General features: G+C 34.2%; 1 protein-coding gene across 2 annotated transcripts; it reads left to right on the top strand.

Annotated features, from left to right (window-relative positions):
- The first annotated feature begins 17,850 nt into the window (after nt 1-17,850).
- TGFBR1 (transforming growth factor beta receptor 1) lies at nt 17,851-67,166 on the top strand. Of its 2 annotated transcripts, none has more exons than XM_074280093.1 (9): nt 17,851-18,229; nt 41,935-42,177; nt 43,264-43,500; nt 49,796-50,026; nt 52,703-52,870; nt 54,232-54,388; nt 59,303-59,427; nt 61,836-61,966; nt 62,909-67,166. In XM_074280093.1, the coding sequence occupies exons 1-9, from the start codon at nt 17,977-17,979 to the stop codon at nt 63,032-63,034; spliced, it is 1,671 nt and encodes a 556-aa protein (XP_074136194.1). In that variant the 5' UTR covers nt 17,851-17,976; the 3' UTR covers nt 63,035-67,166. The 2 variants fall into 2 exon arrangements, with proteins under 2 accessions (XP_074136194.1, XP_074136193.1); XM_074280092.1 differs by having other exon boundaries at nt 18,071-18,260; nt 41,869-42,177.
- The last annotated feature ends 4,923 nt before the right edge of the window (nt 67,167-72,089 follow it).

Below are 72,089 nucleotides of genomic sequence, written 5' to 3'. Positions count from 1 at the left end.
GGGTTGTGAGACTAAAAAGTTTAACAATTACTAATTAAATCCAACTCCTTCATTTTATAAAAGAGGAAACTAATGTCCAAAATGGTTAACTGACATGAGTAATTACTGATACAGTCAAAGATTCAATCTCAGGTCCTCTAATTTCAAATAATTTAGTGTGAATTTGGACCTGCCTGATTGGACAGAATTAAAAGTGGTCTCAGCTAGAGTTCCCAGAGATACAGGATTGGCCTTTTGCTGGTCATATTGACTCAGAACTTCCTGAGTTCAGGCCCAGGACTCTATCCCTAGCATCATCATTCATTATCATCATTGTCATAGAAAAAAAGATTTAATGATTTCTTTTACACTTGAAATATAGTAAGTCAAATTAAATAAGATCAAAAGAAGAAATTGGTAAAATCAAAGGAGAAATGAGCAGAACTAAAAGCAAAAGGAAAACTGATTAAGACTTATTTTTTGAAAAACCAATGAAATAAGCAAAAATAAAAATTTTAAAGGCTATTCCTTATTTAACTGAGAGTATCAAAAAGACAAAGAGAAAGAAATTTATAGAAATAGATAATAACTTTTATGTAATACCCACTATAAGCTAGGCACTGTGTAAAACATTATATAAATATTATTTCATCTAAGAGATGTGGAATGAGAAAGACAGACACACACACACAGACAGAGAGACAAAGACAGACACTCAGACACACACACACACACACACACACACACACACAAACAGAAAGAGAGAAAAAAGGACAGAGGATTAGAGACAGAGAGACAGAAACATGAAATGAATATAGCTTTTGTTAAGTGCTTACTATATATATGTACAAAACACTCTGCTAAATGTCAAGGATAGAAAAAGAAAAGATAGTCCTGCTTTCAAGGAGTTTACATTCTAATAGTGGAGATAGCAACATATGAAAGATTTAATTTTCTAACCAGAAGGAAAAGTTTCATAATTCTTAGGGTATAGCAGAAAAGCAAATGTTAATACTTCTTTAAAGAGAAAGAAAGGAATTTAATTTTGGCCATTTACCTTAAGCTGGAGAACATGCCTCTAGTTTCAGAAGGAAGCTCTGGTCTTTGCAAGGCCATTCTTTATATCTTGAGTGACAAGACAGTTGCTTCCCATTGGCTTTTTGATCAATGATTACTCAGTCCTGCTCAGAGGCCAGAACTTTTTCAAGCTTTTCCATGAAGTATTCTGTCACATTCTAGTATCATTTATCTTAGGTTCTCCAATTTCCTCTCTGAACAACAGATACAGTTTTACATAACAGGCAGATAGGTTTGGGTTTTTTATTTTATACATACATATTTTTTCCCAGTTGAAGCTATTTGTGTTTTAAGTTATACAGATGGCACTTACAAAAAAATGTATAGTATTGCCAATGTGTTTGCAAGTATGGAGTTGGTGCTGCTATAACTAGGTCATCCAATTAAAGGTTTTTGGATTCCCCCCTCCCCAGATTTCTCAGTGGCAGCTCAAGCTAAAGAAATGTGGCATTCCCTGTTTCTCCTCACTTCCCCCTCAACCAAAAAAAAAAAAAAAAAAAAAAAAACTAATAACCTGCATTCTTTGTGCCTTAAAGCACAAGGGTTTTGTTTATATTTTTATAAAAAGAAATTTCTATTTTTTAAAAATTATATTTGTGTAACAATAATCAGTTACAAGAAACTAATCCAAATTTCTTCCTTCTGTTATATACAAAAAAATTTGATTTCTTTCTAATATCAGTATATTGCATAGTAAATACTTACACACTATTCATAAAGAAAGAAGTCAATGTCAGATAATTCTTTATGATATTTTCCTTATTACTGAAGTTTTGGCTGACTTTTAAATTCTCCATAGAGAGCTGACCTTGCAAACAAGAAGACCCAGGTTCAGACCCTACCTTTGACACATCTATGTACCCACTGGCCGGTCATTTAGCCTCTCCTAGTCCTTGGCAACTTTCTAAAACTGTTAGGTTTCAGATGAATAAATTAATCTGTTTTAATAGAGGAAGTCCCTACCCTCAGGAGTTCTCCATATTCTTTACATATTAAAATCTTAACCAAAAGCAAATCATTACCCTTAACAACAAAAGACAAAAATCTAATCATGTCATCCCCTTGCTCAAAAATCTTCAGGGGATTGCTATTGCCATTAGGATAAAATATACATTACTCAACTTGGAACTTAAAATTCTACTGTATGGTTTCTATTTACCTTTCCAGGCTTATTTGTTATTATTCCCCTTCATGAACATCATATTTTCTAGTCAAACTAACTAACCTCTTCGGTCTATCCTGATTTGTAGTACCTTCTGCTTCTCTGTGTTTAAATAACCACCTGCCCATGAAAAGTATTCTCTCTTCCCCTCCTTCTCTTAAAATATCTAACTTCCTTGAGGGATAACTCAGCTTCCTGCTATAAAATGTTTTCCTGAGTGTCTCCCCACATTCCCTTCTTGAACTTGAACTTAGTTTATATTTCCTTATTTGTTCACATATGATATACATAATGACTACACATAAGTAGTACATAAGGATTTTGAGGGCAAGAACTGCTTTTTTTTTATTTTTGGTTTTGTTTTGTTTTTTTGCCTTTGTTTCCCTAGCACTAAGTCCTGCATATATTAGCTGCTAATACTCATGCTTGTTGAATTGTTTGTTTCAATTTATTTCTCTGAAATTGTTTTCTTATCTGTAAAATAATAGTGCTGTAAATGAAAGTCCTTCCAACTCTAAAAATCCACAAAAATTGGATTCTAAGGCTTTAATCATAAATATAAACTTATTGTTCATCCTTTGTTTTCAGAGGACCAGTGACATTACCATGCCAACACAGTTTATTTGACTGTAGTTGATCAGTCTAATACAAGTTCTGAAGGCTCTCCTACTACTTAGACACAAGTAGCCCATTAGGACATTTGGCATGGAGATATCTCTGGATCAGCACAGCTCATATATGCTTGTGCTATTGTGATTTTATTTTGCTGATGGAATACAGTGCCACCTTTGATTTGGGTATGCCACACTGAGCTATACTATGCAACCATCTACCATGCCTTACCATTCTTATTAAAATCCTTCAGAGACCTTGAAAGTGTCCTTCTACCACTTTTTCTGTTCTCTTTGTGAACATTCCTTGTGCAAGTTCTCTGCAAAATAGTCTTTTAGGTAATTGTGGGTTTGACATTTGGGCTATATGACTACTCTACCAAAGTTGTGCTCTCTGCAATAGAGTTTGAATGTTTGGCAATTCAACTCAAGAAAGAACCTCGTCGTCCAGTATCTTATCTTGCTAGGTAATCTTCAAAATCTTTCTAAGACAATTCAAGTTGATGCGGCTCAATTTTTTGTCATGGTACTGATTGATTGTCCAGGTTTCACAGGTATACAGTGATGTCAGAACAATTGCTCTGTAGAGCTCCAGTTTGGGATAGAGCCTAATACTTTCCCACACACATACTTTCTTTAGAGCCTTCCAAATGCTTGGCTATCTCCAACAACCCATTAATCAGTTTCTTAATTTATGTAGACATCCCTGGAAAGTATACTACTACTATAAAGTTTCTCCATTTACTGTGGCCAATGGTTCCACATATAGATGGTGAGGTTCTATCTGATTTCTTGATGCTTTCTTCATGTTAATTGTCAGACCAAGATGAGTAGAAATAGTAGAGAATCAATCTATGTTGCATCTCAGTCTTAGGGGCTACAATGACTGCATAATTATCTGTCAATAAAAAGGTATTATACCAACTTTCCTTCGGTTTTTCAAATTAATGAAGTTTGCCATCACTGTAATAGCTGACCTTGACGCCATTTTCTCCTCATTGAAGGCATCTTTCATCATAGAAAAACATCATGCTAAAAACATGGGAGCAAGTATACAACCCTGCTTCACTCCATTTGAAGCTGGGAAAGTGTGAGATTATTGTTCTTCATCAGAACTCATGAAAGGATACCATCATGAAACTGGCCTACAATACTGATGAACTTCTCTGAGCAATTAGATTGCACCATGATTTTTCCACTAGCCCACATGATTCAGTTTTAAAGACTTCTGTCAGGTTAGTGAATGTTATGACCAGACCTCTGTTCTGCTCCAGCCATTTCTCTTGGAGTTGTTAGGTAGCAAACACCATATCATCCTTTTCCTGGCCCTTTCTGAAATCATACCAGGAGATGATCTTCCAGGTGAAGAATCAGCCAGTTAAAGAGGACCCTGGCAAAAAACTTAACAGCAAGGACTGAGAGAAAAAGATCCCCTTGTGATTGTCACAGGACAATCTGTTTCCTTTTCCTTTACAGAGACCAATAGAGGTATCTTTGATCTCCTGAGGGAATAACTTCCTCTTGTTATTTAATCTGGAAGATTTCACTCAGTTTATGAATGAGAAGTAAATCCCTGTTTTGTAGATCTCTGTTGGGATAGAATCAGTCCTGATGGCATTCACATTCAGTTCTTCCGTTGAAAGTTTGACTAGAAAGGAATTGACAACAACTTGAGATATCCTATCAGTGACTTCAGCATTGTTTGATGATAATCTACTGAGAATACTGTGGAATTGTTCAGCCCATCTCTCCAGAATTATGTTTTTAGTGATCAGTATGACTCTATTAGTACTAAGTATTTGAGATGCACCATAAGTCTTTAGCCTAGAAATTGTCTTCAGTATAAATTCTGTACTCTGGCATTCAAGGCTAATGTGGCTCTGATCTAACTTTCTAGACATTTCATATCAAGTCATTTAACAAATTTGATTATTTGTCATTCCCTAATCCCATTTTGATCTTTTCCAATTAGGGGCATCTATCTATCTATCTATCTATCTATCTATCTATAAATTATATATATATACATATATATACATATATATGTGTATATATATGTGTGTGTGTGTTTGTGTATATATATATAATGTACACACACATACACACACACACACACACACACACACACACACACACACATATATATGTTTTAGCCCACAGTTTTAATGGATAGATGGATAGTCATCCTTTTTTTCTAGACTTCTTATTTCAATATGTTGTTTATTTGTTAAAATTGTTTCCTTCAAAGTCCAATTTTGGTGCCATTTTTTCCTTGAAGTTTTCCCTGATTCTATCCAGCTCAAAGGTTTGATTACTCTGATTTAACTCTCCTACATAGTTAATTTATAGTTTCTTCTGAACATGCCTTAGTCCCTTTATTAGAAAGTAGTGGCTCTTTTCAATAACCCCAATGGGCCTAAACTCTCCCTGCCTTTATGCTGGTTATTGGTAGCCTCAGAGTAGGAGAGAGACTTCTAGGCTAGTGTTAAGGCTAACTTATTTCATTGTAGGGGGAAAACTACAGGTAAGTGAAGGGGCAAGGGAGATCTGTTTGGTGAGACATCTTTATAATTCATCAGCATAGCTCAGGGCAGAGGTCTGAGTGAAGACAAGAGTGATTCAGGAACTGAACTTATTGGGGTGAAAGGAAAGCAATCTAAAAATCCACAGGTGACAATAAGGATTAATGACGGATGGAGCAAAGTTTAGAGGAGAGGTAACTATTAGATAATAGTGACAAAGGGAAAATCTGAAATTAGTCCTGAGGAGCAAGGAGTATGTATGCCCAGTTCTCCACCTGGCCCTGTATAAGGGAGTATGAAGGAAGGAGCAGTCAGTCTTGGAAAAGATGCAAAAAGTACTGTGTTGTCTTAAGGCAAAAAATAGGTTTCAGTGAGGATCAGGAGATGGAAGGAAATAAAGAAGAAAAAAATCTGGGATCACAAAATCACAGATTAAGCAAAACAAAGCCTTATAGATCATCAAGTCTAAACTCCTTAGAGGAAACTGAGACCCAGAGAGATTAATTAACTTGAACAAGGTCTCAAGTGAAAAAGCAATGATCAGGACTCAGATCTCTGACTCAAAATGCAGAGATTTCTTTTTCCCATGGGACATTACATATTTAGAGGACACAAAGAAAATGGAGGCGAAAGAACTGGGGGGAGTTAATGCTAGGTTTACTGGGGTATCCATAGAGGACTGGCATGACGTGAGGACTTGCTGAGTCATTTTTGGGGCTATTCATCTACTTTTGGTACACCCAGCTCTCACTATTGCTTCAAGAAGCTGTATTATGTACAATGGTCACATCCCACTAAAACCTTCAGAGCAGGCTGAGGGTAACTGACAGGCCTCAAACCTGATAATGAATTAGAGGGATATTTATCTCAAACATGTGAGGACTTTCCCTAACAAAATGGGCAGATGAGAACAGTTTTTTTCAATGGTCATGACGGTAGCTGAAGTAGAAGTTATGAAATGCTTAGGGTCAGACATTATAGATGCCAAGATCATCCACTGAATCATAGAGCATCACCAGTTGTCTTGACAATAGTCCTTGACAGTAGTAATAGAAGTTGATTATGGACTAATTCAAGGAGTCTGAGAGTGGAGTCTGTTTCCTGGCTAGTTTATTCCTGGAGAAAATGTGTCCCACTCAGGTAGATCTAGTTTCCTCTCACAACAATTGATAAGAATATCTACCACTTCCGTCCTCAATGATAACCATCAGTCCCTGAAGGATGGGAGCCTGAGCCCATGAGAAAAATTATCCCTGTTGGGATAGGGAAGAGTCTTATCTACTAAGAAGGATCAAATCTAATTTTTTATGATAACATCTGACACAAACTCCATACACAGTTCTAGCCCCAGCCTAGAGTTTTTCTCCTTGTGTGTCAAAAACTCCAAAATGAATGACTGGCTAAATGTTTAAACTCATTTCCATCTAGGCCTGGGACAGGTTTTCTGAGATGACATTACATACACACATACACACACACACACACACACACACACATATATATATATATGAGAGAGAGAGAGAGAGAGAGAGAGAGAGAGAGAGAGAGAGAGAGAGAGAGAGAGAGAGAGAGAGAGAGAGGGAGGGAGAGAGAGAAAGAGGGAGAGAGAGAGAAAGAGAAAAAGCTGAATCAGGACATTGAGTAGAGACGGATTTATTTAGTTTGTTTGAGACACACTTTGAAAGAGGGCTTAGAAAGAGTTTAGGTTGAGAAAGAGGCAAGAAGTAGATTTGTGAGTGGTGATGTAGAGCCATAGACAAGTTAAGAAAGTTTAACACCATCCTATTATTTTGGATCTAGCATTTGCATCTAGAGAAACTCTTAGAGCAAACAGATAGCTAGATATAGATATAGAAAGTATGTATATATATAAAATATATATGTGTTATAGATATTATATATATATATGTATTTATGTATACCACTATTACCACCTCTTACACTCACATAACTTATAAATAAGTGAGTAAATAACACTTAAATATTTACTATGTACCAGGCATTGAGTGTATACATATACATATACATATATGCACACACATATAGGAGGATGACTGATAGGGAAGGGAATTTCTGTCTGGAGAATCAGAGAGGATGAATTGATTCATAGATGACTGATTCCTTTCTAGGAACTATAGTGGTACTGACTTGATTACTATGCTCAGAGTAGGAAGTAGAAGGGGAAAGTGAAGAGTATATACAGTGTGACAATGTAGGAAGATGTAGAGAAACATGACTAGAGGTAGGTGGCTAGAGCTTACCTTGATATGGTGATCTCTCAGGCCCAGGGAAGACCCAGAATTCTTGGATAAGAGAAATATATCTCAGATGAATAACAGTGTGGGAAGCACACTGGCAGCCAGTAGCTTAGAAAAAACATACTTGCTCCTAAAGATTTGTTATGTTTTATATTATGCTGTAAAAGATGGTTCTAGCTCTTTGTAACAGTTACCAAAAAAAATCTTCCTAACCTCTCTCACATAAAATTACCAGGGATCAGATATAATAATAGCAGTAGCCACAGACTCACAGCTTGTGTCCCAGGGGTGAAATTGATATTTGAAAGATGGCATTTGAAATGTTATACATCTTCCTTATTAGTTTTGGTGGTAAAACAAAAGAGGACAATACAGTAATATAAGGGAACAAGTGGATGAAATAATAGAACCTTGCTGTGACATATGAAAATACTTTCTCTTTTTCAAAATCTTTCTTTTGTCATTATAGAAAATCTTTCCCAGTCTCTGTTAGGAAAAAAAAAAGGTTAAGAGAAAGATTCAGGAAGAACACTAAGAGGATGCCATACTACATGGAAGGAAGGAAGATAAATCTTCAGAAATATGTGACAAATATAGAACTATGAAGTTTCCACCAGGACTCCCAGAAAATACTTACAATATACAAATATACAAGCATAGGAAGGCACCTTAGATTTAAATTTTCTAAACTCATACAGATGAGAAAAAGTTGATGTTTGCTGACAAGTCAATCTAGTTAGCAAACTTTTATTAAGTGCCTACTATGCACCAGGGTGCTGTGCTAAAGTGCTGAGAAATGAAATAACTAAAAAACAAAACAAAACCTGTACCTGCTCACATGAGCTCACAATCTTATGAGGAGACAACATGTAAACAACTATGTACAAACAAGCTCTAGACTGGTTCTATTAAAGATAATAGCAAAAGGAAGGCATTAGCATTAAGAGATTTTGGGGAAAGACTTCTCAGAGAAGTGGGTATTTGCTCTGTTACCTGAAGCCAGGAGACAAAAATGAACAGTATTCTAGGCATAGGGGATAGACAGTCAGTGCTGTCTTATCCATTATCTCTCTCCCCAGTCAGGGCTGAGATGTGGTGTGCCAAGTGTGAGGAACAAGGAAGTCAGTGTCACTGGGTACATTGAGGGGTAGTAAGAGTAATAAGGCACAGCTAGGTTTCTCAGTTGATTGAGTGCTAAGCTCAGAGTCAGGAAGACCGGAGTCCACATTTTGCTTCATATACTTACTAGCGGTGTGATTCTGGGTAAGTCACTTAACAATATTTAGCTCATTTTCTTTATCTGTAAAATGAGCTAGAGAAGGAAATGGCAAACCATTCCAATATTTTTGCCAAGAATAACCCAAATGGAGTCATGAACAGTCAAACACAATTGGACAATATCCAAATTCTGGATATTTTTCACTATTTAACAAAAATTTCTGGTTACACTGGAAAAAGTATGTCAGAAAATAGGGATAGAACAACATTTCACACCCTATACCAGGGGTTCTCAAACTACTGCCTGCAGGCCAGATGCAGCTGCTGAGGACACTTATGTGGCCCACCCAGTTATGGCAAATGGGCTGAGGGGCAGAGACAGAGTGTGAGTTTTTGTTTTTACTATACTGTGGCCCTCCCACAGTCTGAGGGACAGTAAACTGACCCCCTATTTAAAAAGTTTGAGGACCACTGCCCTATACCAAGATAAGATTGAAATGTATATATTATTTAGTTGTAAAGGGTGATACCACAAAGATCTTCCGAGAAGAGAGAAATTTATGACCAAAGAAAAATTAGAGAACATTATGAAATGCAAAATGGATAATTTTAATTATATTAAAAGTCAAAAGTTTTTGTACAAACAAAAGCAGAAAGCTGGGAAACATTTTTTACAACCAGCATTTCTGATAAATGCCTTATTTATGAAATATATAGAAAACTAAGTAAAATTTATAATAAGTCATTCCCTACTTGATAAATGGTCAAATTATATGAACAGATAATTTTCAGATGAAGAAATTAAAGCTATCTATAGTCATATGAAAAAAATGCTCAAAAATGCTATTGTGATTAGAAAAATGCAACTTAAGACAACTACCTCATACTCCTCAGATTGGCTAAGATGAAAGGAAAAGATAATGATAAATGTTAAGAGAGGATGTGGGAACACTGAATGTGAACTGATGCAACCATTCTGGAAATCAATTTGGAACTATAAACAAAGTACTAAAAAAAACTATACATACTCTTTGATCCAGCAGTACCACTTTTGGGTCCATATTCCGAAGAGATCATAAAAAAAGGAAAAAGGATCCACATGTGCAAAAACATTTGTAGCAGCTCTATTTGTGGTAGCAAAGAATTAGAAAAATGAGTTGGATCCCTATCAATTGGGAAATGACTAAGTTATAGTATATGAAAACAATGGAATATTATTTTTCTATTAAAAAAAATGATGAACAGGCTGACTTCAGAAAAACCTGGAAAGATTTACATGAACTGATACAGAGTGAAGTGAGCAGAACCAGGAAAACATTGTACACAGTTACAGCAAGATGCACAATGATCAGCTATGATAGACCTGGCTCTTCTCAGCAATTTAGTGATCCAAGACGATTTCAATGAATTTTGGATAGAAAATGCCATCAGCATCCAGAGAAGAATTATGGAGATTGAATGTGGATTGAAGCATACTGCTTTTACCATTTTTTCCTTTTTTTTTCTTTCTCATGGTTTTTTCCTTTTGTTCTGATTTTTTCTCCCCCATCATGACTCATATAGAAATATGTAAAAAATGAAAGTACATATATAACCTAAAAAAATCAATTAAAAAAAAGAAAATCTCAAAAGGGGTCATAAAAATCAGACACAAATGAACAACAAAAAAGTATAATAAACCTGGAAAAGATAGGGAGACCCTTAGTAACCTCCTTCTGATATTATCTTTTGCACACTGAAAATATATTTGATGTATATAGATATTTACATGTTTTATCCCTAATTATAACATGAGCTTCTTGAGAGAGGGCAAAAACTACATTTTTAACATTCTTTATGTCTCTGGTGCTTATCACATTATCTGACATAAATATTGTACTTAATAAACACTTGACTATTAACTGACTAAGGCCCAGAAAGGACCATGGTAAATCGCAAAGATAGCAGAGCTGAGATTTGAATTGATATCTTCAAGACCAGTGATCTCCAAAGTGAGTCCTTAGAGCTTGGGAAGGGGAGCAGATTGGCATGACTTCAGAAGGTATGTGATAAGCAGAGGAAATATTGATTACTTCCACCCTTCCTATAATAGCCAGTCATGAACTTTATCTCCAGTCCAGCATAGCTCCAATCTTTCCCACTTAACACCCTCCCTTCATGCAAGCTGGTGACCTTTTGCCTTTAAGTCAGAAATCATTCTCTCAGAACAATTATAAAAGAACTCAGATTTAGCTAGCCATGGCATCAAGCTGCAAATGTGCAATCAAGAAATTTCTCCCTTTTCTTCTTTATTCTCACCAAACATACCCACAAAGGGAAAAAAAAATATTGATAAAGATCTACTATCAAAACAATTGGAGACCATTATCTCAGACTCCAAACATAGTATTCTTTCCACTACAACATACTATCTTTCTTCTGAAGGTTAAAATCCTGGAGACTTAGAATATTAGAGAAAGGACCATACAGTGACACAAATCCCTCTGTGAAGACAGCCATTGGTTGAAGATCTCTAGAGAAAAAAACTTGTTACCTCCTTAAAAACAAACAAAAGATTTCCAAATGAAAAAATTAATTAATTAATCTAAAAATTATTAAGTACTTACTTTGTGTCAGGTATTGTATTAAGTACTGAGAGAGATAATCTCTCCTCTCTAGGAAGGAATGTTTTGGCCTGGGGATTCTAGGAGAGTAATTTGATTCATAAAACAATCAGTTTTCAGGTCCCACCTAAAAAGTAGCATTGATTTGAATACTCTGCCCAAAGAAAGATGTGAAATGAAGAGTGGAGGTAGGGTGGGGAAGGAGGAAGTTGTCCTGGTCTGGTTAAATACAATTAGCTATAACTGAAAGTTTTCCTTTATGTTGAAATGAAAACTACTTCTGTATTTTGGCTTTTTGTCTAAACTGCAATATAATTATTAAATCCTTTCTTTCTTGCATATTTCTTTTGCACATATCTTCCAACTAAGTTGCCTAAAATGGAAAAAAAATAAATCCTGATTCCCTTTTGATCTATTTAAAATCTCAACTTATCATAGGCTATAGAGATGGTCCCATGTAGACTTAATTTGTGAACTTTCAGACAAACTATTCTGCTGGATGTTGGTGTGAAAAGGTAGGAGATATTCTACAGGGCTAGTGATATCACTGAAAAATATTTCTCAGGGAAATTTCTTCTTAACAACAGGAAAATTAGTGTAACAATCTTAAAAATCTTGTCCTTCTCCTTGTAATGCATTTAACATTTTCTTCCATCAACATTTTTTTCAAGTTCCATAGAAAATATCAGTGTATTATTTAAGATATTGATACACTAGTTAACAGGTGTGTCTGTAAAATAAAATCATGAATTAGTATACGTGTGTATTAAAATAAAAGTAATGTTAGAGCTCATCCAGTCTAATATCCCCATTTTGCAGATGATGAAACTGAGTAGCAGTTTGTTTCCTTATATATAAAATGAGGTAACTGAATTAGATTTTCTAATATTTCTTTTCCAGCACTAATATTTTATGGTTCCAACTCACAGGAAGAGTAAATGATAACAGATATGGAACTTATGATTCCTCATTTTCCAGTTAACTATTGAATAATGCTCTTTCATGGTGGGTTAATAAAACTTTTCCAATCAGGATAGCTACTAGGAACACAGTTCATGTTCAGGGAAGGGAAGTCTGAGGAGAATGAAGCTTCATCTAAGGGAGGCAAACTTATGTAAGTCTTAAAAAAGCTGAATGCCTGAGATTTAAAAACAATGTGATAGGAGATGGGGGAAGGGCAGTTACTGCAGATCCTGCCTAGAATAAGCCTCAAAAGAGATTTTAAATAGCTGTGGAGGGAGAGGGAAAGTAATGGCTTTAATCTTGGTTGAAGGCCAGCTCTAGAGAATGAGGATTATTATTAATAAGAACTGGGCAGGTGGCTAGTGTTGACTGGCAGAAGGGCTACGGTGATTACTCTAAGTGGGGGTGTGGGCCAGGCCCCTGGGATAGAGATTCTCAGAGGGATGATTTTGAAGCTCAAATGTCTGAAGAAGGTTGTTTAAAAAAAAAAAAAAACAACCAAGGATTGGATAAAGAAAGTTTGGAGGCTGCAACAGTCTAATAAATGAATAATTTATTATTAATAATAAATTTAATTTATTAATTAAATTAATCCTGGATTGTCTTTTCTTTTACTCTTAAAATTCTTTGTTTTCTGTTTATCTGTCTTTCAGATTTCTTAACAAAGTTTTACAAGAATGGATGTTGAAAACTATCTTTACATGTATTTAGAAAATAAAATACTATTAAAAAAACATTTCAGGGCCTCTGCAATCTGGAAATTAATAAAAAGTAAATGTAGTGGTTTTTCTATAATCAATGATGACAAATTGCTATAGAGATGCTGGCAAATCTATTCCATTTTTCATCTGTTTATTCTTCCAATTTTATCCATAAATGCTATTGGAATAATCCTCTTACTGGGGTCTCTTGACAAGATTTCTGGAGAATCATTTTGCCTTTCATTAGTTTTTGCTTACATGTGTGACACTACCTATAATCAATCTTTTTCAATCCTACTCAATATTTAGCAAATAAATCTTTATTCTAAATTAGAGTTGTTCTTGGTTGCCATATATCTCTGCTTATCAGAGATCAATTGTTAGCTAGCTGTTGTAGCTTCTGAGCTCCTATGCCCTCTTCATTGTGGTGACTGCTTTAACTCAATCAGTTTTAGCAATATTCACCATATTCAATTTCCATTTCTCAGAATCAATGGTCTTTTAAAATAGTTTAAAATGGAGTTGTTATTATTGATTTAATTGGCTTATCTTTATAATTTCTTCTTGAGATTGTGTGTGTGAGTGTGTGTGTGTGTGAAAAGGGAACAGACAAACTTTTATAGACTACTTTACAGAAGTGATCACATCTTCACAGCCATACAATTGACTGAAATGCACTGAGAACATAAGCCCAGTTTTTTTTTAAACTACAAAGCATTTAAGATAGTAAAAAAAAAAAAAATTTGAAGGCATTTAGAGCTGCAACATAGAGCTCCCTATGCCTATATTTTTAAGATTCCTTGATAGATGTAACTACAGAAATAATTTCATTCAATGATGTTTTCATTATTAATATATGAGGCACAATAAAATTAAAATATATATTGCCAAAAATGCTTGCCATTGTTACAGGGGATATCTTGTGCAGAATCCAAAGAAAAGAAAGATTTCCTTTAGATAATGAGGTCCTCCAAGAGTTCTTATTTGAAGATAATATTAGGTTGATTATCTCAAGTCCCAGACTTCTATAGGGTTTCCTAAAGAAAATCAGGATCTCTCAAGAAAGATGCTTAGCTTAACTATCCACGCAGGAAAGAACACATGAATGAAAAATTCATTCCAGCAAACATTAAGCACCTATTATATATATAAGCTACTCTCCTAGATGCTGAGAATATAAAGTTGAAAATTAAATACTTCTTGTGCCCCAATAATCTAGTTTATTGAATTAGATTGGTTCAATGTGCATCTAGATAATGATCTATGTATCATTTCTATATGTATGTATATGTATATATAAGGATACTGTGAGTGTATATATATAAATACATATTTATATGTGTATATCTATTATATTTATATATGTATATCTATTATATTTATATATGTATATCTATATCTATAGTGCATATATCTTGGAAAGAAATTACAGATAGACAACATTCCCAGGCCAAGAACATACAAGAATAACAGAAGATTAAAGAGCATTTGTGTGTTATATAACTGGAAGTATTCCTATCAATCACCTCATGTATCTGAGGAAATATTGAAATATTTCTAAATTATTTATATGTAATATATCTATATATAACATATAGGAAAACAATTACCTTGAATTACAGTATAATGGTTAAAACTATACTATACTAAGACTTTTGAAACATCCTGTATAGTTTTAATTAAGGAGGTAAAAGTGCACTGATCTCAAGTTAATAACTCCTACTCTAGATATTTCATGAATTATACTAATTTGCTTAAGATTCCTATATTTCTAATCAATGCTCATGAAGTAAAAAAAAAATAGCAGACCTCCTTCTTCTATAGGATTTTGCCTTCACTTCCAAAAAAGGCCTGATTATTCTTTCTTTACAATTTGTTTAAGGAACGATCCCATTCTTTCTCCTCACCTTCTTCCTTTCTCTTCGTGGATCAAAAGAAAGGGAAATAGAGAAATGTGACATACAAAACATTACTATTTTCATTAAATAAAAATAGAGAATTTCATTAGTGAAGTTTTAGAATTACAAGCTCAAAACCAAGGTCTATAGAGTGATGGTGATATCAGGGCCTTTTTGATATAGAGAGATAGTAAACTGCTATATCAAGAAACTCTGATATTACTACCACCCTAGGCCCTTGGTTTTGAACCAATGACTTGGGAAATTTGCTAATGAATTTGAAGCATTTTCAAAAATAACATCATGAAAGATGCAATTCATGAAAATTAACTTGAGAATTTGAGAATTTATTATCATCAATTGATAAACATTTATTGAGCACATACTGAGAGACAGCCACTGTCTTAAATTCCGGGAATATAAATAAAAATTAAAACAAACAGTATCTATCAGGAAAGACAATTCACAAAAGAAAGATGAAAGGGAGTTGGGGCATTTGGAACCTAATTGGAAACCAAACTGGGCAACTGATGGAGAATGAAAAGTTTGTTGGAAAGTTCTGAGTGACTTCTTAGTGTTCCAGTTTTCCCAATCTGAGGGAAGAGGTATCTGAGAAGGCTAGGTAGTGTTGGATATCAAAAGTTGAGCCAATCTGCATAATGATGAGATTTTTAGGTGATGATTTTATCCTGGGGGAAGAATGAAGTTCCTGGTGTGGAAGACAAGCAAAACAACTGATGACAAATAAAACTAGTAAGACAGAGGCTTATGATTCAGGGAGAGAGAACAATTGATCTGTGTCTATGCAGGACTTTCTGAGGGAGAGTAATACTGAATTTGGTCCATGAACACATTCTATCAGTAGGAAATCAGGATCAGGAAATAGACATTTTTCTGAGACTTTAACCTATAGGAATAGGAACCCTATTCCTAAAACCTGTCATTCTCTTTACTCTCTCCACATGTAAGCAGGCAGTATAAAAAGATCTCTAAATGAGGAGGAGAGGGGGGAAAGAAGATTTGTCCCAGGCTTCCACTATATCTGATTCTCAGTGACCAATTTGGCAGAGATACTGGAATGATTTACCATTTACTTTTCCAGCTCATTTCTCAGATGAGAAAATTGAGGCAAACAGGGATAAGTGACTTGTCCAGGGTCACAAAAATGTTAAATATCTTAGGCCCCATTTGAACTCAGATCTTCCTGACTCCAGGTCTGTCAGTCTATCCACTGCCACCTACCTTGTCCTGTGTCCCAGGAACCAATCAATTCATTTATTTTAGCAATTTAAATTCCTCAAATACAAACCACTCTTGGGAGGATGACACTATATTCATTTGCATCAACCTTAATCACCATCATTCCCACTACTTACTAGACTTTTAAAGTCTAGATTTAAAGTGTTTTCTTGACCATTTTTAAGACATTATTGCCAAACAAATTTTAAAAGAATTAATGAGGACAAGTTCCTTATTCAACAAGTATAAAAGCATTTATAAACCTGTTTTGTAGCAGGAACCGTGCTAAGCATTGGAAATAGAAAGGTAAAAAGAGTCCTTGCCCTCAAGGAGTTCACAGTCTAATGTGGGAGACAACAAACAAAATATATACAGCATAAATTGGAGATAAAACGCAGAGAAGATATTAAAGAATGTTGGGAAAGGCTTATTGCAGAGGATGGGAAGGCACAAAGTGACTTGAAGCTAGGAGGTGGAAGCAAGGAGAGATCATTAAGTTTAATTTTAAAAGGGAGGTGGGATTTAAATCAAGTGGAAAACACATTTAAAGTTTGTGTTAAAAGTTTAGTGTTTAAAAAAACTACATAGTATTTGTATCGAAAGTAAAAGTATCTTATTGCAGAATCATAAGTCTGGCTGCTAAATTATTTTGGCACAAACTGAAATGAAGGTGGGAGGAGTGTCTCTCAGTCGAGAAAATCAAGAATGGAAAAGTAGTTCAGCTTATTTTCGTTTTAAGGAAACCAAAGATTCCCCCAAGAGGCACGCTGGATAACCGTTGTAATGCAAACACCGTAGGTTTAAAACATTAGCCACTTGTGGTTTGCAGAACTAGATGCCTCACTCATCTCGGCGTATGTTCTTTCTACTCCTTCTAGTTTCTCCTGAGTTTATTTGACTTTAACAGGAAAAGACGACCGGAGAAGTTCGGGCTCTTGAAGTCCTAGGAGGATTGTGTGTGTAGATGATCCTCTCCCTATTCTGCTGCCGCAGTTATTAGAAAACGGGGTTGACCAATCTTGGCCTTTTTAGCTTTCTGAACTCAAAAAAGAGTAGTTAAGAACGAGGGGCTCCGAGGTCACATCTCTGTGGGCAGAGTGAAAGGGGGGTGGGCAATCCGGAGGCCCGCGGAGTCCGGACTGTCTCGAGGCTCGGAGGAGGGGAAGGAGGTGGGCAATGAGGACAGAAAAGTGCCTGAGAGTTAGGCGCAGCTCTGCAGTAGCCACAGGCGATAACGGTCCCCCAGGAAGGGGTGCAGATGTCTCTGTCCTCATAGAGTGTACAAAACGTAAAGAACCCCAAAGGAGGCCCTCAGTCCTGAAACACTTTCCCTCCGCAAGCGCAAGATGTTCTCGCCCCGTGGATTCTCCCAGCTCGAGGGACCCCTTGAGCCCCTAGCTTCGGCGCCTGTTTCCTCTTCCAATGCACGGTTCGCTGCTCCTCCTCTTCCCCTCCACCCCCCACCCCGGGCCGCTTCTTGCACCATCCGAAACCTCAGGCTTGGGGGACACAGGGTGGGGGGTGGGGGTGAGGAAGGAGCGGGTGAGTTCTGGGAGTCTGGGAAGGAGGCGGGGTGGGAGGGGTGAGCCTGTGGAGGGACTAGGAAGGAGGCGGGGGCCCGGCCGTTCCCTGCGCCCTCCGGCCCGGGATTGGCTACGGCCCTGCGGGCCGGGCTCTCGCCTCTCTTGTTGTTCTCCAGTCTCGGCAGCTGCCGGGAGGCGGGGCCGAGACGTCCCTCGCAGCCAATGGGAGGGCCACCCCCGAGCAGTTACAAAGGGGCCGAACGAGGCCGCGGCGCGAGGCGAGGCTCTCGGGTTCCTCGGGGCGGGGGCTCCGAGACGCGGCCCCGGCCCCTCGAACGGACCGGACGCGGAGTACGTCGCGGGACCATGGAGGCGGCCGCGGCGGCTGCGGCCGTCGCGGGGAAGGCGACTATTCCCCCCGGCTACCAGATGTTTCTCCTCCTGGCGGCCACGGGGCTGGTCCCAGGGGCGGCGGGTGAGCCCTGGGAGGGGGGAGGGGCCGGGCGGCGGAGGAGGCGGACGGGGGCGCTGGGGCCGCAGTCGCGGCCCCTTTCTCCAACATGGCGCGGACCCTGGGGGCTCTGGAGGTGGTCCGGCAGCTTGGGGTAGGGAGAGGAGAACTCCCGGGGTTCCGCCGCCGCCTCTGCCAGACAGACCGCAGACAGAGATTGCGAGGAGGCGGGGGTGGCGGCGGCGCGGAGGGGAGCGGAGCGGAGAGGCTGCCGGGTCTCTTCGGACCAGTCTCGCTGTCCGGTGCCGGGAGAGTGCATTGGGAGGCGGATGAAAGGAGGGCCCCCCCAATCCCCGCCCCTGCGGAGCCTCCTGCCCCGTCTGCTCCGCGGGCCGAGCTGGGGAAGGCAGGACATCCCCTCACCCATCTTTGTGTTCACTCCGGAGGCGGAGGGCCAACTAGGTGGGAAGAGGAGCGGCTGCTCTCCCGGTGCCTCCAGGGGTGTGTGTGGGGGGGACGTGTGTGGAGTGTGCGAGTGAATTCCATCACCGGTGACTAAGAATTATTTTCGCCATAGAAACTTGTGTGAATATTTGCTTAGCGTTTTAAAATGTTTGAATGGGAATTACTTTTTTTTTTTTTTTTTTTTAACACATTCATCTAAACACGTGTTTGGAGAAAATTTGTTTTACCTCTTCTTACTGCTAAATCCGATCTCTAGTGAGAGAAAGATGACTAACGAGAACTGCAGCAGGTTCCTGCCGTTCTGGGAGGATTCGGGGAGATTTAGGACTTAGGCTTTCTGGTTCCTGAATGAGAGATCATTTCAGGAATACAGACTTGACTGTGCTTCTTCATGTACACACAACGCCCACAAAAACAAATATATCGCCAAAAAACAACTAGCTTAAAGCCTCCCATTTTTGGAGCTAGGTAACATGTATAAGAGTGAAGTTGGTGGGAGTTCTAGGTGGACTATTCGGCCCTCTGCTAGCATTAAGTGCTCTTAATTTGCCAGGCATTATGCTAAACCCTTCAGATACAAAGATACAAATGTACTCCTTACCCTCATGGAGCTCCAGTTCCAATAGGGAGATTATGTAAATTTCCCAGTGCTAGTTTGTTTCAACCTCTGTTGGAAGCATAACTGTGGGAGGGACCGAGAAAGGCCTATTGTAGACCGTGGCATCTGAGACGGGTCTTGAGAGATTGGGGGAAACCGAGTTAGAGCATTCTAGGTGTAAGAAACAGTAAAAAGTTTAGAGAGATGGAGGGAGTATTAATGTGAGAGTTACCAATAATTAGTTAGGATAGCTAGATAGCATAGAGTAGCTAGGAGGCATGTAATAAGGTGTAAGAAAACTGCAAGGGTAGAGGGTCTGTAAAGGGTTTTCAAATACCAAGCAGAAGTTTTATATTTGATTTTAGATCTGTACCTTGGCTAAGAAATTTTCAAACTTATTATTCTGGACAAGGAAGTGAAGTCTGCCTTTTTTTTTTTTTTTTTTTTTTTTTTAATCTGTCCAGTGAAGGGATCAGACAAGATCTCTTGGGTCTTTTACAATCATTAAGCTCTAATCCTTGAAATTATATATATATATATTTGGGATTTTCTTTGTTATATATACACACACACACATATATTGCAGATGGTATCTTTTATGCTAGAATTCTGCATCTGGTTTATATTTTATATTTCTGTTCAAGAAGTAATAATTAGAAGACACATCTGCTGGAAAAAAATAATATATTTTAAAAGTAATTAATATTGAATTTTGAATTATCCATACCCTTTAACATGGATGATCATGAAAAGTTGATTTTACTGCTTTTTAAAAACTTGGCACCTATGTATTGTATTTGGGCAACAGATTTTTTGAGTTCTGTATAGAACATCCGCAATAGACATTCCAAAGTTATAAGTTCTGTGTGTGGACTATGCATAGAAAGAAACAACTTGAAGCTGTGGAAAAAGGGCATTGATCGACCTTGGAGTTAGATGATGCCTATACTCTATTGCTTTAGGCCTGTCACTTAAATGTTATAAAAAGGAGATCATAATTATACTCCTTCCTTTACCAGATTATTGTGAGAAACAACCTTTAGTATTTATTATATCTTGCTACTATATCTTGGAGGTCCTTTGGAAGGAATGCACAAACCCAGAAATTAAATCATTTAACAAGGTATTTATTAAGCAGCTGATAATCAGGCATTATACTGCGGATATACCCGCAAAGAATGAAAGAGTCCTTACAAGAAGTTTATAGTCTAATGGGAGAGATAAGTATACAGATATATGCAATAGAAATACAAATACATACAATGTAGTTAAATATAAGGTAGCTCACTTAGCAGTTGGAAGGAATAATAAAAGATTTCATGCAAAAGATGATCCTTGAGCTGTCTTAAATTAAGAAAGAGGAAGTGGAAGTAAGGAGAGGTGACACTGGAAGCTGTGTGAGGAAAATATAAGTCATGTGTACAAAAATATTCTATGCAGAGAAGGCTTAGAAATGAATATTTAAATGCCCACTAACATTTAAAATCCCTTGACTGTTCTGGCAGTGGTTCACCTTGTTAAAAGCTGCTAAAAAAAAAAAAAAAGTCTTTAGTATAAGCACAATTATATTATGCTTGATAAGTAATAATTACTTGATTTTGTGAAAATATGGCCACATGAAACAATGTTATAGGGTAGTTGTTTCATAGTAATCACATTAAAAATGGAAAACAGGTTACAGAGTGGTCAAACTTTTGACTATTTTAAGTTTAAATTGCTCTCTACACCAAGTTTGGGGCTGGATGGGGCTGTTTGGAAATAATAGCATTGAACATACAGAAACATGTGACACCATCAGAACATCTAGCATCTACAACAGTATCTCTGGACTGGAGCTTGCAGGGGAGAGTGACTATTTGAATTTTGATATATAGTTGTAAAAAAAAAAATTCTTATTCATAGCAAGGAACTTGCCTTGTCAGAAATGAGTTGGTTATGATCTCTCTTCAGAACAGACCAGTGGAAAAGTGTTAAGCTCAAAGAGCAAGAGAAAGGGAGCAAGGGGTTGTTAATTAGTTAATTGTAATGAGTCCAGGAATCTCACCTATTTTCCTGCCTCCTTCTTTTCAGTAATTGGAGAACCAGAGGGTCAGTGAATTTGATTTGCTGAACTTGAGTTAAAATTAGTTTTTTTCTTTTTATTAAGATGCTTTCCTTTTGTGTTTCAGAAATAGCTAGTTGGAGCATTTGTCTTAGAATCATAGGATTTAGAGCTGGAAAGGATCTTAAAAGGATCTTACTCATGAAACTGAATTCCAAAGAAATGAACCTTTAATTTGTTTTTATGAATGAGAGAAAATCAAAGTAGACAGTTGTCAAATACTTTTTATGTGCCTAGCACTGTGCTAAATTCACCAATGCCAAAGCAATATTGTTCCCACCTTTAAGAAGTTGCTTATATTGCCCTGGAGGTGGATAGATTTGGGGAGGGGATATAAAACAAGTACTTGGTAGAAATGAAGAAGAGGAACTGGAGACTAAACCTGTGATTTCATTGTTGCCTGGACTCCCTGTGTGTGGAATTTCTCTCTACTAATGCAGACTGACATCTTTGTAATTTGTAATCTTAAAAAGTTGCCCATTTGCCTCAGTGCATGGAACCTAAGAGTTTTGTTAAATTACTTAGGCAGGCTCATTTTGCCTAGCCTTATCAAAGGCCTTCCAGACTTTATGCTTTTTAACAACTGCCCCATGTTACCTCTTTGTATCTACCTTATACGTACAAAATAAATAAGCAGTGATTCAGAGAGGGAAAGACAAAGAGGAAAATCAAGTAGCATTTGAGTTGACATTAAAGACACCAAGGAACAGGGGAGAAAAGTATTTTAGGCAGAGGAGACTTCTGCCTCTAGACACATGGGCAAGTAGACTAGTTTGGCAGGTCCATGTTACGCATCTTGGAAAGGGGTTAATACCTAATCAGCCTAGAAACATAGATTGAAGCCAGACTGAAAAGCTTTAAATGCCAAAGAGTATTTTTTTTTTATTATTGTATCACAGAAGTATTGATGAATCACTGAAATTTCTTGATCAGGGAAGAAACATGGTTAGATTAACTGTGCTTTAATGATATTACCTTTAACACCATTGTGGAAGATAGAAAAGTCTGGCAGAGCTATGGTGGATTTATTGATTAGGCTGTTCAGGTTGTCCATAGAGAGGTGATAAAGACTCAGTCTATTGTGATTATAATTTGAGTAAAAATAAAATGGATAGTTAAGAAGGTGAGATTTATAAGATTTGGCAATTGAATATTGTTTGAGGGAAAGAAAACTGAAGAGGTAAGGATAATTCTTACGTTTAAACACCAGTGATTAGAAATATGGTGCCCTCATTAGAAATAGGGAAGTTAGGAGATCTCATGAGTTGAGATAAAAATAATATATTGTATTTTGTATTTGTTGAGTTAATATCTGTGGAACATCCAGATTGGAGGTGTCGAATATAATTGGAGATGTAGGACTGGAGCTTAGTAGAGAGATTAAGCCTAGATATATAGATTTTGGAGGAATTGATGAAGGTTACCATGAGAGAGCATGTCTGAAAGAAGAGCAAAAAGTCCAGGATAGAGACCTGGCATATGGCAGTGCATAGGAAGTAAGACATGAGAGATTGTCTTGCAGTGCAGATTGAGAAAAATGGGTCAGAAAAGTAGAAAGATGGACATGAGCAGCTTCAGAAAAATTCAGAGTAGAATGTTTCCAAAAAGGATAGATAATGGTCCATAGAGTCAAGCTCCTGATATTTAACAGGACTGAGAAAAGGCCATTGGTTTTAGCAATTAAAAAAAAAAAATGGTGACCTCAGAATATAGAATGGTTGAGATGGAAGCCAGATTACAAAGAGTTGAGGCATGAAAGAAAAGTAAGGCAGTAGAAGCAATAAAGGTAGACAATTTTTCTAGGATTCCAGCAGTGAAAAAGAAAGTTGAGAGTAAGGCCAAATAAAGTGTAGAAGTAGCCAGTAGCTAAGGAGAGGTTTAAAATTAGAGATAAAGAAGGGATAATGGAAGGCACTAAGTTCTGGAGGTGATAGAATGGGATGTAATCAAGGGCACAAATAGAGGGGTCGGTATTTACAAAGAAATCCTATGAGACTGGAGCAAGATTGGAAAGTATAGGGGATTGTGCTGAGGAGATTGTGCAGTTGAAAGGGAACTTTGCTGGAATGGCCTCAGTTGTTTTGTTTTGTTTTGTTTTGTTTTGTTTTCCTCTGGTGTGGAGGAATGTCTTCTGGTAAGAAAGGATGGGTATGTGATAGGTATAGCTTGAGAAAAGAAGGTTTGGGACAGTCATTGTGGAAAGAGGATAGAAATAGAGAGTGGATTGAGGAAAAGTTCTAGATTTGTTGCTTTGGTTTGTTTTTCTTCCAAACCATTTGGGGTTATATGACTTGCCCAGAGTCATACAGCTTGACAATGTCAAGTTTTAAGGCTGGATTTGAACTCAGGTCTTACTGACTCCAGGGTCATTGCTCTCTATCCACTTGCCACCTAGGTGGTTTTTACTCAAGGAAAAGTAAAAGGATTAGCTTTATTGTCCTAGTTAAGTGAAGAATATAAATTGTAGTGATCCCAAGTCCTGAGATTTGTGTGACTCATCCAGCTGTGTTTAGCCTCACTTGATGGAACAGGCCAATTATTGGAGTATTTCAGGGCTGTAGTTTGAAAAGAGATGGACTTTCATAGGACAATGGACTTTAAGGTTCAAGGGCAGAGTATAGTTAAATTGAATAAACAATTGAAATTTAGACCCATAGAGACAGAATCATGCCTCATGGGGGGGGGGGAGTGTATTTGAAATTCCACCAGAGATACTTATTTGCTATATGTTCATGAACTGACCCCTTAAGCCACTTTGCATACAGTTTCCTTTTCTGTAAAATTAGGGAATTGGATTTGATGATCACTAAGGTCCCTTCCCCTACAAAATTTGTTTAAAAGGGCTATGATAAAATCCTTTTGAGATGTTTATATAAAGTCTGAAGAGCAAAAATTGAACATCTCTCCTCTCCTTTTCCCCAGAGTTAATTTGTTTCATCAGAGAAATTGAAGAGACTATTTGGAGAACTCTACTTTAGAGTAGGGCTTAACTTGTGGTATAAAGAAAAGAATTATAGACTTAACAGAAGATCCTCAATTCAAATCTTGCCTTGTCACTAGTTGTTAAAATCTTAGGCAGATCATTGACCTTAGTGTTGTCATTTCTAAAATTCACCCATGGGGTTAGGTGCTAGAATAGAAAGACAAAAAATAAAACTTAAACTCTGGGGGGAAATTTAACACAAAGACAGGTTTTGATGTTGGCAAAGCTCAATTTGAATTCTGTAATCTAGAGTTTGGATTACATGGTATCTAAGGTCCCTCCCAGTTTTAATTTATAATAAGTAAATATAAAGCAAGAAGCAGCATATAATAGATGGAGAGTTAGCATAGCAATCAAGAAGATGGGTTGAGGTCCTAACTGAACTTTGTAACTCTGAGAAAGTCATTTAAAGTATCAAGATTTTATGATTCTAAGCAGTTTCAACTGTCCTTTAGAGTTTACTCATTAGGAATTTTCATTGTAGTTCAGTTGTTTTTCAGTTGTGTTTGACTAAATAACCCATTTGGAGTTTTTTCCCCAAGAATACTGGAATGGTATGTCATTTCCTTCTCCAGCTCATTTTACAGATGTGAGGACCTGAGGTAAACAGGGTTAAGTGACTTGCCCCAGGTCACACTGTTAGATTTAACTCAAAAAGATGAGACTAGTGCTCTATCCACTGAGCTACCTAGCTGCCCTATATCAATGAAATTCTTGACATCAGAATTTTCCATATCACTGAAATTACAGGTATGCCTTCTCCATCTCCCAAGAAAGATCAGTTTGTAAGGAGTAGGATGATAGTAGTGATTCTGGGGAAAAGACAGGATAACCTGTAGGTAGAATTTAAGCTAAGCCTTGAAGGAAGCCAAGGATTTTTTGGAGAGTGAGGAAGGGAATACATTCCAGGCCTAGGGGACAGAACTGCTTTTTCAAATTCATTGAGATTGGGATAAGGAATGATGATGGGTTTTAGACTAGGATATCCCTAAAGTTCCTTTTAGAGTATACTAGCTGACCACCAAATTTTCCCTTCTTCCCCTGTTTTTTTTTTTTTTTTCTTTAATTAAATTTACCTGCTTGGAAAGGAACTCTCCAGTTGGTCAGCACATCTGTTTTGTTGTCCTTGGCATAGACCTTCTTTCCATATCATATCTCTTTATGATTGTACTTCCTTTAAATCTTTTTCTAGGCACTGACTCTTTCTTAGTGGCTTTCCAGTTTTAATCCAGGGCTTAGCACAATGCCTGGCATGTAGTAAGTGTTTAATAAATGTTTCCTTCCTCCTGGTCTCTCCCCAAACTGATCTTAGTAAAACAGTAATTCCATCAGTTCATACCCTGATTAAGAATGAAGTACCTTTGCATTTCATAAAAGATTAAACCCAAACCTCCAAGTCTGGCTTGTAAGACCCTTTAAAGCTTGATTTCATCTTATCTATTGGAATTTCTCTCCTACTGTTGACCAGCCTTCCTTCCATCTATATCATTCTCTTTCTACTTCCTGGAAAACTCTTTCTTTTTACAGGTTAGTACTGTCCACTTCAGCACTCAAATCCTATTACTTTCAAGAGATACTCTCAGACTGATTTCACCATTTCTAAACTATTCACAGCATTCATTTGTTCTGCTTACAAGGTTATATAAATGTTTCATATGTGTGTGTATCTTATCTTCTGAAATATTGATATTTTTAGAGAACATTATTGTTAGAATCTTTACATCTAGACAGTAATATAGATATATGCATTAAGATTGCAGGATTGTGTATGCTAAGAGCTAAGTGAATCCTCATACAGTAAGTGCTGCTGGACTATGGGATAAGGAGGACATAAAATATGAGATATACCTTGAGGGATGAATAGGATTTAAGATGGAGAATTGAAAGGGAGTATTTTGTCATCTATATTTCCTATGTGTTTTTAAAAGAGTGATATGCCATGGGAAAATACATTTTCCTTTTATTAGTGGCTTTTCATTGGGTACTTAATAAATTGATTAACTAGTAGATTATTTAATTCTGTTAACAAAGTTTTTTTATCTTTGAAATGAAAGTTTTAGATTTACATTTCTGTATGTATCTTTTTATCTGTATGATTTTATCTCTGACAAAAGATACCTTTTATCTAAGCAAAATGTTACATGCTTTTGCTATATAATAAAATAGCCATGAGTAGCAAATAGGACAAAGTATTCTCTGTGCATATAAAGAAACCAAAGTTCCATAAGATCCACTGATTTGAATAAATTCATATGTAGTGTTTTATAAGTGGCTAAGCTAGGATTAGCAGTCTTGTGATTTAGCCATCTTTTGACTACTGATCCAATGTAAATCCTGAAAGACTTCACAGATATTGTAATAGTTTAGAAGGAGAATAGAGATTGCATCTTTTTTAACTTTTTGCATTCTCCAAAATGCACATTCACAGAGATACTGATAAATTAATGTGTTTGTTAACTGCCCTATTTATAGACATTTGGCTATGTATTTGGAAAGGTACAAAGATTGTAGAGAACCTTGAATTCCAGGTAAAGGAATTTGAACTTTTCTCAGTAGTAAATAGGGACCCATTAAAGATTTTGAGTTGTGAAGTAAGATGTAAGTATTTGTAAAAATGATTATTTTGCTACTGGTATGAAGGAAAATCAAATTGGATTGAGGTGAGTAACCATGAAGATTTATTAGGAGGTGATTGCAGTAAGTGGTGGTAAGCACTTATATACTAAAATGGTCAAGTGATAGAAGAGTGAATATGTGACAAATGTTTCAGATATGAAATACATTTTAGTTACTGGGAATGAGAAGTGAGGAATAGAGATAAATTAAAGATAGCGCATCTATGTACCTCTCATATTGATATGTCCTACAGCTAGATGGTAATAGTCTTCTAGATTAGAGAATCATGGTCAGGACCAGAGATGGAGATTGGTGTACAGTTATCCCTTCCACATCATAGAGATTAGGGAAGCAGTGCCTCTTTGATCTGGAAAATCCTCATAAAAATTTTTGGCCATCCGTTCATACCAGAGAAGAGGTCAGAATTATTATTTGACAAGTTTCTAAACTTTGAGGCTTCCTTAAACTACCCCAAAATTCCCATTTAATTTCTTATGTTTATTAAAATCTCTATAGAGACAGTCATGATGTGGAGAAGGATAACTGTAACAACTAAGGATAACTCCTTGTAAAGGTAGGAATTGAAATTATGAAAGTTAATGTGATTATAATAGGAGAAATGATATACAGAGAAGAGAAAATTACTGGGCAGCCCCCACAAGAAGTTTAAAAGAGGACAATGATTGATACAGAGAAGGTGTCATTTAATGATCAAGAAAACCAGGAGAATGTAATGTTTCTGAAGTCAGTGGAGGCAAGTACCCTGGAGGGAAAAGAAGAATGCTCATCATATCAAAGTAGAAGAGAGGTCAAGAATCACTGATTGAAGAAACGTGACTTAATTACTAAGAGTTCATTTGTGGACCCTTGAGAACCATAATAGTGAAGTGGCAAGGGTAGGTGCCAGAATGCAAGTAATTGAGACAGTAATAGGAAAGCAGAAGTATTAGGCATAGACAGGTAACTGGATAGGCACAGATAAGATATAAGAAAATAAACTAAGGAAGGATAGAAGAATCTCAGGAAATACTGAAGATTAACAATTTGAATGACAAGGAAAAGAGTTGTTTAGAGTGATATGGAGGCACAAAAAAAAATTGAACAACTGTTTGCATGTGATATACATGTGCACCTTATTTTACACTATAGAATATAAGCTTCTTTGAGGTCAGAGATTGTTATTTTTGTCTTTGTATTCCTGGACCTAGTATGATGAATATTGAAGAAGTGTTTAATAAAGGTCTTTTGATTGAACAGAGACTTATAGAGAATGTGGAGGGTTAATGGGAAATGAACCCAGAAACATAGCATGATTGTAAGAAGAATTTCAAGAATGCTAAAGCTCAGAATCTAGTGAGGAAAACTAAGCCCAACAGTTTTTTTAAGCTATGTTGAGAAGAGAAGAAAGCTGAAAAAAAGGCAATAGAATTGTGTTTAGGGTTGATGCAGTATAGAGAAGATAGAACCATTCAACTTTTCTTTTGCTCCTTTTTTCTTTATCACAATAAAAATGTCTAGTAGGGAGATAATAGAACATGTAACTCCCCAAATAAATATGGTACTGAAAGAACAGGCAGGAGTGATTGCTGAGCTCACACTTTAGACTTCTTTTAAAAACGGGAGAAAAGAAAAGTGATAGAGTATTAGAAAAGGGCAAATAGGTCCTCCTGATTTGACTCAAGGGCTTATATACCATTGTGCAGCCTCCCACCAAAAAAAAAAAAAAAAAAAAAAAAAAAAAAAAACACACATTTTAAAGGGAAGAGAGTGAAATCTAAGTGAAGGGCCAGTAATCTGACAAAATTCTGGTTCTTGTTTTTTTTAAAGTGAATGTTAAAAATGAAGTAGTGAACTCAAAGAGCAGATAATAGTTTCCTCAAGGAAAAACTTAAGAGAATTTTTTAGTTAAAATTTACCTAAATTTTCACAAAGGATTTGACCAAGTTTCTGTTGCTATTCTTGAGAACAAGATAGAGAGATGGGCTAGACAACAGTACATTTAGATGAATTTGGACTTGGATGATTGATTGTACAAAACTGAAAGTGATTTCTATTAGATGCAGGATTGGCCCTTTGCTGTTTAACTTTTTTTCCTCCCAGTGACTCGGAAAAGGCATAAATGACATCCTTGTATGTGCAGTTGATAACATGCTGGAAAAGATAGTTAATCTATTGGATATCGAAATCCAAACTAATTTTGATAGGCTTCAAGTATTGGATTGAATATACCATGAAAGTTAACAGGAATAAATACAAGGTCTTAAACTTGGAGTCAAATTCAATTCACAAAGAGAAGATGGGAGTCCCTGGCTAGAGAACAGTTGATTTAAAAAGATTTGGTGTTTTTAAAATGCAATATAAGTGAGTAGTGTAATATGACAATCAAAAAAACCTAATGGGGACTGAGACTTCATTAAAAGAAACATAGTGTCAAGAGATTAGGGAAATGATCAACAACTTCAAATCTGCTCTGGTCAGACATATTAAGTATGGTGTAATCCTAAACTTTATATTTTAAAACCAATACAGAAGAGTGTGGCTAAATTGTGAATTATCTTGAGATAAGGGAATCTGTTTGAAGAATTGTAGCTCTTTAGGTTGGGAAATACAAAGAGGAATACATGGTAGCTTTCTCTTTTTCAATGCCTGTCATGTGGAAGAAGTCTGTCTTGGTTCAAGAGGGGTTCAAGAGGGCAAACAAACGCAGGAGCAGAGTCTAGAAATTGCAGAGAGACAGATTTAGGTTTGATTACTTGATAACAGAACTTTGTAAAAAATAATAATAATAATAAAATAATAGTCTGCCTGGAAAGGTAGTTGGTTCCCTGTCACTAGAAGACTTCAGGCAAATGAAGACCTTACATTTTATTAGGTTTGATGTAGAATGAATTCTTTTTCATTTATGGGATGGATTTGATGGACTTTGAAATCCTTTCCATCTCTGAGATTCTGCAAAGCACATGGTTAGAGTTAGAAACTTGCGTTTCACATGAGAAACAGTTGTGATCTTTGGGTACCTAAACAGAAGATAATAAATAAAAGAGATTGGAAACAAGAAATTTTGCTTAAAACTTTTGAAATTTTATAAGTTTATTAGTATCCATATTGTTTTTTTTTTAATTGTACATCCTGATCATTTACTAAATTTTGGGGGGTGGGGTTTGGTTGTCTTTTTAAAACTTTTTACTAATTTGAACTGTGTATAAAAAAGATCCCTTAACTTCTTTGATATTGAGAACCTTTCAGTCTTCAATATAATTTTCTGCAGCTATTTGGAAATAAATGCGTTACTTTAATGTTTAGTCTTGGTTGTCACTTGGTCTTCAAATAGATGAACTTTGTTGTGGTATGTTTTATGAGATTGCATCACCTTTTCACTGATACTTTCTGGATTGAAAATTGGGGTTTTGCTTTGGAAGATATTTTTTCAATATGGTGAGATTATAATAATATACTTAAATTGAATGGTTTGTAAATATTTTGTTGATTGAGCTACAGGTTTAGCTTAGAAAAACTGATTTAGAATATTTCTATAGTTTGTTAATTTTTTTACTCAATATTAACAGAAATGCTTTAAACCACATTACACACAGCTTTAAAAATATAATTTTAGTTATGATACTAAGTTTTCTGGTTTGCACTTGTACATAGATTATTTGCAAATTTTGAGTTTTTTATTTTCCTTTACAGGTGTGTGCTTTTTTCCAGAGTAGGTAGGTAGCATAAAGTTGTTGTCTCTATAAATATTCAATTTACATAAATTTTATCAAATTTATTATAAAATTAGTCCCTCCTTTTGACCATCACAGAGCAAGAAAAATGTTTAGATAGCTACTCAAAATCATAAATTTGGTTGTAGGTGACTGAGGCTCAGAAAAGTGACCTCCTTGAAGAACAAAGTGAGCCAATAGTAGAAGTAGACTTGTAGGAGCATAGTATATTTTCTAGTTTTTGTGTATGGAGGAAAAGAGGTAGAAAAGAAATTTATAGCAATTTTGGGGATGTTTTGTTACAGATTTCTTTGTAGATATGATGGTCCTTCTGGCATTTTGTTAATTTCAATAAATGTATTTTCTTTTCATTTAGGCATCACAGTTGAAGTTGTGATTTTTCTTCTTACTATTAAATAAGAATATATGTTTCTTTCCACTCATCTCCTTTATTATCTTGTTAATACGTTTAGGTTTTCTTGTCACTGAATTTAAGATAATTTGTTCTTTATTAATAATTAAGTGATCATAATAATTTCCCTTTCCCCTATTTTAAATAATTTTTATTGTTCATAATAAACTCACTGGTAAAATCATTAAAAATCTTAATGTTAAATAGCTTACTTATATTGTCACACTGTAAATTTTAAAGCTGACAGATTTTCACATCTTCTCTAGAAGAAATGACTGATAATTGAGACCTATTTTTTGAGTACTACTATATGATATACAATGTTCTAAGCACTTTGGGGGATAAAGAAAAAAAATGAAACATTTGATCTTGCCATTAGTCAACTTTTAACTTTTATCTGGGAAAGCAGTAGTAGCAGAGTAAAGTAAGTCAACTATGCTTATTAGTTTTTGCTTATATGCTTATCAGCTGTTACCCAGCTTTCACCAGACCTTCTTTTTGTTCCCCTTCCCTCCAAGTTATTTTCTCCTTACTTAGACCAATTCATCCTAAACACAATAAGGTTTTAAAAGCTTTTATGAAAACAAAAAGCAAAATATCTATTTAAAAAAAGCTTTATAGATGCTTTTTTTTCTCTCCACATCAATTATTTCCCTATATATCCTTTCTCCCCTAATGAATCCTCTCTTACAACAAAGAAAAAGTTAAGGAAAATAGACTGATAAGCAAACCAGATCTGACAGTATATATTTTGTTTCCATAGCCTCCCACCTTTCTACTCCAAAGAAGATTATAAGTTTTATTATCTGCTTTTTGGAACCAGGATAGCAATATGTAACCAGTATGGGAAAATGGATGGAACCAGATTGTGAAGAGCTCTAATTTTCAGCTGTAATAAAAGAAAGGATGTTTTCATTATAACAGTTGCACATGCTTAAAAAAAAATTGGTTTTGTGTTGGACTTTGAAGGAAAAAATGGAAAACATTCCAAGGGGAAGCAGAAAAAAAATGAATGAAAAATGAATGAAAGAACATTGTATAAGATACTATTAGCAGCCAGTACTTAGTCATTGTCAGTGTGCCCATGTAGTGAAGAGGATTGTCACTAGATTATCCCTCCTTCCTTTTGGATTCCCTTTTAATAATCTTCTCTTGTCTACTTTGAAAAGAGAACTATGCTTTCTGTTCAGAAATTGGTGATTATGGTCTTATCCTATCCTAATGCTTCCTTATTCTGCTACTTTTTTCTGTCAGCTGGCTCAATGTTGTTTCTTTGTTTTTGCCTCCATATCTCAGGAGCTGGTTTTGTGACTCATATGCTGTTTGAGCCCCACTTGTTTTAGGTTAGCAGTTTTATCCATTTTCCTAGGTATAAACCTTACTGATTACATAATAGTTTCTATTTATAATGTGAGGACACCTTGTACAGGCATTCTGTTACATTTTTACAATATAATATCTTTAAAAATTCATAAAACCTGAAATATAAAACTTCTTTCAAGGTTAGAACCAGAGAGATTTGGGAGACATCAGAAGAGAGGTAATATAAAACAATAATAGATTAGCTTTCTGAGGAGAGTTGAGAGAGATCTTGTAGTCATCTGTGTATGTGTCTTAAGTAATTTATTAGATTTAGTCCTATAATGAAATAATGAGTCTTTTTACTACACAGTTATCTATTGACTTATTTGATAGTACTTTCTCTTATTGAAAGCTTAGTGTTATGATTCTATGAAAACCTTTAGTTTTTTCAATTAAAGGTTTCTGTCTTAGATAATTTTTAGAGCTTTGAAATAAATCATTTTATCAAAACAAGCATTTTTGAAGTATTAAATGATTTAGTTTTGATTTGTAATTTTATGTCTACATTTATAGATAGGCATATATGTATGTGTGTATGTATGTATGTGTGTATATATATATATACATATATATACATACATATATATAAGAATAGATTAGATTATAATGATATATTTTGGTATATATGTAGGTTTTTGAATGACTAGCTAAAAATATTGCTTAATGAATTGCTTGTCAATTTGGAGGAAAATCTTAAGGAGTCCATTCTCAGCCTTTTTTTCTGTTAAGTATATTTATTAGTCCATTGCACAAAGTTAGATAAGATCCTGTACCTTCTTTCAGATTTTGTGGTAAACCACATCTAGAAGAATAAATTATATATATATATATATAAAATCATAATTTCAGGATCCCCACATTCAGTGATGTAATCCCATATGGGTCACAACCCATTGTTTAAGAAGCTTTGGCCTAGAGCAGGGGTTCTCAAACTAGGGCCCAAGGCCCAGATGGGGCCACCTGAGGATGTTTATGTGGCCTGCTGGGTTATGGCAAATGGGCTGGGGGGGGCGGGGAGACAGAGTGTGAGCTTTTGTTTTTACTATAGTTTGGCTCTCCAAGTCTGAGGGACAGTGAACTGGCCCCCAATTTAAAAAGTTTGAGGACTACTGGTCTAGAACAATGAGAGTTAGAAGTTGTCCAGGGTCACAAAGTTAGTAATACAGAAAAATCAGGGCTTGGATTCAGGTCTTTGCTTCCAAGGCCAGCTCTCTTCACTATTTCATACTATCTCTTATTTAGATTTTAAAATAAACACAAAGTTACATCATTAGAGAATGAGGAAGGCTTTTCTTAATAGCTTTTTTTGTGAGTCAATTCATAATAAATACTAAGCAGATTGAGTTTGCTTCCAGTTTAACATGATTCTGCAATGTACAAAACCTAATGTACTCTTAGATTTAATGAATAGAAAAAAGGAAGTACCAGTCTGCTCTGATAAGATTATATTGATAAAGTTCAGTTCTGTGTATCATATTTCACAAGTAATATGACAGATTGAAGCAAATTCAGCTAATAATGGTCAAGGTGGTGAGGGGCTCTCAAATTCATGGCATGATAGGAACAATTGAATTGAGAAGAAATGCAGCAGCAAAAATTTGATTAGTTGCTTTTTATATTCAACACCTTGTGTTACTTATTGGAAATAGAGATAGATTTAAAACAAGATGGAGTCCTTGTCTTCTCCATCCTGTTAGGATGGAGAAAGTTTGAAAATGGCAGTTGGGGAAACAAGGAGGATCCTGACCCAGTGTTTTGGAGGCATGAGTCAGTGTATCATGTTCTGGAGGAATTCAGGTTTCCATGTAAGAATATGGAGAAAATATGAACGTCTCTGGTAGAAAGGAAAGTATGTTATAATAGATCAGGTATTCCAAAAGGCAAAGTGGGAGAAAAGGGGTCTGAAGATACACTGAAGTAGAGAACAGCAGAATTAAGAGTTTAGCATTTATATAATTCCTGCTATGTGTCAGCCACTGTGCATAAGTCCTTTCCAGATATTATCTTATTAGATCCTCATAGTAATAGCCTTATGAGTTAAGTGCTATTAACATTCATACTTTACAGTTGAGGAAACTAAGACAAGTTGAGTTGTTGAGGACCTTATAGCTTAGCTTATAGGTATTTGAAGTAGAATTTGAGCTAGCGTCTTTGATTCTAATTCCAATATTCTGTCCACTATACCACGTAGTATTATCTCAGTTTTGGAACAGGACTGAGCCTAGAGATCACAGGATCATAGACTATAGACCTCGAAATTGAAAAATGCCTTAGAAATCATATAATCCACTTTCACCTTATGGGGGAGATGACAGGAACATCATGAGGCAAATCACTTAACTCTTGTCTATTTCAACTTTGTATGCTCAGAGATTTAGGCAAACTTCAGTTGGGAACATGTAGTAATCTGATTAAAATAGATTTATTTGCATCTGAATTTCTCTTTTTATGAACTTGAATATACTCTTAAATTTCTTATCTTCATCTCCATGATATCAATTTAGCTACCGCTTGTGACTCCAGTACCCTCTATCTCTAGCCATATTTTATATATATATATATATATATGTATATATATATATATACATATATATGTTATGTATACATTTCAGCTACTAGAGCTGAATGGAATTTGATAAAGTAGAGGGAATAAAAGAGAAAATTCTTTACCTCCACCATAAAAAACAAATATAAGAGGGGAGATAATATAGAATTTTTCTAGTCATAGGACATAAAAGTCTTTACTCTCCACTATGGGCAGTTGGTTCCTTAGTGGGTGCTGGACTGGGGCCTTCTCTAATGCCTGTAATTAAAAAAAAAACCCTTTATTTTTTACTTGTCAGAGTTTGTGAACTTGTTCCTCTCTATTTCTTGAAGGGTTTTGTTGTTTTACCTCATTTCCTTGACTTTTTCACAGTTGCCTTCAACCTTTTTTTTGTGGGTCAGGAAAAAAAGTAACCCTCTAGTTTACTAATGGTAAAATTGTCACTTTCCACACTGTGTGTCTAGGTGCTGCTAATTCATAACTCATATGACCTCCTTTCCACTAGGTAATCCTAGGAGAAGAGCCTTTTGTATCTTGAATGATAGGACAGACTTTATCTATCTATCTATCTATCTATCTATCTATCTATCTATCTATCTATCTATCTATTTAAAATCTAAAGTCCATCCTTTTCAAGAATTTTAACCTTTAGCTCTATAGGTATAGGACTATTAGTTTACTCATGGAACTATTGGGATCATTTCTATCTAGTGAACAGTAATAGAGTCCTGGAGGTGGTAGTAATAATTGTCCAGTACAACCCTACTTCTTTTAATCCTTCTGGATAATAGATTCTCTTTCAGTGAAGATATAGCTGGGCCAAAAGCTAAATCCAATTAGTCCCATAAAACCATTATTATAAATGGAAAGTAAGTTCCTGGGCAATCAAAATCCACACTACTAATCATCCCTTAAAAAGAATACAATTAGGGGCAGCTAGTTGGTGTAGTGGATAGAGCACCAGGCCTGAAGTCTGGAAGACCTGAGTTCAAATTCCTCTTCCTTAAGCCCTTAGAGGACAAAAGGATGAGGTGATAATTTGCCTCCAAAGGGAAAAAGGGAGACTCTTAAGGTCTGTGAAATAAAGTTTTGTTTTTGTTTTGTTTTAACAATCAACTATGGGAAAGGGTTAACTAGAGGAATAGAGCCAGCTGGTTGTCATAGCACGTAGGGAATTAGCCAGGTGTCAAAAGTTCATAGAGCTTCAGTCCTGAAGGGACTTGAATTCAGATTCAGTCTCATACACTCACCAGCCATGTGTTTCTGGGCAAGTCATTTAATTTTGCCTCAGTTCCTCATTTGTAAAATAAACTGAGAAGGAAATGGCAAACCACTCTAGTATTTTTGCCAAGAAAACCCTACATGGGAGTCTGGGAGAGTTGGACATAAGTGAAATGACCCAACAAAAGATGGAATAAAGAGTTACTTTTGAAATCTTTTTTCTTTTCTCACAATTTCAAGATTCCCATAGCTTGCCTTCTTGCTAACTAGCATATTTGCCAGTGGATATGACTAGCCAGAAAGGGATAAGGACACTTTCCTCTTTGATGAAGATCTTGTCTTAGTTTTATTGCCAGCTAAAGGTGGAATCAAAGCAACCCAGATCTTAGGTCTTCAGTGCTAAGCTGATAGCAATCAGAATTTTAGTTGCCAAAACATTACCCTTAGCTCAGAGGACACTTGGGGATAGCATTAGAAATAGTTAAGGGGAAAATAACATTTCTTTCACCTACCTTTCCTTTGTCCTAAAAGAGGATTGGGAATTACATAGTCTTTTGTTTTAATTAATTAATTAGCTTTTAAAAAAACATAGCAGTCATTTTCCATGGAAAAAATTACTGCTTCAACCTCATGCAAACCTTCATATTTAAAAAAAATAAGCAGATATTGATTAAATATCTTCTATGTGCAAGTATACTCTGAGCAAGTCACTCAGTTGTTTACCTTAGTTTCCTCATTTGTAAAATGAGCTAGAGAAGGAAATGGTGAACCAATCCAGTCCTCTTTGCCAAGAAAACTCCATATGTAAGAAGAGTTGGATGTGACTAAAAACAACTGGACCAAAAGTATGAATCATTGTAGAGAGGAAGAATGGAACCATATTACATGTCAAATGTAGATAGGAGTTTGCATTTTTCTCTTAGAGGCAATAGAAACTATTTGAATAACAAGATCAGATTTGATTTAGGAATCTATCAGATTGGTAGTTATAAAGACTGAATTAAAGGGAAACTTTGGAAGCAAGGAGACCAATTAGGCAGTAGGTCAGAGCAGAAATGATAAGCGTTGTACCAGTCAAAGTTTTTATGAATATATGAGTGATGTTATGGAAGGAGAAGTTGATTGATTTAAGGGTATTGAGTTGGAAGAGTATTAGTTTGTGAGTGTGAGTGACTAGAATAATGGTGCCTTCAACCAAAATATACAAACTAGGAAGAGTGATAGATACTGAAGGGAAGATAATGAGTTCTGTTCTGAATGTATTGTATATGATATTGAGCACGAATTGGAAGTACTTTATAGTATTTAGTGATGTAGTGTGATGATCAACTATGATGGACTTGACACTTTTCAACAATGAAATGATTCAGGGCAATTCTATTAGATTCGTGATGAAGAGAACCATCTACATACACAGAGAGGGCTAGGGGGACTGAATGTGGATCACAACATATAGTATTTGTATCTTTGTTATTGTTGAATGTTTTAAGGTTTGCAAAGCACTTTATCTCATTTGATGCTTTAATAATCTCCTGAAGGATTAATCTTGGTGATTAAAAGACTGGGTGTTGGTTCTGATATCTGTCTTTAGATCTTGACAAACTTTTTAAAGCCTTCTCCCTTCTGTGTGTGTGTGTGTGTGTGGTTTTTTGGGGGGTGGGTGGGGTGGTAAGCAAGAGAAGGAGCTCTTTAGGAATGGAATTGGACTTTATTCATGACCTTTTTAGAAATTATTTTTTTCTTTTTTCCCCAAATCAAAAATCTTCCATCTCTACATATCACTGAAAAATAAAGAAAAATAAAACTTTTCAAACATGTATATTCCAGCAAACAAATTACTTGCATTGGCTATATTTTTAAAAATCCCTAAGCAAACAGTCTCACTATATATTGAATCTATTAATTCTATCAGGAGGTGTGTAACATGTTTCATTATGCCTGGAGTTAAGTTTTTCAAAGTTGTTTGTCATTACAGTATGGTTCATTATAAATCGTTTTATTGTTTTACTATTTTTGCCCACTTCACACTGCATCAGTTTATTTGAAACCTGTATAATTTCTTATAGCCCAATAGTGATCATTTCCTAATTGATGGATACTTCCTCCATTTCCACATCTTTACCACTGCAAAAAGAGCTGCTATAAATATTTTTGTACATGAGTCCTTTTTTTTTTCCCCCCTTTCTTTGATCATTCTGGGATTTAGACCTAATGGCAGCATTACTAGGTTAAACAGTCTGTCTGGCTTAATAGTTTTTTAGACAGTTCGAAATTGCATCCCAAGATGACTAGACCAATTCATAGCTCCATCAACAGTGCATTAAAGTATGGTACCAGTTTTCCCATAATTCCTCTAGCATTTGTGATTTTCCTTCTCTTCCTCCCCCCATGATTTTTTCAGTCAAGTGGTTGGTTGTGAGAGCATCAAAGTTGTAATTTTCATTTAATTGTTAATGATTGAGAACTTTTTTTTCTTTTACAAAGGAATATTTGTTTCAAAGATATGTTAATATTAAGTAAGCAAACATTTCACTAACATCTGAGAGTATACTCTTCTTACCTACCCTCTTATACTACCTCCATGTCTGGAGGGAGAAAAGGAATTAGGTTCCAGTTTTTAGCTCAGTTCCTCCATAGCACAGTCCCAAGTTCCATATTCAGAGATCCCCATAAACAAAACAAAACAAAACAAAACAAACAAACAAAAAAAAAACCTTGGACTTAAGTCCTGGACATCTTAGCTTCTCAGGACTTCTCTGTTTGGTTTTATATATAAAGTGGATATCTGGCCTGTAATCTTGGCTCCAAGGTCACCATGGCTTGGGTCCAGGTCTAGTGAGTATTATACCACTTACATCTAAAATTGAAAAGGATGAATGAAACAACAAACCAAAACAAAACCACAGGCTCATTTTTTGGGCCCATAGAGTAAAAGGGGGGGAAAGCAAGTCTTCAAACAAGGAGAATTTTTTTCATCTATATATTTATAGCTTGTATTTCTAACTTTGAAAACATTTATATATCATTGGCTATTTATCAATTAGGGAATGGCTTTTATTCTTACAAATTTGAATCATTTCCCTATAAGAAATAAGACTTTAATCAGAGAAACTTGCAATCATATTGTATGCATTTGCTTTCTAATTTTCATTATATTGACTTTGTGTAAAATCTCTTGGTTTTAGGTAATGAAAATTGGCCACTTTTTAATCCTCTGTGATAAGTCTTTATTTGGTCATGAGTCTGTTCTTATTACTACAATCTAAAGTACAATAACAACAAAACAAAAAGCACAGAAAAGGCTTTAAAATTTTGTTAAGGTCTAAAGATAGATAGATATCAGGACCAACACCAAAACATAGTCTCTTGATTACTAAGATTAATCCTTCAGGATACTAAAGCATCAAATGAGATAGTATATGCAAAGTGCTTTGTAAACCTTAAATATTCTGGCTTTTTTTCCCCCTTTCTTTTCTAATTTGTTTAGCTCCTGGTTTCTTTTAATTTCTCTTTTCCTAACTCTTCATGAACCCATTAGTTCCAGGATAGACTTCTGAGAGGGCAAGAACTGAAAGTAAAAGTTGCTTGTAAATTCCCTCTTGAGGCTCAAAATTAGAATTTGTATCTCTTAATAGCCATACTTCTGGCAAAATTCACCTTAAGTTTTGGAGTATTTAACACTAACATGTTTATTTTAAAAACCTATTGAGACCTTTTTTTCCCCCTTTTGCTCTCTTCCCTTCCTTCTATTCTTACTGTTGTTATCTTGCTATCTGTGCTTTTAAGGCTTCTTTTGTACAAGAACAATATTATATTTTTACCTCTAAAGCCTAGTACAGCCCATTGTATATTCTTAACAAATAAATGTTTGTTGTTTGTTTGAATTGTAAAGTATAAGCTCAGTAATTTGCCTTATTAATAAATTCATCCTTCAAAGGAACTAAGAAGAGAAAATTCTATTTTTGATCTCACTAAAGGGGAGGAATTGGTTGCCAGGGTAGATATAGTGAGAACTCTATAAGGAAATGGCTATTTACATCGTTGGTGATACCAAAACAGAGAAAACATGGACATAGACAGGCTTTTAAGAAAGCAGATTTCAAAAGGTTTGAGGGAGAAATAGTTAAGAGCCCCCAAAGCATATTGCTGGAGGGAAGTCATCCCAAAAATGTGGGAGATTGTAAAAAATGAAATTCTGAAAAAAACGAGGGAAACTGTTCCAGTGAGAAAGAAAAATAGAATCCTTTAAAAACTGCATCTGACAAACTGAATCTAAGAATTAATTGAGGTTAACGAGGGAATTTGTTGTTTGTTATTGAAGCTAAAGACAAAGGTTTTTTTCTGTAGCTTTATTGGGAGAAAATGGAAGGTCAAAGAAGGGCTAGGACTTAGCTTGAGGTAAATAAGCTGCAGCTGAAAAAAGAATAGAAGATAAAATTTCTTGGTTCTTCTGCTTATTTTTTTTCTGCTTGTCTTCCCTTGGGTCTTCATTAAAAAAAAAAATCAATAAAACACTAAACCAAAAACATGAAATTAGGAGTGGGGAGACACCTTTGCAATAAATACACATTATTAAGCTAAATGGATACAGAAATCTAGAAATCTATGTCTTTTTTTTTTTTTTTTTTTTTTTTTTTTTTTTTTAGCATCTTGAGTTCATCTCATCACTTTCCCAGGAAATGAGTAACATACTTCATTATATGTCTTCAAAGATATATATGCTGATTTATAATTTGACCAGCATTCTTATTTTCTTCAAAGTTGTTTTTCTTTATATAATTTATTCTCCTGGATTCTCACTTTACTTTGTTAGTTTATAGCAAAGCTTCTTAAACAGTAATTTGCATAACTGAATATGGCATCCCAAAATTATGACTATCAGTTAGTGTTTGATTTGTATACCTATTTTATATCCTATATATTTTGGGGTCATGTAAAATTTTCTAAGGCAAAAAGGGTCACAAGTAGAAAAAAATTAAAGAAAACTCTGGTTAATAGGACCTCAGAATATGTCCTTAGATTCTAGTTCTTTCTTTTTGCTTTTTCTTCTTTGTCTTTGTGTTTGCTTTTAAGTACCACTTCAGTGTCGAGAAGGTTGTTTTGCTTCTCTGTATTTGAGACAATTAGTTGGCATGGTGGGAAAGAACTCTGAATTTAGAGATAGAGCTGAATTCAAATCCTGTCTCAGACATTTACTTGCCAGGTTGTTTCATCTCTGCTTCAGCTTCCTCATTTGTAAAATGGGAATAATAACAGTACCTACCTCACAAAGATGTTAGGAGTGTCAAATGAGATATTTATAAAGTGTTTAGAATATAATAGGTGCAATATAAATGGGGGACATATATCTTTGGTGCTTTTATTAGCTAAATGATGATAGGCAAAAGGGCAATGGAGAGTGAAGTACCCATTTCACCTTTTTAAAAATTACCTTAATAATAGCATATCTAGCTACTTTCTCCATACATGATTTCAAGTTATATGTAAAAATTGATTTTAAAAAATGTAGGCAAATTTCTTTGGGTAGCCAAAAGTAATTATCTGATGCTGCAGATCCCAAGTATGTTGTGTCTGATAAGTTTGATTGGTCATTTTAATATAGGTAGCATAATTGCTAACACAATTTTAAGTATTGTGTAAATAAATATAGAACCACTTAAAAGTTTCTCCTTTCCTCAGAGCTTTTATTTCTAACATTTTTGCATTTTTTTTCTAGGTTTGCAGTGTTACTGCCACCTCTGTATTAAAGAAAATTACACATGTGTGACAGATGGAATTTGCTTTGTTGCTGTAACACAGAATGCAGACAAAGTTATATACAATAGCATGTGTATACCAGAAGTTGATTTAATTCCCCGAGATAGGCCATTTGTATGTGCCCCCTCTTTAAGAGATGGGTTTTTGATGTCACCTTTCTGTTGTTCCAAAGACCACTGCAATAAAATAGAATTCCCAACAGGTAAGTTTGGATGGGGGGGGGGGTTCTTAATTGTTTATAATCAATTTAAACATAGGAAGAGAACTTCTAAATCAGCAGTTATCAGACTTTTTTTAGTCTTAAGATACGCTTATATTCTTAAAACATTATTAAGTCTCTCCCAAGAACTCCTCCTTTCCCCCAAGATCTTGTTTCTATGGATTACATTGATTAGGATTTACTATATTAGAAGCCAGGTGAGATGATGAGATGACTGCCCTGAGGGCCTTAAGTGAAATCTATATTTTCATGTCTTGCCTTGTAAAAGAACTAAAAAGAATTAGGGGTCATTGTTGTATATGATTCCTTAAAGGCATGGAGCCTACCATATAAGAAGGATGATTAAGAACAAAAATTCTTATTTATTGGAGGCAGAATATCTCTTCCTCACAAGTGTTATTGACTTAGGGAAATGAAACCTGTGACTGATGAGTTAAGTTTCTGTAGAATGAACATGTCAAAGATTTAATATTCCATTTTTTCCATTGTTTCATAATATTGTGTCTGAATTTGATAAAACTTATTATGTCCTTGTATTAGACCACAGAAGAAGAATTTTGCCAAGAAACTTGATCAAGGAAATGAGAATAAATACTTCCATGTGACTATAGTTAGATACCAACTTTTCCAATACTGTAAATCAAAGAAAGCACAAATAAGGAATTTCTGGAACTCTGCCCAAAGTCTGGCTCTGAATGAATGAATATATGTAATTGAACAGCATGATTAGACTTATTCCTCCTTCTTAGGACTCTCTTTCCATTATTTAGTAATAAAGAAATAAGTAGAGCTGTTGTCATGTAGCACAATCAACATGGTTTTTCCACTGTCTTTTTCATGTCTGTCACTTTGACAGATCCCAGTGACTTATCCATAGCCATACAAATAAATCTGAGGTTAGGCCAACTCTACCCTAAAATATTTATGGTTACAGATGCATGATAGAGCAATGCAATTGATCCAGAAATGTTTGTTACACGACAAATGTAATCATGGCAGATAAACATATAACATTGAACTTATTTGAAACCAATTTACTGGGAACAATTTCTTTACCCTCTCTTTTAGGCACCCCAATGAAACCATCTAATCTTGGTCCTGTGGAATTGGCAGCTGTTATTGCTGGACCTGTTTGCCTTGTCTGTATCTCATTGATGTTAATGATCTATATTTGCCACAATCGTACTGTTATACATCATCGTGTTCCAAATGAAGAAGATCCCTCATTAGATCGCCCTTTTATTTCAGAGGGTACAACATTAAAGGACCTAATTTATGACATGACAACATCAGGATCTGGGTCAGGTAATGCATTGATTGATTAGGAGATTTAAGTAATTTTTAGTTTGTTATTCTTAATTATTGTATCTGTCACCCAAACCTTTTAGAACAATTTTTTAAAGGTATGGAGCTAATGAAGAGCTTGATCTTCATAGGTGCATTGTTGTTATAGTTAAAACCATAGCATTCATTTCTGATTCCCTATCGTTATCTTATAGGTTGGGTTTCCCCACCCAAAAATGAAGCAGCTTATTATGGAATAATAATAATATTTTAGATCTGAAAGGTACATTAATTAGGCAGCTATTCAATTTAGCTCATCCATTGTGTGGTAAATTAACATTCGGCCAGGAATCAGAAACTTGTGTTTTTTTCCTGTTTCTTATACTAATTCATATTACCTTAAGCAAGGCATTTAGGCTTTCTGGATTTTATGTTCCTTACCTTTCAGGTTTAGGAAATAATATCTTTTTAAATTTTTTTCTATAAATAAATGAGAAAGTATTTTAAAGTTTTTTTAAATTTTTAAAAATTTAAAAAACTATAAGAAACTACTCAAATATAAAATTAATTTAATAAATAATTTTTGGAAAGGATGTAAAATGAATCAAAACAATGAAAACAATTAAGATTTGAGGTGTTTTCCACTGGAGAAAAAGCACGTGCCTCTGATATGATAAAAATAACTTAACTTTTTTGTTATATAAAATCCAGTGTGATAAATGTCATATTAGTCATTTTCTAGAGGTTGTAATTTTATTGATCTAGGTACTTTTTCCACTGTTGCAGTCTCCTAGGTAATCTTAAGAATTGTTGTAGCCAATTGGAATTCATTTTCAGGCAAACAAATCTTTTGAAGATGACTTTCTCTGATCTTCATTAGACTGGTCCTCAACTATCAGTACAGGAAGACCACTAAGCCATTTCATCTTGGTAGGCTTTGCAAGAGCTTATGTTCAAATGTTCTATATAGCTTTACAAGAACACAGGGTTATTTTCATAACATAAAGTTAGACTTAAGAGAATGATTTTATGAGTGAATTATAAGTTATACTAGCAGAGATAAAGAAGTTGGCCTTCATTTCATTAATGATGTAATATGTTACCCAAATCTTGCTTTGTATGATCTGTGTGCTAGTAGTGTACCCATACTCTGTTGTATTATTTAGGACTTTATGTACCAACAGGTTTATTGAATTAAGTTAGAAAAACTACCTTGAAAGTTTGAATAATGGAGTATAGTTATGTGTTTACTTTACTAGAATGTATAATGCTTTAATGAAATTAGAACTTCACCCTTCTGTTTCTCCTTTCTTTCCTTTTTCCTTTCCTTCCCACTGCAAAAAAAAAAAATTTTTAAAAAAGGGAAAAAATAAAAAGGTCTTGGATGTCGTGTTTTCGAGAAAATGGGCATAACATATTTTATTATTTCTCAGTTCTTTTCTATGTTTTGCTCAATTTTTTTTAAAGGCTTAGAATTTAAGGTCATTTTTCTTTGTCAAAATTTACATATACTAAGTACCTGTTAAATTTTGTCTGAGAACTGTTCACCTCAGATGGTGTATGAAAGTCTTAAAAATTCTACTGTATGAACCTAAGAGTTATTAATTAAAGTGTCTGGATTAGAAGAACTGTTTTCTGAGAACTGTTCACCTCAGATGGTGTATGAAAGTCTTAAAAACTGTACTGTATGAACCTAAGAGTTATTAATTAAAGTTTATTAGAAATGGGCTTTTTAAAGTTTGGTTAAAAAAATGCACTCATAATGTGAATGTCTATATTTGTTTATAATTAAGCATTGTAATGTTTAGCACAATGCCTACTACATAATAGGCTCCTAATAAATGTTTATTAATTGATTAGGTTGAAGAAGGGCTTGATTAAAAACTCTTTGAGAGTCTCTACTTTTACAAGTAAATATAGTATTTAGAAGCAGCTAAGTGGCACAGGGGATAGAGCATCAGTCCTGAAGTCAGGACAACCTGAGTTCAAATCTGGCCTCAGACACTCCTAGCTGTGTAACCCTGGGCAAGTCACTTAATCCCAATTGCCTCAGCAAAAAAAAAAAAAAAAAAAAAAAAAAAAAAAATGTCAATATAGTACTCAGTAGTAGCAGAGAGGACAGTAGGCTATCTCATTATCTTCTTTATGTGTTCTTAATTATCAGACAAGTACACATTTGAATTCTGATGAAATTTTAAAATGCAATATTTTAAATTTAAAGAATTAGAAGTATAATATCATTAATGTTCCCTCTGTAAAGCTACTCAAAAGTTATTTGCATAATGGAATCTACATGGACTTTTTCAGAATATGAAAAAAAAACTTAAGAATAGAAACAGTATAGATTAAGTTCATTATTCTTAACTTTTGTGTGATTATCTAGTTTTCACTAGTGATGGAACAGATGTGACATACCTAAGAATTTTATTGCCACCTTTAATTTCTCTGTGGTGGACAAACAAACAAGTGTGGTATATTCTGTAAGCTTGTGCTTCAGTTCATTCATATTCAGTTCATATGATTTTTTTTTTGTTTAGCTCTGATGACTATAGCACAGAAAATTTGGATAGATATCCAAACAAACGTGAGATAAACTACAATATATTTTGATTTTTATAAAAGGATTGACTGCAGTTAATGATGAGGTTTTAATATAATGTTGTATATTTGTTTTTGTCATTGTACTGTGAGTGCAAGTTCTTAAAATATAGTAAGTAAATAAAATAACTCCAAATACAGTATTATAATCTAGTGAATATTTAAAATTTTAAGGTCAAACATGTTTTTAACCTGAGGTTAGTATAGTTTAAACTTGTTCCATTAATACAAGCAAGCAATTTGCTATTTTTTAATATAAGGGATTATAGTTAGATGCATACTAATTTCTCTTTAGGATATTCACTAGATTTTTTTTAAGCTTTTAAAATTGAAACTAAAATTTATTTAAATTTTAGGATACTCTAAAATGAAGATTTCACTGTGACTCAACTTTTACACAAATCTCTTAATGGTCTGTTTTTCAATCTCTACTTTTATATGTCACATGAATTAATTTTTTATCCTGTCACAAAACCACAGACTTGTGCCCTAGTCTCAACTGGCCCCTCATTGCAGCAAGGAAATCCTTTAATATTTCACTAATTAATTTATTATTCCATTCATGGTTTTTCTAGGCCTTTTCATCCTTCCCTCTCCCTTCAACTCTCAGTTAAAAACCTTTTTTACTGAGGAAAAAACTGAAACCATTTGCTAAGACCTTCCTTGGGTCCCCTCCACTTCTCTTCAAGCCCTGTCTACCTTGAAGTGGTAGCCCTTCTCCTTGCCAAGATAAATTCCAATATGCACATATGATACTATTTCATCCCGACTTCTTAAGCAACTTGTCCCCTGTCATCCCCATTCTTTTAAGTAATCTTGAATCTTTCTTGAATCTTTCTCATCTTCCCTCAATTTTTTGGAGGGACCTGTGCTGGCTTGAATTCCTTTCCAGATAATTCTTGACTTCTAGACTTCAAAACTGCCTCCTAAATCTTTACTTTTCCTCTTTCTTTTTGTATGTTGTCTTTTCCCATTAAAATGTAAGTTCTTTAAAGGCAAGAACTGTTTTTCTTTTGGCTTCTACTTTGTATCTAGAATTTACAGTGCCTGGAACATAGTAAATGCCTAATATTTAAAAGCTTGATTGCCCACCTTAAAAAAAAAAATCCACACTTGATCTTTCATTTTTTACTAGCTCACATCTCTTCTCTTTTGTGGCTAAACTCCTTGAGAAAGATATCTATAATCAATGCCTTTTTTCCTCATGCTTGAATTTTTTTTTTCAATTTGTCTTCTGATAATGAAACCAAAATTGTGCTTTCTAAGATATCAGTGAGCTATCTCTTACTAAAACTAATGACCTTTCTCAGTCTACATCTTTCTTGACCTCTCTGTAGCTTTTGGCACTTTCCTCCTGATGTTATTTTTTCTCTGTTTACACTCTTTATCTGAATAAAGATCCAGGCAAAGACTATCACCATTAATCATGAGTCTCTCTCAAGGTTTTTCAGAGGGCTCTTGTTGTGTTATTGTTCAATCATTTCACTCTTGTCCTATTCTTTGTGACATCTATGTGCTCACTATCCCCCCATGTGTGTATATGTACACACATAATTACATATTTAATGGTTTAATCAACTCTAAAAATTCTATTATCTTTTGGCAGATGATTTTCAGGGTATTTTTCCTAGCTAAAACCTCTCTTTACTTTCACATTTTCAACTTCTTATTGTCTCTATCTAAGCCTCTTAAACTCAACATGGACAAAACTGATCTAAATATCTTTCCCTCAAGCCCTTCCCTCTACCTAATTTTCTTATTACTCTGAAGAATTCCTCTAGCTTCCTGATGACCATGACTTGCAACCTAGCTATCATCCTTAACTCCTCACTCTCCCCCCACTGATACAATTTGGTGGCAATAACCTATTTGTACCTCTTTTTCTCCTGACACTGCCACCACATGTTACAAGCCTCATGTCTGAATTATAGTATCCTGGTTACTTCACATCTCTCCCATTCTAGATCATCCTCCCCAGCTACAAAGTAATTTTTATAAAGTGCAGGCCTGACTATCCTCCCCTTCCAATTAATAAACTTCATTGGTTCCCAGTTATCTCCAGGATCCAATAGGTCATTGGATCACTCGTAAAATCATTGTTTTTCATCTTGTGTTTTTGAAGAGAATCAGTGGCATCATAAGTGATATCTTGATTTTTGTGTGAATTGAATTTAAGTGAGACAGAATTGCACAAAGTCTCACTAACCCCTTCAGTCATCAGAGTCCAGTCAGGATGACTGCAAATGAAACACAAAGATCACTTGGGCATCTTTGATTTCTATCCAGACTCTTAAGAGTTTCCCAGCATGTGCTTTGGCCACTTTTATAATCGATGGAACTAGTTGCCCATTCTTCCAGGAGGAAAAGTTCACATGCTTGGGGTACACATTCCCCTATTTCACCAATTGAGTTTGATTCTTGTTAGTTACTCTCAGCTTGGTTTAACCTCTTGGCTAAGGTAGTACCTGACTGTACCAGTTGCATGTGCCTTTTGTAGCCATAGGGAGGGTTGGGTGGCAGGTGAATGCCAAAGCTGGGATGAACAGCTCTGAAAAGGGCTCAGTAAGCTCTCACCCTGGAGATGTTAATGTCTTCCCCCCCCAAAAAAAAAAAACTGTTTATGTCCCGTGGTAGCTAGGTGGTTCAGTAGGCCTGGAATCAAGAAGACTTGGATTCAAATTTGACTTTAAACACTCAAAGCTATGTGACATTGGGCAAGTCACTTTACTTCTATTTGATTTAATTCACTGGAGAAAGATACTCCAGTATCTTTGTCAACAAAACTCCTGCAGAGTCATGAAGAGTCAGACGTGACTAAAACAACAACAACCAAGGGTAAAATAATTATTTGGCTTTTAAAGCCCTTTATAATGAACCCCTTCTTTCTTACCTTTCCACTCTGATTACATCTTATGATTTTCTACTTTAATCTACAATAATATATATTTGTTTTGTTTCACTGCCTAGAAAGCTCTACTTCTGGCTTGTCTAGTTCCTTCAGATCTCAGCTACAATTCTACCTTTTGCAAGAAATCTTTTCCTGAACTCCCTGAATGGTGTTTTCCCTCTGAAATTACTTGTATATATTTTTATTTGCACATAATTATTTACACGTCTCTACCAAGCACTAGCTCCCATTAGACTAAAAGCTCTTTGAGGGCAGGGATTGGACATTTAAAGTCATTTGATGTGACTAAGCTATTCTAAAACTGTCCCCCTTCTCTTTTAAGGTTGGTTTACTTCATTATCACTTTCTTTGATTATTTTTGTGACTTTATCTATATGTCTTTCTGCCTATTATTCCTTCTCTGTTTCTCTATCTTTTCTCAATATAAGCGCCTTTAAAGTTGTACTCAGATGCTAGTTTTTCTCAGGACTTCTCAGCCAGGTGAAGCCTTATTTATTTTAAACTATTATATGCTTAGAGGATCCTTATTTTACTTATTAATTATCTTATTGGTCTAATACCTCACGGTACATTGGGCTACTTTGTAAGGATAGTGACCATGTTCTTATATGGGTTTGTACCTTCATAATTTTTTTTGCAATGTTTCATAGAGAGAGAGAGAGAGAGAGAGAGAGAGAGAGAGAGAGAGAGAGTGTGTGTGTGTGTGTGTGTGTGTGTGTGTGTGTGTGTGTGTGTGTGTGTGTGTGTGTGTAAAATATGAGAAATTATGTAGTTTGGCTTATCTAATAACAATAATGATTTTTTTTTAAGGATTACCATTACTTGTTCAAAGAACTATTGCAAGAACTATTGTATTACAAGAAAGCATAGGAAAAGGTCGATTTGGAGAAGTTTGGAGAGGAAAATGGAGAGGAGAAGAAGTAGCAGTAAAAATATTTTCTTCAAGAGAAGAACGTTCATGGTTCCGTGAAGCGGAAATTTATCAAACTGTAATGTTACGTCATGAAAACATTCTGGGGTTTATAGCAGCTGACAATAAAGGTTGGTAAACTTAAAATTTTTTTATATGTCACTTATAACAAAATCAACTTCTTGAAAAATTCAATAATTAGTGAAATTTGGTCAGAAATGGAAAACTACCATATAAATACCATAAAACAAAGCATCATATAAATGTGAGTATTTATGATTGAAAACAAGATGAAGTGTAAAATTTGATTTATATCTTGACTAAATTTCATTTTATTAGATTCACCTCATCTTTTCAATCTACCAATCTCTTTGGATTGTATAAAATAATTAGTTTAATTTATTTTCAAATAACCATCCCAAATCATTTTCCCTTCTTAGTTCCCCCTTTCTTTTGGAATATCACAAATCTTCTTGTCTCTTAATTGCAATATTTAAAAGATTGTCAGGATCAAATAAGGCAGTGGTAACAAAGTGGGCCATTAGTCATAATCATAAAAGTTGGTAGATGTCATAGAAGTCTTTCCTTTGCACAACTTAATTTTTCATAGTCTGATTTTTGTGTATTGTTCAATTTTAAATGATATTTAGGAAAAATGTCAGAACAGAATTATATATAAATATCAAGAAGGGACTTTTAAAATAATTTAGTAAAAATCTTTTTTCTTTTTAATAGAGGGGAAATTGAACCCAAGGGAAAAAATGACATGTTCAAATTCATTTAACAGACTTCTAGTTTGAAATTTTCCTGACTCCAGGTCCAGCACTCTGTCTATTGCATCACACAACTGCCTTTAAAGAAAGAAAAAAAAAAAAAAAGAAAAAAAAATAACACTTTGTTTACAGAGAATGTTATAGATAATCTCATTTTATCCTTATAACAACCCGGGGAGGTAGGTATTATTATTTCTGTTTTACAGATAAGGAAATTGTAACTTATTCAGGGTCACACAACTGCTAAGTGTCTGAGGCCAAATTTGAACTTTGAGCTTTCTGATTCTAGATCTAATGTCCTGGGCCTCTTATTACCTCTAGGTATTTTGAAATGTGACAGATTAAGATTATTCCTGTGAAATTTAGATGTAAATTATCTCATTATTCAGATCAAGATGCTTATTATGTTTCAAGGTAATCAAACCTATTCCAGATTTTCTACATAGCATCCTCAATTTGATTTTTTATTTGTTCTGGGTAAGGGAAGAAAGTAGTGTTTAAAAGACTTAAACCGTATTTAATTCTTTATTTCCCCTTCCATTGCCTATATTGTTAGAGTTAAAGTTTTCATCTTTTTTTTTTTTTTTTAACACTCTTAGATTCTTAGTCTTTGGCACCATTTTTGCCTTTTTGAGATAGTCCTTTGTCTTTAAACCAAGTAGGATTTTTAGATATTTTCTGGTTATTTTAAGATTATAAGATAACTCTGATTTTGTAACACTCAAGTTTTATGAACTATTCATATAATTAATCAAGCATCAAGCAGTCAATGTATGGATTCATTGACCCATTCTTCCAAAGTAGCCTATTTTCTATTTCAGAAGTTCTAGAGAGTGGGTGATCTAGAGAGATGCTATTTTTTTCTCTCTTTTATAGATACTCAAGTATAAAGAATTATTCAGAACCCAGAAATTAGCAAATAAATAAATACATCAAATCCTTATGTGGGCAAGAGCCACACTTCCCCAACTTCATTGGGGAACAACATCCTTGTTTCTGGTGAAATGTGATTTTGAAACTCAGGATACTTTAGAGAAACCGCATAACAAGTGGAAGATATGGATTGCTAGACCTAGAGTCAGGAAGATTCATATTTCTCAGTTCAAATCTGGTTCAAATATTTTACTAGCTTTGTGACTCTAGACAAGTCACTTAATGTTTACCTTTGTTTCCTCTTCTGTAAAATAGCTAGAGAAAGAAATGGTAAACCACTATAGTTGCTGTTATGGATATCTGCTCAGGTTGGGTTATTGTTCTAAGGGGCCAGCATAGATGAGTGTTGAGATAAGAATGAAAAATTAAATATGACTTGATTTGGTCATTTATCCATTCAATATTGTACCACATTACCCCAGGGACTTTTGTTTGAGTGGAAGACCATTTCTGTAGTTGATGAAACAAGTATAGAGATATTAAATGGCATGTCTAAGATCATGTATATAGTAAATACTATAATAGCAACTCAAATTTAGGTCTTTCAAGGACCTGGTTTGTTCACTGATATAGATTACAAATGCCCTTCAAGTTAGTATATTTTCTTTTAAAAATTTATCTTTATATAGTCAACCTGCTGAAGAGCTTTTTCAAATATAGGTTAGTTGAAAATAGGCTGGGTCACATACACACATAAAATTTTTAAAAATAATACATTGTTATTACTCAATGGAGTGGAAAGATGACCAACTTAGAAGTCAGGAATATAAGCCTCATCTCTGACAAGTCCCTTAGTGTCTCTCTGTCTCTCAGTCTTAGTTTCCTTTCTTTTTAAAATCAGAATTTTAATCGTTGACCTGACTACACTGAAGAGTTATTTTAAGGATCAAATAGATTATATAACACACACACATCTATCTATATATTTATATTTATGTAAAAGCTCTTAGAAAAGTATAAGGTAAATGTCAAATAAAACTTGTAAACCAAGTATAGGTTGGTGTGTTTTAGTATTAAAAGCTAGATGTGACAATTTATGTAACATAATTTAAAATGTTTTACATAAATCTTAGAAAATGTTGCTATTCCTTTGTTTTGCAGACAATGGTACATGGACTCAGCTGTGGTTGGTTTCAGATTATCATGAGCATGGGTCCCTTTTTGATTATTTAAATAGGTACACAGTCACTGTGGAAGGAATGATAAAATTAGCTTTATCCACTGCTAGTGGACTTGCACATCTTCACATGGAGATTGTGGGCACTCAAGGTAGGGTTTCAGGTGTTCCTTCATTATTCATTTAAGTGCAGAATGTTTGAGGAATGATGTAATGTATTTAAATATGTGACTACTAAGAGATGATCTCATGTTGAATTGTAAAATGATTTCTGTTGCTAATTTTCCATAATCAATTTCATCCCCCTGGTATATTACTGTGGATTTAAAAATAGTCTATGGTATCCAGGCTTGGCTCTGATGTTAAAAGGACTTCAAGTACTCTTAAGAATTAGACTAAAATTATGTATTTCTGAGAATGAAAATTTTATATGAAATAGGATTATATGTGTAACCTCTTAGCCGTGCAGCAAAAAAATAGAGTAAAATTAATTTAACTCTTTGTTAAAGTAGAACTCCAAGGTGGAAAGCATAATGTCCCAAGTATCAGGGATCTTGTGTAATTTTTGTCAAGAGCTCCTTCTAGGCCCCTGATCAAAAGCACTCTTCTGCTCTGAAACTGTGAGGAGGGTCCTTGCTCCACTATAGCTGTATAAGCTCTAGGGTGCTAAAGCAGCAAAGAGCTTCCTAAAGCAACCTCCTGTGGGGCTGAGGCTTCTGGAAGCTACGACTATCACTGCCCACCCCATCTTTTCATTTCCCAAGGCCTTCTCACCTTAGTAAACCTTTCCTGCTGACTTTCCAAGTCAACTTTGGCTTCTCAGAGCTGAAAAGTTTGGAAATCAACAGTATTGCCCATTGATTCAGTGGCCCCAAGTCCTGTTCCTGTTTTGCTATAGTAGGACAGGGACTGTGTGAGGATTGTGCACTGGACTCCCACCCTAGTGCCACAGACTTTTTCTGTTGACCTTCTAAGTTATCTTTGACTAAAAAATTGTTCACTCTCTCTTTTTGTGTGTTCTGATACTCTAAAATTTGTTTAGAGTCGTTATTTAAAGGAATTTGGAGGGGTTTGGGGGTAGAGGTTAGGCAGTTCCCTGTCTTTTACTCCCTACTTTGTTATTCTTTATGTAATTTTTTTAAATTAGATTTTTTTTTACTCTCTAGGATAATTTTACACTGTTCTGTTTATCAACTTTGGCAGCATAGAGAAGTTGCTTGCTAATTGATTTGGGGGGGGGGAGCAAACTGGGATCAGAATTTCTGTAACTAATCTCCAGAGTTAATGTTTTTCAGTTCTTGAGTTAGTAGAATAATAGAATTCTTCAAGCTAGAAAAGATTATTAGAACATATATTAGACATAGTTTCTGAAATATTTTCTACCTACCTTTTTATAGTAGGCATTTCTTTTATTTTTTTTTTGTATTTTATTTTTGTCTTAAAAAAAGATTGATTTGTGACTACTGACATATGTTATCTTTTCTACATTCATATTTAACTTTTGTTCCTTTAGGCAAACCAGCAATTGCCCATAGAGATTTGAAATCAAAGAATATTTTAGTCAAGAAGAATGGAACATGCTGTATTGCAGACTTAGGACTTGCAGTAAGACATGATTCAGCCACAGATACAATTGATATAGCTCCAAATCACAGAGTGGGAACAAAAAGGTAAAAAATTTTAAACAGTACTTAATTTTTATTCCTCCCCTTCCAATTTTGTATTTTATTTTTCTCAAACCTATGTTTTATTGATTTCCTATACCCAGTTGTTAGAGGGATTTAAGTTCTTTGCATTCAAAGTAGGAAAGTCTGAGAAGAAGCATACTTAAAGAAAAAGGTGCACACACTTATAGCTAAGAAATTTTTTTCAGCTTGCAACTTTAAATTGGAATAGCCTTTAATCTTTGGATAGAAGAGTGACCTGCTTCTGTCCAATAACATCTAGGCTTTGTTGGGACCTGGTTCTAAGAAGGGGAAGTGCTTTGTCAGTTTTGATTCCTGGGGAAATTCTAGAATGGATCATAGTAGTTAATAAAAATCTAGAAAATAATGTAATGATTACAAAGAACTAGCATGGCTTTAAAAATAGGTTCTGTGAGACTGGGATTCGGTATTCAGTGTCACAGGCTATATAACAACTTTTAGAATTTAAAAACAAATTACTGTTTAGTTAGAAAGATATCAAACTCCCTAGACTTGTATATTTATGTAAATATGTTTTTTGTGTAAAATGCATAAATGAGTTATAAATATGTATAGATGCATGATTAGATTTTTTTTTCTTGCAGCTGTTACCTAAAGATACCCTTCTTAGATGAAATTAAGTATCCTTATCTAATGTTTAAAGACATTCATAGTGGCTTTATTATTGTATCTGAAATTATGGAATCTTAGGGCTAAGGATAGAGGGAAGTTTAAAGGTCTTATAATTTAGTTACTTTTAGTTTGTAGAATGCAAACATAAGGCTTTGGTAGCAAATAATAGGATTAGAACTATTCATTAAAAATCTAGGTCCTTTGACTTCACATCTTGTCTTTTCATTTTATAACTCTTCCCAAGCAGCTTTTTTAGATGTGTTATCCCAGAGTCATCTGATGAATTCTCTGTAAAACTGATATTTCTGTATATAGCATTAGGTCATTATGGAAAAATACTCAGAAGATTTTTTTTTCCTTGAGTCACTTTAAACTCTATTAAAAAGGTTTGTTCTATTTAAAAATATTTGTTCCTGTAGGGATATATAAAGTTTTAAATGGCCAGATCTAAAAATTCTTGTAGTAGTAGTAGTTTTATCTCATTTTATGTATATGAAAGAAATAATGGTTAAGGGTAATTTCTGAAAAAAAGATGCAGTGTGTATATTTTGAATGATACTTGGCACTCTTTGGAGAGTGATTGGAGAAAAATAATTATAGAGGATATTAACATAAGAGGTACTAATGTGATTATAATTTCTGATGCACAGTGTGAAAGTGTCCAGACACATGTTACATATTTTACATCATGGTATATTTATTCAACAGGATATTTGAGTTCTACTGTATGCAAAATACTGTGAAAGGTGAAGTATACAAAAAAATAGTCTCTGATTTTTACAATCTTACCATCCATTAGATGAGAAAAGACACAAATATATAAACAATAACATGTGTGCAGACATATATTCAAATGCATAAATGTGTGTGTGTCTCCTGTAGTCCATGCCTTGCAAAAAGGTCCTATGAAGCACCTTCAAATATTAAGATATTTCAATTTCTATTTTTGACAAAGTATAATCACTGGGACAATTTTTAAAATTCTATAGGAAAATTTTTCTAGAGAACAGCTTTCATATATTTCCCAGACTATTTAAAGTACTTCCCACAAGTCCATACAAAACCCCCTGAAAGTCTAAGAATGCTAACAAAATAATCATTAATTAAACATTTCATTTGTAAATGGTATTATTTTTAGGTAGGTCATGTTTTTTATATACTAGAGTTATGTATATTTTTTCAAGAGACCTCAGTTTACTGCAAAATAGAAACTACTTTTTTAACCATTTTATAGGATTTTTTTTTAAGGGAAGCAACCAATGATTGTCATGTCAGGAAACCTGTGTCTGGTCCTGTACCTACACTACTTAAATAGCTATAAGACCTTGAACAGATCCTTAGAACTCATTTTTATTCCTGTGGAAAAGTAGGTTAGGATTGAATTGTGGAGGGTCTTGAATGCTAATTTGACAAGTCTGGTCTTTTATCCAGTAAACAGAGGAAAATCTGAAGGTTATTGAGTAAAGGAGTAATGTGATTACAGCTTTGCAATAAAAGATTGATATGGTAATAGTCTTCTTAAGGTAAATTTGGAAAGAGGTGGATGGGTAAAATTCTCCAGGATGCCTAGACATTATATACCCATAATCCCTGCTATTGGGAAGACTGATGCTGGCAGATCTCTTGGAATATTGAGCTTCAGTGGACTAAGTCACTCGTGGTTTACTCTTAAGTTTAGCATTGTTATGGCGAGGTCCCAGCCCAAGATAGAGATTGGAGAATCAAAACTCTTATACCAATTGGAGTAGACATGGGCCTATGGCCCTTGTACTTTTAGCCTAGGAGAAATAGGGAGGCTCATTTCTATCTGTCTCTCTTTTAGTCTGACAAGATAGTTTAAACAAGAAAGAAATGGCTAAAAGGGGGAAAGTTAAAAGTATTTTGTGACTTAGGCAAGAGATAACAAGAACTTTAGAACAGAGTGGAAATACTGGGAATGGAAACAAAGGGAAAGCTATTTTGAAGGTAGAACATATGGGACCTATCGCCTTATTAAATAAAAAAGTAAAGAATAGAAAAGAACTAAGTTGACTTCATATTCTAAGCCTTAGTTTTCTGGGAGCATATAATAGCTTCCTTAAGTCTGTCCTTTGGGGGCCCAACAAAGTAAGTCTAATCCTTCTTCCACATAATAGGGTTTCAGCTATTATGTGTTGTTCTTCCCCTCTAGTCTTTTTCAGTTACACACTCGGCATCTCTGAGATTCTTTCTGAGATTATACTGGTTACCATTATATTCCAGTTACCTTCTTCTCAAAGCTCTATAACTAATCATTGCTCTTTTTCATAGTGGGCACCCAGAACTGTATTCAGCACTCAAGTTGTGGTGAGAACAGGGGAAATAATAGCCAGATCATCACCTCCCTTATCTTGATTGCACTGGTCTTTCTGGGGTGCTGTATTATACTTATTTTCTACTAAAGTCCACAGATTTTTTGAACTGCTGAGCATACCTACTTAACCATATCTAGTTTATACATGTAAAGCTTGTTTTTTATGTAATTTTAGAATTTAGAACTTTGAAAATTTAGAATAAAAATATTTTATAATTTCTAAGATAATATGTATTAGATAGCATCTTTTATTTCTGTCCTGTATTCTAGCTTGCCAAAATCTTTTTCTGATCCTATTTCTGGCATTTATTGTGATTGTTCTACCTCTCCTAGGTTTGTGTTATCTGTAGATTTGATGAGAATAGTTTAGTTTATATAGGAATGATCATTGAAGCCATGACAGTGGATAAGATCATCAGAAGAGATTTTTGATACCAAGAGTTAGGAAGTAAGAGGATTCACTTCTTCATTGCATAAGATTTTTTCCTTGGAATTGGTGAGGGGGGGAAGTTAATGAGGAAGTAAAAGTGAGTTTGTTAAATATCAGTAACATTATTTAAAACAATAAGAGGAACCAGTGAACTGAACAGATGAAAAATTTAAGAAAATACAGTGAGAACCAGGAGAGTTCATTGTTAGCGAAGCTGTGAGAAAAGAGTTCTAGGAAATTCATCTTCAGTGACAAATATAGAAGAAAAATCACTAAGAAATTAAGATTAGGGCTTGAACCTTGAATTTCCCACTTTGTCCCCTCTACTTTGTACACATTTTTCTGTTTTACAGCTAACTAGCTCAACAGTCTCCCTTATCAAGAGATCAGTGCTGTGTAATATACGAATCATTCTGTCACAGATAGAATGATCAAGTTAGGATGGTATAGTGAAAAAAAATTTTTTTTGGTCTGAGCCCATAATTTCATTAGTATTAGAAACTCTCAGTGAAGAAATTTTCTCTGACAACACAGATGGTTCTGCATCTTAATAGAATTGCCTGACCTTAAATGATCACCTGGCCAGTATGTATCAGAAATAAAATAATATTCAAAGTAAATAAAAGCTAAAATTTAACAATATTCATGATATAGTTAAGATTACAAGAACTAACAGTTAAGTTAAGGAATATTAATGTTTTTGTTCAGTCATTTTCAAGAGTCTGTCTATCTCTTTGTTGAGTAAATAATTGCGCAGTCTGGGTAAGGTCATTATGCTGCTAGTCTCTGAATAAGTGTCTTTATAATAAGAACAGGAATAGACAGTAAAACATTTTATTTAATATTCAGATACCTTCACACTTCATTTATTATATATTGACACAGGTAACCCTTAATTTGAATTCTTTACTCTTAAGGATATATGAAAGCTTTTCACATGTAAGTATAGATATGGAAGAATTCTTCAGTTTTATTTTATATGTTCATTGTTTTTGGAGTTAAAATTATAAAATGGTCTTTAAAGGAAAAAAATTCATTAAGATATTTTTGAATACTCCTCTGCTTATCACTATAGATTTCTCTTAACTTTCTTTAAGCCACAACTACAATCTTACCTTCCATTGCAGTGGTCCTTAAACTTTTAAAATAGGGGGCCAGTTCACTTTCCCTCAGACTGTTGGAGGGCCGGACTATAGTAAAAATAAAAGCTCACACTCTGTCTCCACCCCTCAGCCCATTTGCCATAATCTTGTGGGCCTCATAAACATCCTCAGTGGGCCAGATGCGGCCCGTGGGCTGTAGTTTGAGAAAACCTGTTCTATAGTAAGCCTTCCCTAACCTCTCTTAATTCCAGTGCCTTTTCTGTTAATTTCCTGTATATATATTTGTAGCTTGTTTTGTATACATTTGACTGCCTTGTGTCTTCTTTTCTGTCCCTAGCTCTTAGCATGATACCTGGCACATAAAGAACTTTTAAGGTTTATTGATTGATTTTTCTTAATAGATACATGGCCCCAGAAGTTCTTGATGATTCCATAAATATGAAACATTTTGAATCATTCAAGCGTGCTGACATCTATGCAATGGGATTAGTTTTCTGGGAAATAGCTCGGAGATGTTCAATTGGTGGTAAGTTATAATTTTAGACACATGAATATTATCTCACTATCTCAAAAGGCTGTGAGGAATGTGCTTTCTAAAAGCTGCATAGGACTATATAAATATAAAGTTTTTTTTAAAATATCCCAAAGGATATTACAAATAAATTGCTAAAATAAAGCCTTTTAGTAAATCTACTATATAAAGGCGATCTCTTAATTCCACTTATAAAGGGAAGAAAAGGGAGACATTTTCGATTATGGAAAAGAAAATAACCTATTTCCAGGTATCTTTGGTTTTTTCCCTCTTTGTTGCTATTTACCTTTTTCTATTCTGATGTTTGGAAATACCTGTTAGGGATAAATTAAATTCTGGAAATTATCAAAAGTATGGTTATCTGTCCAAGAGAAGTTGTTACTTAGGAATCAACTTATATATAATATGGATCATACTTTGAACTGAGAAGAATGTCATCAGGTATTTGTGTCAACAAATAAATTCATTCCAAAGGAATTTTCTCATTTAAACATCAGTTCCTATAATACCTTTTCCCATTATTCTTATTTCCTTTATGATATATATGCTTAACTTAGAATGTGTTATTATACACAATATCTTTTTGTTCTCATTTATGAGTTAACAATCAACATAGACTAATAAATGTATACCCATTTAAAACATAGTAACACAAGAAATTATTTTTAGAAATGTAATAATAATGCATTTGTTAGTAGAATGGGTCCAAAGAGAGGATAGATTAATTTACCTCTATTGTAGAAATGTATGTCAAACCGGAAATGACAATTTCCTCCCAAATATGTAGTATTATATACATTAATGCAATGTACTCATATACCCCTTACATCCCCATTGAAAAAGAAGGGCAACTCTTAGAAGTACGATATATAAGACTATATAATTTGTCTTCATTAGGGGCAGCTAGGTGGCGCATTGGATAGAGCATCAACCTTGAATTCAGGAAGTTCAAATCTGGCCTCAGACACTTAACACTTCCTAGCTGTGTGACCCTGGGCAAGTCACTTAACCCCAATTGCCTCAGAAAAGAAAAAAATATAATAATAATAATTTGTCTTCATTAAATATATTATGACTTGGGTTTTTTTTTTTTTTTTGAACTTTCTGGTTTCCAGTACCATCTGAATCCATGTGTAAAGAGAGCAGATGTATACATTTTTAAAGTATCTTCTGTTTGATTGTTTTAATATATTGGATAAAGAGACTACTGGTTGAGAGGAAGAACTATACCCTTTTAAAATAGCTTGAAAATCATGCTATAGTATCTAAAAAAATAAACAAGAATAAAGGAAATCTATATGGAATATTTCTTCTTGATGGGAAAGAGCAGATTATTGAGACAAACGTGTAACAGAAGCCAAAATAAAGAACTTTAAAATCAAGTTATATCTTCTGGGTAGAGAAGACCAATACTAATAATGAAGATATCTGTTTTTATTTTTGTATGTGATATAAAAGGGTAAGAGTTTGTGTCCATATCTATGCAACATGTATTTATATAGAATTTTTAATATAACAATGTATAAGATATGCTCTTAAAAAAGTGTATCTTGATCTAATGTCTATCTCATTACCATGGATGCATATAAAGTAAAATATACAAATAGATAGCTTATTAATTTGATAGTATATAGGTGATATAAACATCAATGTGCCAATTTATTGTGGAGTTATTTAAACAGATATTCTCTTTGTTTCCTTTACTTATACACTTAGAAATGAGGGCATTAAGTGCTATCAAATCAATAAAGAAGCTTATCTATTTTAGTTTATTTTATAAGGGTGTCTACTATTGACAAAACATAGTGTATTAGTATATAAATATGCTACAAATACGTGTGTATTTATATATAATATATATATTATACACATGTCACAGGTCGTATTTTCATATGAGTTGCCTTTTGTATGAACTAATTTAAATGCATGGAGATAAATGGCAATTAACATTTTGGATGTTTGTATGTTCAGAACAAGCCATAACTGCTTGAAGACATACCTATGTAAACCTTCATACAACCAGTATCTTAATCCTAATCCTGCTTCTCACACATTCTAGTTATATGAACATTTTACCTCTCTGTAGCCCTAAAAGCTTTGCTTTTGTTGACTTAGTGAAGGAAATTTCTTATACCAAAGAAAACAAAAATGAATAAATATTACATTATTTTTTTCAGTCACTTGACCTAAGCCACTTTAAACAAATACCTTCAGTGAAGATATGCATCTTAGAGCTACTGATGTGGTCTTTATTTTAAGAGGTTAAAGCATGTTTCCCTGCTCCAAAGAAATTATTTTAGTAAATAAAGAACAATCATCCTTGAATTAAATGCAACTTATAGTACTTTATAAAGTGCACGTCTCATTGTATATATATATATATATTTTTTTAAACAAACTAGGAATTCATGAAGACTACCAACTGCCTTATTATGATCTCGTACCTTCTGATCCATCAGTAGATGAAATGCGGAAAGTTGTTTGTGAACAGAAGTTACGACCAAATATTCCAAATCGGTGGCAGAGCTGTGAAGTAAGTGTTGCTTATAATTATTGTATAATTTTTAGCTTCCAGTATTTAGGGAAAGTTTCATTTGTTGAATTGAAGACAAGACATAAAATAATTTTCATATGAACTAATTTAAATTCATGAAGATGTATCAATTGACATTTTGGTTGGACACCAATTTATGCAGAATTGTATTCAGAACAAGCCATACTGCTTGAAAACACATATATTTAAGCCTTCCTATAGCCAGTTTCTTAATCATTAATATCCTTTTCCCCTCTCTTCCATTTTATCAGGATTGTTTTGTGAGAGGAAGTAGTAGACTATAAGCATCATAACTCTTAATTCCAGTGCAGATTGCTAATTGAACATCTTGAATTAGGATGCTTGGATAAAGACAGTCTACCAAAACTTAACTTTTTTGTATCAAAACCAAAACCTTAATTTTTATTTCTTTTCACAGATAGACCTGTGTATTTCTCATTTAGTGAGATCTATTGAGTAGTTCTGTTGGTAATCTTAAATACTTTAATCACAAATACATTTATTGGAAGTTAATTGGCATTTTGTTAATGAGCAATGGCTAAAGCTTATAATATTTTCTTGAAAGTATTATTTAGATCAAAATCTTCAAAAAACATAATGAAGTTTTGTGATATTGCATTAAAAAACTCAGCTTAACTTTAGCATTAAATTTTATTGATTCTATTTTTAAAAGTTTAAAAACTGAAACATTAAATCTTATGGAGTATAAAGTGTTGATTTTGGACTAGTCATTTTTGCTCTCTGTGCCTCCATTTAATCTTTCAAAAAATGGTTGCAAAATCCATTCTTGCCTTCTTTATAAAATTATATATTTATGCATCTTATGTCACAAATATGTACCTATAAAAACTAAATAAAAATCTTAAGGTTATTTTCTGGATTACCTATAAAAATGTTGATTTTTGTTTTCTATTTCTGCAGGCCTTGAGAGTTATGGCCAAAATTATGCGAGAATGTTGGTATGCCAATGGAGCAGCTAGGCTTACAGCTTTACGTATTAAGAAAACATTGTCACAACTCAGTCAACAGGAGGGTATAAAAATGTAATTCAACATTTCAACCGAATAACACTATAGATCCATATCTACTCCTGGGTTTTCATTTGGAAGGTCAGTTGTTCTACCTCACTGAGAGGGAACAAAAGGATATTGCCTCCTTTTGAAACATGAAAGTGACAGTGGAGTACTACTTCCCAGGATTACTGTGGACCCAAGAAGAAACTGTGTGGGTTCTTTCTGTGCACTATGAACACCTCTTTCCCAGGACAGTAACATAAAAAAAAAAACAGTTGTGTAGTCTCTTTATTTTTATTAACATGAAAGTTGTTTTTTAAAAGTTGATTGCCAGTCTTAACTTTAGTTATCTCTGCTAAAGATTTATCTTTTTAAAAGGGGGAGCTGAATTGTACAGGACGTTATTAGTAATGTAAGTGATTTAATTCTGGTTAGTACAATCTCAAAGTATTCTGAACCACTAAAATTATCCTTGATTCAGACTTTGAATGTACTACAATTTAATTTTCAGGATCTTTCAGAACTAAACTATCCTTATGAAATTCACCTTGAATTTTAAAATGACCTCATCTAATTGAGAACTTAATTTATGCAGTTATATTTTGTATACTATTATTTCACTTATTCAGAATCACAAGCCTTCAAAATGAAATTGTATTATACCAACAAGTGCCACTTCTTTGTCTTTCTAATTCAAATTAGTAAAATTGTATAAAGTCTACTTTTACATAATTACATCTATAGAGGCTAAATTCAAAAGGTTATTTTAGCTGATTGAAAATACATAGTATTTTGGGCATATAATGATACCATTCTTTAAAAAAAAAATCTTTCCAAAATATGCTTCTAAACCACTATGGAAATTAGATAGTATTAAAGTTAGCTGATTTACTTATGGTCATATTTTAATAGTATGCTATTGAGTTTCAATTGTAATATCAATAGAATTTCTAAAATTAAGTGGCACTCTTTAAATGCTTATAGTATTTAAATCATTTAAAATGAGCATAAAGTCTAAATTTTTTAAAAAGGGAAAGTTTGCTATATTTAGCGGCTTGTAAAAAGTTATTTGTTTATGGCTCTATCAATCTTTTTCTTTTATCTGATCAAAAACTGTTAAAAGCCTGTTAAAAGTTCAGTAGATTTTTTTCTTTAGGAAAGTTGAAAGCAAGTTATAGGTTGAAAGATAATGGTTGTACAAGATATAAGTGCATCAGTTAAGTTGAAGCTGAAGTGTTTGAGGTATCATTAGAACCTGGAAGAAGATAAAGCTTTGAATTTAACTTTTTCTCTTTGTAATGTGAGCAGAATGTCACAACATGTTCAATATGTGTATTTGAATTTAATTTACTACTTGGTGTTTGAGACAAGAAAATCTGTTAAGTATCTGTTTTTAAGTCAAGTACAGAAAGTAAATTTGTCATAGGCTTCAAATTAGCAAATTAAGTTAAAAGCTGTCCTTTTCTTCCACTGCTATAAAATCTTTTCAGTGTTTGCCCAGTTTTCAAAGTTTTTATTTAATCACTATGATCCATCAATTTCTAAAACATCCCTTAAGATAGCTGGCAAGTTAAGTCTTTGAATTCATAGTGTTATCCAATTTAAAATAAATAATTGGAGTAATTTCATAATATTTTTATTTTAAAAATGATAGTCATGCAACAGAATAAGAGTTGCATTATAATATCTTGTCTCATAAAATCTGAAAGAACATATATAAGAGACAATTAGTCCAAAACCAAAGTAATTTTAGAATTAAGTGATATGTTATTTATGAATTTAGCATTTATTTCACTTATTTAAAGACTTCATGAGTAAAATCACTAATACATACAGATAGTAGTCTAATTTCCCTAAAATTGAGGGTTTTTCCCCCCTATAGTTATCCCCTCCAAAAAGTTTGGGAGGTTCATTTTTGTAATTGTTATCTTATTAAGCAGAAAATAGGTGCCTCTAGCTTTTTGAACAATTTTTTAAAATTGAGATTTAGCAGTTTGCTTTTATTAAATTCAGGGGACCAATACATTTTATCATTTAAAAGATTTTTTTTGTCATTTTAAGAATATACCAAAATTTCTTGTCTAATTAAAAAATTGTAATGCATGACTTTACAATTTGTGAAAAGTAAAACTTCAGCAAAGAACATATTTAATATCATTATAAGAAAGGTTGCATTAACATTAGACTGTTCCTGGCTATACTGTTCTTAAATCAGGGATTTCAAATAGTAAATTTCTTTATTAGGTTCTAATATAGTTTTATTTATGAATAAGATTTTGGGTCAGTGATTGTTTAAAAATAATCCCAAATTAATACTGGAAAAGATGGCTTAAAAGTAAAAATGAACATTTGTGTGGCAATAACTCTTAAGTGAAAATAGCTTGATGGTGTTAGTTTGGTAATATGGAAACAGTTGCCTTTCTTGCATGCCGTTTACATTTCATATATTTAATCCTAAAAATATTCATTGTGAGTAAAGATGTCATCTGTCCAGAAACCCCATTCTCACCCTGAAAAGAGAGCTACAAAACAAAGCATATATTGTGTCTACAAGCAGCACCAGTTCTACAATGTTATTCTTTGAACTAATTTAGTGTACAACTTTTTCCTAGTGAGTTTCTTTGCATTTCCCTAGGGTCTTTTGGTTTCCCTACTGTTTAATACTATACCTTAATTTTCTGTGAATAAGGCATGACAATGGTAACCAATTTTCAGGTTAAACTAGTCTTATTAAAATCTGCCAGTAGACTGTAGCTTTCTAGGTGAAACTGCCACAGACTTGTATACAATTTGGGGAAATGACAGAGGTGCCAGTTGTAGCATTATTGATTGGGCTAAACATCATGAAAAGCACGGGAGAGCCCCCCCCCCTCCACAATAGTAGATGTGTGGGAGCTATACCTTTGCTTTGGCCAGGTTCAAAATACAATCAAAAGGTGCCTACATTATGCAAGAATGGACATTGCTGTAATAAGTACTAAATTTACCTTTCCTTAACTAAATTTAGAAGGCTTGATTAGTCTGTCATTTTGCATCATGTAAGCCAATGTTTCCTAGTTTTTACTAAAAAAAAAAGTATGATATGCAGACTAAAAGTATTATTAAAAAAAGAAAAATGAAATCTGTATTAATTTTTGTAATGTTTCAACAATATTTTATTCATGTCCTTTTTTTGAACCAATGATTGAAAGTGAAATGTTAAAGGTATTTCTTTTGGCAAATGAGAGAGGAGATTCTTATTCGAATTTGGCAGACTAGGTTTTAGAAAATGACAATTCTCAGATAGTTTCAGTTCTTTAAGAGTAGTACTAGATTGGACAGCTACTGATGCTTCAATGAACTATTTGGAATGCTGGAATAAGTTCAGAATGAAAATGCTAGAATCTGAATGCTGGATTTCTTGGACATTTCAGAGATGACAGTACAATATTGGCACTTTTCACACCACTGCTAAATTTTTGTGTTATACTTTTGAAAATGTGGCTAATAACATTTGACTCTTTGTAGAGCATAAGCTTTCATTAATTTTTCTAAACAAAATTTGTAAAATAAGTCATGAACCATTTTTATATCTTTTTTCACATCGTGCCATTGAAAATGATTATAGAGGTATTTGGTGTTAATTTACATGTAAAGAAAATGCTTCAATATATCATTTGCTTTAAACCTAAATTACCTCTTGAAAGACCAAGGTACATTTACCTCATTGTGTATATAATGTTTTAATATTTGTCAGAACATTCTCTTGATTTGCAGTTGTTTCTATAAACTATGGGTATTATATCGCTAAATTTACAACTCCAATGGTACTGTTGTTTATAATTGTGCCCCATATGACACTATCTATCCTTTCTATTTTCTGTATTTTAATTGTATTATTACAAATTGTTGTGGTTTTCAATATAGCATATGCCCTTCTAGAGATGTACAAATTATGCCCTGTATAAAATTTACATTTTAGGTGAATAAATTTGCAAAGCTTATAAAGAAGAAAAAAAATCACAAATAAATTTCCCCATAAAATTTTGGAAACTATATATTGTATTTGTAGTACATAACCAAAATGGATTGTAAGTAGAAAGTAGAAGAGTAATGCTTATGTTAGCATTTTAACACTACAATAGAAAGATTAAAGCAATGCAAATAAACTACTTTTTTTCCAAGCACTATTATTACAAGTTTAAGTGTGTTGAGTGTGTTATATACTGTATTTCCATTTTTTTGCTGAGGCAATTGGGGTTAAGTGCCTTGCCCAGGGTCACACAGCTAGGAAGTATTAAGTGTCTGAGACCAGATTTGAACTCATATCCTCCTGACTTCAGGGCTAGTGCTCTATCCACTGGGCCACTTAGCTGCTCTTATATACTGTAATTTCAAACAAAAATAGGCCATCACCATTAAGAAACTTTATTAATAAAATGGGTAGAGGACAGGCATTTTTGGGCAAGATGGTTGAGTAGTTGTCATGTTTAATTCCAGCTCTCCTTTATCACCTCAAAGTGCAAGAAAAGCAACATGCACATAGGAGAGGAAACAGTACAAAAGGTAGGAGGAAATACCTAAGGGAAATTTCATAAAAACAGCAGAGATTAGAGAAAGGAATTAGCAATAATATTATTGATATGGAAAAATAATAAATATTAGGTAACAAAAGACAAGTAGAAATCTCCATAAGAAAGGAATAATGTTGAAATACAAACTAGATGCTCATTTCCCCCAAAATTGAGACTGGAACATTCTCGAGAAACTTTAGAATGATTTTTAAATCTAGAGCTTTGGAGGACAATACAAGGAAGAAAATTTATTCTATTAATAAAAGGATAAGATAATTGATTTAGAACAAAAAGTTAACTCTTAAAGCAATGTGCAGTAAAAATTGCATAGATGGAATAAGTAGTGCACATTCAAAAATTGATAAGGTAAGATATTTTATGTCTTAACAAACAGAATACAATTGTAAAACTTGAAGACCTAGCTTGGCAAAATAATCTGACATTTAATGGTCTCCCAGAAATCATAGTTTTCCAATGACTCAGAAAATCATGCAAAAATATTACAGTGAAGATACAGTATTCACATACTACTGTCATAAAGCAAACTTAAGTTTAATTCAAGATACACATTTTTAATAAGTAATCTGAAGAAGGAATTTTACATATTGAACACTAATTCAAAGTACAGAGAGAGATTATTCATTGGCAACAAGAAATAAAAGGCTCGAATGTAATCAAAAAGAAATTAAATTGGTTGATTCTAAAAATACATTACCTAAAACATACTCTGAAGAAAAGATTAAACTCCAAACATTCTTCCTAAGAAAATCGGATATGCAGTATTTGACATGCTCAGATTATACCTTGTAATTCAATAAAATTGTAGCTATTAAAGTGAGTTACTAAATGTTGTATAGATTCAAAGAATAACTCATTGATCATTATGTTAAAGAAAATGAGACAATTTATGAAGGGATTGTAGTCGGGGTGGGGATGCTAGTAAACTTGGCTCGTTTAATAAAATGGGTCGTGATTTGAGCATATAAGTAAAAATAAACAATCCAGTTGCTATCAGATTTTTATGGTTTTTATTCATTCTGTCTACAAATTCAACAATCCTAAACAAGTACAGAGTAATTTTGAAAATCGGAAAGGAGGACCAAATAAACCTGAAATAAATTTTGAACTGATAAAATATATTTTTTAAAGTTAACTAATTTGACAAAGATTGGAAGAGAAGAGAAAACTAGTATCAATTTTGAACTGAGTGTGGAAAGGAGAAAGGCAAGAGGAAGAGTTTGAACAGTACAATGTTAGAAAACAGGATTAAAAGTCAGAGGACCCATATTCACATCCCAACTGCCACTTACTAATGTGACCTCAGGCAAGTCAGTTAGCCTTTGCCTATTTCCTCATGTAAAAAGAAGCGGTTGAACTAGATGAACTGTAAGAATCCTAGATCTAAATTAAAGTAAGTCATCTCATTAAAGTCATAAGCTACCATGCTAACTATATGTTAGCAACTGATATATAAATGAATGGCTTTAAAAAATACTTTTAACAAAAGAAAAGGATTACCTCAACCCAACCAAAAAAAAAATAATAATAAAAATTGAACAGTTAACTCTCATAGACTAAATGGATTTGAGTGAATTCTGTATCAACGCTTAAAATTAATTCCTGCAGTGTATAAGCTATTCTTTATCAAGCTTCCTATTAGGCAAAGAGAGGCCTTAACTTGGGAGCATTAAAAAAAGGAAAAGTCTATAGGACTAGTAATAGAAATTGATGATGTACAGATAAGTAGATGGTATAGCAATATATCCCCCCAAAATCACTTATTACCACGGATTCAAGAAGGCAAAAATGATTAAACTTTAGCCTAATTAATCATCTTGATGATAGTGACATAACGATTACATCAAATGCTGGAAAGGTTTTTTTTAATAGACTAATACATTAAAAATGCTACAACAAATTCATTCAAAAGCATTTATATAAAACAAAAGCCTAGTATAATTTGTAAAAGGGAAGCACTAGAACCTTTCCTAGGGAGATCAGTGCTAAAGTAAAGAATGTCCACTGTGTTCACTATTACTAGATATATTAGTTAAAACGGCTAACTACAAGAAGAAAATAGAATTGAAGCTACAATTTATAGTTTAATTCTTCAAACCAGCATCAAATTAAGCCCAAAGCTTGAGGAAAATAGCAAGATAATTCCCAAAAATCTTGATTTTTTTTTTGTTTCTAATAATTCAAAAGTGATCCTATTGAAAAACTGAACTGCATAAGATAACTGCGAAGTAACTTATTGTGATTCCAAGAATCACCTAGGAATGATAAAAATAGAACTACAAAAATAAGTAAAGGAAAAGCTATTAAAATAGGAATTGAGAAGTCCTGGAACTTTGGGCAATGGCATGTCATTTAAAGCAGAGTCAGTGTACTTCAGTAAAGAACAGGATGAATTATCAATTGATATAAATAAGCAGCTCTCGAATTAAAAACTAGTGACAGTCGTATGTAAGATTTCTGTTAAGAATAAAGTCAAAACTCAATTCATCGTTCATCAAGCAATTGAAAACAACACAATATTGAGTAGACGACTATTAAAAAAAAAACAAATTACTGCAGGGTTGATGAATAACAACAACCAAAAAAAAAAAAAAAAAAAAAGGTCCCATAGACATCTATTTTAGCAGAACTTTTTTTTAAGACAGCAAAGAATTGCAAATAGATCTATATTTATTGGAGAATAATTAAACAACTTGTGATGTGAATGTGATGAAATGCAGTGTTATGGAAAATAATTATGATAATACTGAAAAACAGAGAAAGACATCAATTGAAATGAATTAAGTAAAACCAGGAAAACTCCAACAATAACAACATCAAAAATCCCTGAAAACTGAGTATTATGAAATTTTAATGGTTAAGCTTGGCTCAAAAAAAAAAAAAGATACATGAAAAGACTCTAGGGGTGTGTGTATGGGGGGAGGGAAATAGATCAGATTATGAATGTATATACTTCATATATTATCAGACTTTCAATTGGACAATTCATTTGGTTTTGATGAGGTGTTATTTTTTCATCTAAACTTTTGTTATGGGGGATTAGTCTGGAATTTAAATACACAGAAATTCAAATGTGGGTGATACAAAAATTAAAAAATACCAATTCAAGTTTATTTTTAAATTTTTACTGATTATTAAATTACATGTCTTTCATTTCCAAGTATAGTCTCTCCCATCATCAGCCATCTCTTGTTGTAAGGAATAAATAACAGAGGGAAATGCATTTCAGCAAAACTTATAGTAACAATCTGATAAAATATATGTAACATTCCATATCCTTAGTTCTAGAGGAAATTTAGTCCCTTAAACTTTATTTTTTAGAAGCAAATGGAAGATCTCTTAACCCAATGAAAGTTGTTAACATATCATTATTTTCAAGGGATTTCCTTTCCCTTTTCCCCATTCATGTCTTTCTGGCATCCTTCCTCATGGGTTATGGCCCCTTAGTGATCAGTGTGGAGAAATTCCTCCAGGAAAGTTCTGAGAGTCAATCTGAATAACAAGTAGATCCATTAAGTTCCAGCTAGAATAAAAAATGCCAGCTCTTTCTGGACCCATGGAGAGAGAGTCATGTTAGCATGGAATACCTCTCTCTGGTATATTAGTTTTTAGAAATGATGGCCTTGCCCATTCAAGATAAATGACTCTTGGCAGACATGGCTAATTGACCTGTCTGCACTTAATGGCATGAAATTTCACCCCCAATCATGGACATCCTTGTACCAGACTAGCATATTCCTGTTTGCCCACTGAGAGCTGTTAGTTGGGGGAGGGAAGACAGGGAGAAATGGAAGTGTTGCTGATATAGTTTGCATGGCTTCTATGTAGTAAAGACAACTTCTGCCTCAGACATTTAACTGGCTATGTAATCTTGGACCAATAACAAACCTCTAAACCTGTCTTCCTCAGCTTCCTCATTTGTAAAGCAGGTATAATAATAGCATCTACATCACAGAGCTGTGGAGATCAAATGACAATATGTGTAAAGTGCTTTGCAAATTTTAAAGCTCTTGCAGGGCATGTAAAAATGCCAGTTCTTTTTAATATCATGTGTTGTAGTGCATAATATCATATGCACAGACTACCTTTGCCTTTTGATTACAGAGAGCAAGGAGCCATTCAGGGATTGATTACTAATCACCTTGCCACCACTGATAATAATAATAAGCCTTGCCTCTTTTAATTCTTGGATCAACATCACCCTCACTCTCTGGAACTTTGAGATAACTGCCAGAATCCTGAAAACTTTGTGGATTTGGGACAGGTTCAAGAAACCAATTACCACAGAAACTATTTGCTAAGAGCAATCTAAGAGCTCCATATTCCCTATATCAGTGGCCCAAAAGACCAGACTCTTACTAATTCAGGACAGGATTGAGGGAAAGAGACATTGAGGTCTAGCTATCATCTCCCTGCTTTTCCTACTATTCATACTGCTGAATATAGCCATCACTTGAGTCTTGGAGACAGTCATCTTCTGTTGTTCTTACTATTTGATTCATTGCTTTGCCCAGATTG

The sequence above is a fragment of the Sminthopsis crassicaudata genome, chromosome 1 (genome assembly GCF_048593235.1).
Source record: "Sminthopsis crassicaudata isolate SCR6 chromosome 1, ASM4859323v1, whole genome shotgun sequence".
NCBI classification, from domain to species: Eukaryota; Metazoa; Chordata; class Mammalia; order Dasyuromorphia; family Dasyuridae; genus Sminthopsis; species Sminthopsis crassicaudata.
Note: the sequence above shows the minus strand (reverse complement) of the source record. Positions and strands in the feature narration are given on the sequence as shown.

Excerpts from the sequence above, each read along its gene's own strand:
- TGFBR1 (XM_074280093.1), top strand. The coding sequence starts at position 17,977 with ATGGGAGGGCCACCCCCGAGCAGTTACAAAGGGGCCGAACGAGGCCGC. Across the intron at positions 54,389-59,302 it reads CACAGAGTGGGAACAAAAAG|ATACATGGCCCCAGAAGTTC; the intron begins GTAAAAAATTTT and ends TTTTCTTAATAG. Across the intron at positions 59,428-61,835 it reads TCGGAGATGTTCAATTGGTG|GAATTCATGAAGACTACCAA; the intron begins GTAAGTTATAAT and ends TAAACAAACTAG.